The 61,006-nt window shown below is 31.3% G+C and overlaps 2 protein-coding genes and 1 long non-coding RNA gene across 4 annotated transcripts; all 3 read right to left on the reverse strand.

Annotated features, from left to right (window-relative positions):
- Window positions 1-10,162: 10,162 nt before the first annotated feature.
- LOC111714501 (uncharacterized) lies at window positions 10,163-18,104 on the reverse strand. Its single transcript, XR_002767993.1, has 3 exons — window positions 18,005-18,104; window positions 17,888-17,930; window positions 10,163-10,654 (listed from the first exon to the last, which is right to left on the reverse strand). It is a non-coding gene; the product is annotated as an uncharacterized LOC111714501 (long non-coding RNA).
- A 16,836-nt stretch (window positions 18,105-34,940) lies between these two features.
- On the reverse strand, window positions 34,941-50,839 carry LOC111714503 (sorting nexin-5). Of its 2 annotated transcripts, none has more exons than XM_023489623.1 (16): window positions 50,715-50,839; window positions 48,544-48,640; window positions 48,195-48,334; window positions 47,451-47,546; window positions 45,077-45,174; window positions 44,558-44,643; window positions 42,539-42,645; window positions 41,998-42,069; window positions 41,641-41,703; window positions 40,715-40,821; window positions 39,133-39,212; window positions 38,742-38,824; window positions 38,078-38,167; window positions 37,573-37,687; window positions 36,341-36,421; window positions 34,941-35,232 (listed from the first exon to the last, which is right to left on the reverse strand). In XM_023489623.1, exons 2-16 carry the CDS (start codon window positions 48,622-48,624, stop codon window positions 35,200-35,202), a joined length of 1,332 nt encoding a protein of 443 aa, XP_023345391.1. In that variant the 5' UTR covers window positions 48,625-48,640; window positions 50,715-50,839; the 3' UTR covers window positions 34,941-35,199. The 2 variants fall into 2 exon arrangements, with proteins under 2 accessions (XP_023345391.1, XP_023345393.1); XM_023489625.1 differs by lacking the exon at window positions 50,715-50,839 and adding an exon at window positions 50,651-50,695.
- Window positions 50,840-54,097: 3,258 nt separating this feature from the next.
- LOC111714502 (solute carrier family 35 member F6) lies at window positions 54,098-60,350 on the reverse strand (the record flags this gene model as incomplete). The annotated part of the gene is given in 4 exon segments (XM_023489622.1): window positions 54,098-54,276; window positions 57,806-57,924; window positions 58,554-58,657; window positions 60,260-60,350. Coding segments are annotated over 4 exon segments (458 nt in total), but the record flags the coding sequence as incomplete, so codon positions are not given.
- Between the last annotated feature and the right edge of the window lie 656 nt (window positions 60,351-61,006).

A 61,006-nucleotide genomic window follows, 5' to 3' on the forward strand; every position in this document is an offset into this window, starting at 1 on the left:
AAATTCAGAAAGTTGCAATATACGACTCGGATCGAAAAAAAATCAATTTAATTCCAAACAAATCATTCAGATATTACAATCTTTAGTCATCGATTATTTTCTATAAACAGTTAGGAGGACTGAATGAACTGCGCATATTCATACTAAACAGTTAGGAGGACTAAGTGAACTGTGCATATTAATACTAAACAGTTTGGAGGACTAAGTGAACTGCGCATATTCATACTAAACAGTTAGGAGGACTAAGTGAACTGTGCATATTCATACTAAACAGTTAGGAGGACTAAGTGAACTGCGCATATGCATACTAAACAGTTAGGAGGACTAAGTGAACTGCGCATATTCATACTAAACATTTAGGAGGACTAAGTGAACTGCACATATTCATACTAAACAGTTAGGAGAACTAAGTGAACTGTGCATATTCATACTAAACAGTTATGAGGACTAAGTGAACTGTGCATATTCATACTAAACAGTTAGGAGGACTAAGTGAACTGCGCATATTAATACTAAACAGTTAGGAGGACTAAATGAACTGCGCATATTAATACTGAACAGTTAGAAGGACTAAGTGAACTGCGCATATTAGTACTAAACAGTTAGGAGGACTAAGTGAACTGTGCACACGTGCTGGAGACTTTGCTAGACATAGATCTTTTAATTGAGATCGATTTGAGATTGATTTGAGATGGATTGGGAGTGATGAGATTGATTAGAGATTGATCAGGAGGACCTAAGCTTGTGCCCAGATCATTAAGGTAATTATACTGAGATATGTGAAGCGCATATTTTTTAAAAAAAGGGCAATGCCATTTCTTTTTGCTTAATTCCCAAATATGTGAAACGCATTCTATAATTATTTCTCTTAATAACGCATATTTGGGAAGGTGAAGCGCCTGTATTGCTTACCTTTAATGTGAAGCGCATTTCTGAACTAGCTGAACTAGTTGATTAACATTGTAAAGGAATAAGGCTTCGATCTAAATACTGCTTTTGGCTACTTTTCTTCTGCGGTCCTCTTCTGGCTAACTTAATTCATTTTTGTACACCTGCATTCTTATACACCTGCAATTTTGGTATATTATACTGCACTAACCTGGTTTTATTTATATCCTACAACAAAGAAGGTGAATCGCCATAAAATCTGGTTTCTTGTGCTTGTTCCTTTGACTTTCCTCTTTACAATATTTACTTTAGATTTTAATTTTTTCAAAATAATGTATTTTTATAATTTTTTTAAACATATCTGGATTATTTATTTCAAAATGACACAATTAAGACCTATGACCGAGAATCTTTTTGAACTAAAAAAAATATTGCTCTTGATCTAAACGATGGTATAATAAATTCAGTAAGTCAATTAACTATAGTAACAGCAAATGTAAATGGATTAGGCGATAAAATCAAGCGAAATCAATTCTTTGACCATATCTCTAAAAGCAAACCTGACATTTTATGCCTGACTGACACTAGATTTAGTGAACAAATTCATACTCTCATTAAAAATGAAACCAATTATTATTGTCACTTCAACAGTCTTACTTCTAACTCTAGAGGAGTTGCAATTTTAATCAGTAAAAAATGCTGTATAAAGGTGAATACCGACACTAATGATAATGAGGGTAACCTTTTATGGCTCAAATGTGAATTTGATAGTCAAGTTTTTTTACTAGGTGTACTATATGGACCTAACGACGACCGTCCTGAATTTTATGAGCAAATTTTTGAACATTATCAGAATTCAGGAATTACTAGCTGCATATTAACCGGAGATTTTAATGTAACTCTTAATCATGATATTGATAACTATGGATATATAAGCCCAAGGAATCCTAGGGCAAGAAGGACTTTAAACAATTTAATTGAAAATTATGGTTTTATTGATGCATTCAGAACGTTAAATCCGAATAAAAAACTTTTTACTTGGGTTCGTAAGGGGGGTCCTCAAAGGGCAAGACTTGACATGTTTCTCTTAACCGAATCAATGAGACCCTTTATTCAAACTCAGTCTGTATTTCCTGCATTCATGTCTGATCATTCTCCAATTGTTCTAAATATAGACTTCTCACAATTTACGCGTGGGAAGGGAGTATGGAAGCATAATTCGGAGCTCTTAAAAGATGTAGACTATGTAACTGCTATTAATTATACAATTAAGAAATGCTTTGCCAAATATGTAAACCATCCGTCCTATGATAATTTTTTTCAAAATGCCTCTGATGAAGATTTTTTGCAATTTATGAGCTTAGATATATCAGAAATTGAACTGATGGAATTTAATGTCGACCCTCATGTACTATTAGATATGATCTTAAATGATATTAGAAATGAAACGATTACATATAGTGCAGCAAAAAGACATTTTAACAGCTCAATTGAGACTGATCTTTTGAACAAACTTCAACTTATTCAAAATAAAATTACTTCCGGCGAAGCTTACCCAACCATTTTTGATGAGCTTGAACATGCTGAGAGACAATATAGTGAGTTTAGAGAACTTCATAATAGATCTAATTATCTTAGCAGTAGACTTTTGAGCAAAATCGAGGGTGAAAAGCCTACTAAGTACTTTCTCAATATTGAAAAAAATCTTTCGTCACAAAAATACATCTCTGTACTCACTGTCAAAGATGCTGAGGGAAGGGAAACAAATATTACCAGTCAGCCTGCCATTGAAAAGGAGATCCAGAAATATTATAAAGATCTTTATAGTAACAAAGATGAACATATTTCGTTGGAAATTAATGAATTTTTAAATAATGAACATACATGCCCAAAGTTAAATGATGAGCAGGTCCATATTCTAGAGCAGGAAATTACTTTACAAGAACTTACAGATGCTCTCAAAAAAACTAAAAATGGGTCCACTCCTGGTTTCTCGGGGTTTACTTATGCTTTTTACAAATGTTTTTGGAGATATTTGGGGAGAACTATACTAAATGCCATGAAATATAGTTTTATAATTAATAAATTGCCAAGCTCCCAGACCATAGGAATTATCTCTCTTTTACCCAAAGGTGAAAAGCCTAAACAGTTTTTGGAAAACTGGAGACCGATCACACTCCAGAATAGCATATATAAACTTATGAGCTCGGTTATTGCTAACAGGATTAATTCCGTATTACCTACTATAATTCATAGTGATCAGTCGGGTTTTGTAAACGGAAGATACATAGGGGACTGCATCCGAAACACTTTTGATATTATGCAATGGGCTAAGTGTAAAAAGAGGACAGGATTATTATTACTTATCGATTTCCACAAAGCATTTGATTCAATTTCGTTTAAATACATAGACAAAACTCTTAACTTTTTCGGATTTGGAGCCAATTTCATAAAATGGATAAATATTCTTCTACATAATTTCAAAGCATGTATTAATCATGCAGGAAATATATCTGAATTTTTTAATGTCGCCCGTGGCTGCCGACAGGGTGACCCTATTGCGGCAGCCCTATTTGTACTTTCTATTGAAATTCTATGTATTAAACTTCGTTCATCTCCTAATGTTTCAGGCTATAAAGTCGAAAATCGAGAAATACTTTTATCATTATATGCCGACGATTGCTCGATTTTTCTTGAGTACAATGCCAATAACTTGGAAAATGCCATCATGATACTTAATGATTTTTATTGCGTCTCTGGGCTCAAAATTCATTTAACCAAAACCCAATGTGTAGTTTTTGGACATATACCAAATGTTAACTACAAACTTTGCGAACATTTATCATTAAAGTGGGATCAAAGATTCAAATTACTTGGGGTTGAATTTGATGGAATGTTAGAAAACATGAACATAAACTATGAAATTAAGATTAAAGAAATGCGCTATATCATGAAATCCTGGCAATATAGATTTATAACACCTCTAGGCCGTAACTGCATAGTTAAGACTCTACTCCTTTCAAAATTATCTCATTTATCATTTGTACTGCCAGGATTAGATAAGAAACAACTAAAAGAAATCGAATCTGAAATATATCAATTTATATGGGGAGGCTCTGAGAAGGTAGCCAGACTAGACGCCAAGCAACCTCAAGCAAGGGGGGGGGTTGGGTTTACCTGATATATTTTCAAGCTTTATGGCTTTCAGATTCTCTTGGTTTCGCAGATTGGTGGGTAGCCACTCGGCCTGGAAATATATTTTTACTATGACCTTGCTAAACGTTTTCAGAATAGATATTCAAACTTTTTTCACTTATATGGGGACAATGGAATATGATAAAATTGCCAAAAAATATCCAAATCCTTTCTGGAAGGACTGCTTACTCTCGATAAAACCCCTCATGCTGGAGCATCTCAAAAATGCTCCTGAAAATTTTTCTTCGTACTCTATATGGGGATCGAGTATATTTATCAGGAATTCGGCAATTTGCAACAGAAATTTATTTAATAATGTTGGAAGGATCATAAACACACCTTCAGATATACTTACAATTAACGGTATAGAAACTAGATTCCTTACAGACACTGAGTTTAACGATAAATATGGTGAATCGCCTGATTTTTTGTCCTATACTTCAGTTAAACAAATAGTAAGAGATGCAATTGGAAGGCTAGGATGGTCAGTAGATAGAATTCCGTTAATTTATCCCATCATTCCTCCCTTACTTCAGATAATTAATTATTCAATAAAAGGCTGCAACAAATGGACCTCACTTCTTAGAAAACTTCAATATTCAAATAGTAATCTACAGATTAGGGAACGTAAATGGGAGGATGAACTAGGTGCTATTCAAGGCAATTTTTTTTGGGAAAGATGCTATGACCTAAATAAAAATTTATTCTTTGATAACAAACTTAAATGGTTTCAATATCAAATAACTAGAGGTACACTTAAAACTAATAGGATTGTTTCTAAATTTAATAGAGAAGTTAGAGAAGAATGTACATTCTGTCAGGTTGAAATAGAATCTATATCGCACTTATTTTACGAATGTACAATGGTTAATGCATTTATACTAGAGGTGTATAGTATATTTATCCCTAACTGGACCGACATTCGCTTAATACCAGCAAAAAAGGACTTCATTTTTGGATTCAGAAATATTCCCATCTTCTCGTCCAACAACCTTCTCATAATATATACCAAGTACTATATATGGAAGTGCAGGTGTATGAAAAAAAATCTGGCTCTAAATGCGTTCATTAACTGGTTTAAATTCGAACTCAATGTTACCTTTATGGCGTACAAAAATGATAAAAGACTAGCCTACTTAACAGATCCTCAATATAGAATTGATTTTCACAGAGATTAACTTAAAGTCTATATTAAAAGATTTTAGCCATTTCCTATTGTTAATATGTATTTTCGTAATTAATATTAACTTGTTGCAGATGGATCTGAACTACCCCAGACCTGGACATCGTCCTATTCCATCAACATTCAAATTCCCCAACACCGCTTATGCCCCGCCAAACATACCTCCTGGCTACGGAACAAGCCTATATCATGCTGAAAACCTGGACCCGGATAACCTGCTTGCAATGGAATTGGAGGAAATATCCGGAAATCGTAAATCCAATGATCTGATTAAGTGCAGTGCCGATTCAAAGGTTAAAGGCCTCGAAATTGATAAGCGTAAACTAGAGCAGGAGTACAGCTATTCCAAAAAGTGCAAGTTTACACAGGTTATGCGTTAAAGCTGCAGTTCTAACATGCACATTCTAATATTTCGGTGAAGCGCCCTTTGTTATGTTAATTTATATTCTATCTTCAATTAATTTGGTGAAACGCCGTTCTAGTCTTCTTTCAATATTTTTCATAATTTTCTTTCATGGTGAAACACTGTATATAAGGTTTCAGAATTAATTGGTCAAAGGAAATTTCTAAGAATTTAGAAAATGAAAACTCTTGCTACAGAAAATATCATAATTGAAAAATGTTAATTTATATTTTGTTTACATGTAATTTGGTGAAACGCGGTTCTAGTCTTCTTTCATTAGTAAATATACTCTTTTTCGTCCTTAATAATGGTCTATCTTATGTTTCTGTAAAAGACTAAACTCAGCTTAAGTCAATACATGGATCTCATATAACTAGTCCTCACATAATTAACCTATCTTGTTTTAAACACTCTTCGTTGAAAATTCGAAACGAGATAATAGTGGTTATTTACTGGTGAATCGCCTCATCTTCTTTCAATTTTTCCAATTTTTGTATTTTTGGCAATTCATTCTGTCCCACGTCAAAGTTTCTGTTTCTGTTCCTTCCTACATATTTTAAATCGACCTTTATATTACAACCTAATGCTTTAGCTTCAGAAAGTATACAAAAAGGTCTTTCATTGAAAACATTTTTTCGTTCTATAGTGTTCTATTATTTATACCCAGGTTTAAAAAACCTCTCAACGTTAACATTTCAAAACGAGATTCCATTGGTTACTTAATGGTGTATCGCCTTATTCCTTTATTCTCTTATTCTTGTACGATATTCGCATCTTGTTCTCTTGATATTTTTATATTTTCATATTTTTTCGTATCATCTTCATAAATTCTGCCTTATGCTTCGTGTTACAAATCGTCCTTTTTTAGATTTGAAAAAGTGAAAACGTTTTTCTCGGTCCCTTCGATCTCTCATTATATGTTGCCAGTTTACTTTACTTTACTGTCTTTGCTGAATTTACTTTACTTTTAAATTAATACATGAAAACTGTGTCATTTATCAAATACTTATGATCTTTACATAAATAAATGATACCCTATGTAAAATAATAAAATCAAAATGTACGTATACTTGATATATATATAACGTTTACTTTGTTTACTATGTATTTTTTGATCAATAAAAAGATTTGAATAATAATAATACTAAACAGTTAGGAGGACTAAGTGAACTGCGCATATTAATACTAAACAGTTAGGAGGACTAAATGAACTGCGCATATTAATACTAAACAGTTAGGAGGACTAAGTGAACTGCGCATATTCATACTAAACAGTTAGGAGGACTAAGTGAACTGAACTATAGGTTGTAATATCTGAATGATTTGTTTGAAATTAAATTGATTTTTTACGGTCTAAGTCGTATGTTGCAATTTTCTCAATTTGTATGGCCGCTAAGTTATTCGGTATGAGACGTCTTTAACAATTTTCTCCTTATAGACGCAACAGATAGAAGTAAGATTAGTAGCGATCAAAAGCGCTTTTTTATCGCATAAAACCTATACCCCCTTTCATTTTTCGTGAACACTCCCTTTAATAAAAGCCGATATTTTTATTATTATAAATCTACCAATAACATTTAAATACTAAATTTTATAATATTATAAAATAAAAGTTGTTTTATTCGAAACGGAAGAGCCGGTTTTTACAGCTGAACCTAAAATATGTAGAATGTCTAAAAATATGATAAAACCTGAACAGAATTTGAAAATGTGCCAATTTCATTTCGCAAAATATACCGCACAGTCTGAATTTCTTTCCGAGCAATTCAGTTTAATATCTTTCCTTGTATCTATTCTACATATTTGCTAGTTTAGTAAAAACAGTTTTATCATAAAAAAAACATCTGTTTCTAAATACATAGTTTTAATCATTAATAACTAAGATTTTTTTCCTGGTGCAATGTTGTTTTATAATTTAATCATCATTATACCAATGTTTACAGTAATTTCAAGGGTATGTAATTTCCCAAAAACATTTTCCAAAGAGCGACTTACCCAAGAGACAATTCTAAAGTCACAACTTTCCAATTGTGAACTTTCACCAGTGGCAACTTTCCCCAGATTAGGTTAGGCCTTGTCAGGAGACACAGGCTGCTATGGGGGTCGAGAGCTTAGGAAAGATTTGGGAAGTTTCCGCTTAGAAAATTGCCTTTAGGAAAGGGCCTATTGTCATTTTAAGTGTCCGATAAAAGCTGTGTCTGATCAAGCAGGATATATTCGATCATAAAGGAATTGAGTCTTTGTCGCAAATTCAGTTTTTGTAAAACCTATATCTTTGCAACCTTTTGTTGTAAACCTTTGATATTTCAAACTTACATTATTTGCTCTAATAGCATTCATAGTTTGAAATATTAAAGGTCTACGACATTGGGTTGCAACGATATTAAAATTAGAAAATCAGAGTTTGTGGCAAAAACTCAATTCCTTTCTTTTTGAAATTAATAATTTTCACTTTTTATCTAAGAAAACATTAATATCGTAAAGTAAAGGTGTCTACTGTCTAGGGTATCGTAAAATTTAAAATCCACGAAAATATGACATTTTAAAAATAATGAAGTAATAAAAGTAATAAAGTAGAATACTTGTCAGATATGTTCTACATTGAAGATGAAAGCTTTGCTAAATGGTTTGAAATCATGTAAATTGAAATGTTTTACATTTTTATAATTTTAATTCAAATGTATCTTTTCATCATCAAATAGTCATTTAATATGTTAAAATTTTAGTTTTTTTTTCATTTTGGAACTTGTCAAATCTATTAACAAAGATAATTGAAAAAAAAACCTTTTTTCCGCTTAATTATGAAAACTTGAAAATTTCAAACAGTTTTGTAATTTTCGAAAATTGCGGGTTTTTGCAACTAATGTTTAAACATCAAAAATCTAAATTTAGGCTAGCATTATAAAAAAGGATGTTTTTGATTTGGCGTTGACAGGGCCTTGGAAATCTTTAGTTGAGGAAAACTTAAAAATAAAATTTAATAACATTCAAATTATAATAAATTTCTAGAGTTTTCGTATATCACCAAATGGGACACCAAATGAAGCTTTTTTTACTTAAGTCTAAAGTATCCCCCTTTCATTTTACCTTAACCGATCCTTTAACGAATAACCTAACAGGGGTTTTTGTTTGATAGCGAACATTTTCGTTAACAATTTCGTTAAACGACTTATTAACCCTGTATGCGTGTAAAGAAAGTTTGCTTGGCATCAAGATTTAACAAAATTATACGTTTATCATTATTTCAACATTTGTTCTTTCTGTTGGGAAGCGAACATTTTTGCAAAGGAACTGAGTTTTGCCACAAACTAACACCTATATCTTTTCAACCCGATGTTGTAGACCTTATATCTTTCAAATAGTTTAAGTTTAAAATATGAAAGGTTTACTCCAACAGGTTGCAAAGATGTATGGCTTTAAAATTTTAGTTTTTGACAAAGACTCAATTTTTTTTGAAAAAAATAATTTCATTAGCGGAATTTGGTCCAGCCCTATTGGTATGTACATCTTTAATGCAAAGTTAGTTAGCGAAACAAATCGGAAAACTAGTTTCATGTATTTAATTTTAACTTGAAATATATTTTCAAACTTTTATCGTTCCAAATTGTATCTTGTGCACCAAAGTCAGCCATGATCATAAAATGTTTTTTGGTTCTGGTATTTTTACTTAATTTGTAATCATAAAATTTCTATTTTCAAAAGCGTTTCCATCAGACATATTTTTATTTATTGTAAACTAGCATCTAAATTTAAGATATCATTTTATGATAAATTGCAACTTGAGGTTTTAGTGCTTTAATCGTTTTATTTCTATTTTTTTTTTTTTTTTTTAGATCAGTTGTCTTTCCTACACAATTTTTTCAGGAATAAAGGCTTTCAGCCCTTTTAACTCTAGCGTCTGTATTCTGGAATTTAATGATAAAAATCTACACAAAAGAAGACAATATTAATATTCATAATCTTCAATAAAAGAAAATGAAAAATTGTCTTCATCATATTTTCTATTTTTACTTTCTAGCCTGCAGTCCATAAATATTAATTTTGTTTTCGTGAAGCCATACAGGAAGTTTTTCTTAATTATCAAATTAAATTCAAATTGCGAAATTGCTTCTTTTTGATTTGTTTTTTCCAGTTTTTATTATTTTTCTGTTAATATATATTTATTTCCCCTCATGTTATAATGGATCCTAATAATATAAAGTATATCTATCCTAGTCAATAGAACCTAAGAATCTGTGTAATGAAGTGAAAGAATGCTATTTCTACAATATATCTAAACTTTCTTTGCCATTTATTGTTTCATCCCCGATTATGACAGCTTTCAAAACATTTGGTTTTTTCTACCTTTCTTTCTAGGCACAAAACCAAAATGCAAGATTCCCCAGATTTGTTTGTTTTCGTTGGTGGATTTTCTAAACTAAAATAGAAAATTACACATTTTTTTGAGAAAACATCTTTTACCCTTCCTTAGAGAGACGTCCCATGAGGCCGTTTTAACGTTTATTGGATACAAACAAACTGACAACACACATATATTAGACAATTATAATTTAGAAAACAAATTTCCTGTTTTCAAAAAGTTCCCAAATTGATGATCTCAGCTTGTTTTTTAGGGAAAAATTATTTCATCGATTTGATATCTTAAAGGTAGCAGCTTTACGTAATTTCACGTGACCCCAAGTAAAGGAAATTCATGCCGATTGTCAACAGTAATCTTTAAACCTTTCTTTAAACAACATTGAATAAATTATGTTAACAGTGTTCTTTGTTTCCGCTGCTAAAATCCAAACGTCACTTTCATAGAGAAGCCACAATTGGAAATTCTTATTTTTAAAGAAAAAAATAAGGATATTTTTTTGTCCTCCAGTGCCAATGACTATTCTTCTCTTAATAGTTGGTGCAATGATATTTTGTTATAAACTATATTAAATCACAATAGGAAAGATTTATCTTCTCTTGTATAAGCTGAAATCCATCCAGAATTCCTGAAATGATAAATTGATAGGACGGATCATTATATCAGGAGTATCATACAGGATGATTCAATAGACATGTGTTGAAATAAAAAATCTTTTAAAGGGACAGACCGGCTATGTAAGGTTGTTAAACTGAGTATGCAGTGCTGTGGACAATTTTTTTAGGATTCATTTGAGACTTATAAAACTTATTAAAGATCTGTAAGTCCTCAGTTTGAGCTATACCTGAAAATGTTTCAAACAAAAGAAATAAAGTGTGGAAATAGTTGGAAGACGAATGAAGAATGCTTTTGTTTTAGATATCTTGGATTCTGAGACATGTTTTTCAGAGTTAATGTAGGGTATAAAACTATACAAATATGCAAACAATAAACTGAAGATATTAAAGGGACGGTGCACGTCATTTAAAGTGCCGCTCCATACTCGATTCACAGGGACGGTGCACGTCATTTAAAGTGCCGCTCCATACTCGATTCACAAGGACACCCTACCCCTACACAATTCTATAAATCATCTTTATTGTCACTGCTGCCTATAATCAGAAAATCACTTTTATAGAGAACACCCATAACCAGAGAAAAAACAATATTTAGATGGTAAAGCGAGGATTTTTCTATCAGGTTTGTTTAGACAACGCTGATAACGGTATTAATGTGAATGAAATGCCCCTTACAACCAATTGAATAGTGTGCACTTTAGTTTCAGTAGTAGTAAATATTTCCATTTAGTGATAGTGCCGATTGAAGGATTCATACCTCTTATTGGATATTGATATAGATAGAAAGATAGATGTTACCGCCATTCTATTTCTATTGGTTCAGAATAGACAACAAACACATGAGTGAACCCTGATTGGATCAGGCGCTACGCTAATGGACTTGGCATTCAGGAGTGTGCAGTTAAGCTTTTACTTGTTTAAAGAACTCCAAATGATACCTGGGGTACATGCAATGTATGGTATGTCAGAATAAAAATAGAACCTCGAAAAATAGTTACAAAATTTTTAAAAATCCTTGGTACCCTCAACTGAGCCTTCAGTGCGTTCTGCAGTAATTTGCAGTACACTGACCGAAGATATAGAAGGGTTTAGAAGAGAGTGGTGGAAATCTGAAAAATCCTCCCTTTCTTCTCATCCCTACTCCTTTTATTTCCTTCACACCTCCCCTCCTTCTTCTTCTTTCCCCTCCTTCCTTCTTCTCCTTCCCATCCTCCCCCTTCCTTCTCTTTCCCTATTCCTTCATTTCTTCTCATCCCTACTAGCTCCGCTTCTTATTATTCACTCCTCTCCTTCTTTCCCCCTTCCTCCCNTCCTTCATTCCCTTCCCCTTCCTTCTCCTTCCCTCTCCCTCCCTATCTTCTCATCCCTCATCAGTTTTAAGTATCAATAAAATTTCCCCTCTAAAGCTATATTATTCTATACTGCTATACACTGCTTATACCACCACTTGAATATTCAAAATTTAATCAAACATAAATATACATAAAACATACATGATACAGTTCTTTAAAATATACTTTTTAACATATTTAGATATTCACAAAATCTAAATATGTTAAAACGGCTGAATTCATGTGGCCGATTTTTTTTGTGGACACTCATGGGTTGTTATAGGCTACAAAAACGATTTTTTTTTCAAAATGTTTTTTTTATTTTTCAAATATTTATTTTTTCAAATATTTATTTTCTTCAAATATTTGTTTTTCCACGGGCAACGCCGGGCCCTTCAGCTAGTTATAAAATAATATTGAAGTATTAACCGGCCGCGTTCAGTGCAATAGCGTCCACAGAGGGGGGGGGGGAAATAGTCCTCTTCCCAACCATGAGGCGTAGGTTAATATCAGATTTGGTAAGAAATAAAAAATGTAGCTTGCCCCAAATCTCAAATCCTGTGTACGCCCCTCTTTCTAAATAAAAAAATTTCAAAAGTTTTAAAAAACCAAAACAATAAGGCCAAAATATTTAAAAAAATGCAAATTAGATATTTTAAAATAACATTAAAACGACTGTTGTTTTTGCCAAAAATTGTGCTAATGATGTCCCATAATGCAGGTCAAAGCGATGTATCCAACCAAAAGTGAATATCTCATATATTATACAGTCATTACCAGAAAACTCTGTAATAGGAAGACGATTTTAAGACTCAAGTTATGATTTTAAATAGTCCAATAAGCTTGGGACACAGCAATTTTACAGTGTAAACAGACACATTTCACTTAATTAGTGATTTAATAAGTGTCTAGTACAACCTTTTGCTTTGTAACAACCTAAAAAACACATAAATATTACTAAAAAGTCGTCTTCCGATTTCAGAGTTTTCTGGTTATCACCGTAGGTTAACTTAATCTGTCAATTAAATATGTCTCAATTTCTCCCTTTTCTACTTGATGATAATCTAAATCCTTTGGTTGTATAATATATTCTTATTGCAGCTGGAATCATAAATATAATAAATCAAACAAGTTAGGTTTTAAAGTAAATATACAGTCAGATCAATCTTCATAAACCTTGATAAACATTATTTCACATAAAAACTTTTTCATTGGTCAACCAGGGGGGTAGACACTAGACAGTATTACTTTTAAGATAAAGAATTTTTTCAGAATTTAAGTTGTATGAGTTACAACTTACATTGCATGTCTGGAAAAATTAAATGCTATAAAATAATAGTTTAAGCCTTTAAACTTTACTTTTTAATTTCATTTCATTGCAAGTACATCATAGAAACATTAAGAGTGAGAGTTAAAAACCAACATTCTTTTGAGACGAAATCTTCTAATCAGAATTTGGGCCTTTTAATAACTTTTTTTCATATAAAGTAAGTAAAAATTGGATTTTGAAAGCAAAGAAGAAATAAAACAAAATTTAAGATTTTAGTTGAAATAAAATCTGTCTCTGCATTTTTATCTTCCGTTTCTTTTATTCATTTCATATTTAAATTCAATATTCAGATTTATTCCTGGGTTTAAAAATACAAAGCGTTAGGTTCAGAGACAGACAGGATGGAAAAAGAAGATGAAAACATTGACAGACAGACAAACATGACAGACAGGATAGAAAGATGAGATGTGAAGTATCCAAAAAATAATTAAAAATGTTTACGTAAGGGAATTGAGTCTTAGCAACAAACTCAAATTTTCAAATCTCTTTATTTTTGCAACCCAATGTAGATATTTCGAACTAGGAGTTCCGTTTAATCAAATAATCTGAATTTGAAATATCAAAGCTAGGTTTACACCATCAGGTTGCAGAGATATAGGGTTTTGAAATTTGATTTTAAACCCAGAAGAATGACAATATCTTCCACATTAACAAGAAGAAAAAGGTTGCAAGGATACCATTGTGAATCGGGCATTGGATCTTTGTATAAAAGAGTCACTTGAAATTACCTGTACAGTCCCTTTAAGTTTAATTAGAATATTAATCCTCATTTTAAAACGGATTTTTTTTCGATTTCAAATTTGTATGAGCACAATGCATTTATGATGCACATGTAGAAAATGCATTTGTCAAAAAATTTACATAAAGTGCAACGGACATATCAAAACAAACTATTCATTAATTCAATAATAAACTATAGTTTACAACAAACAAAGAAAACAAACTATTCATTAATTCAATAATAATCTATTTTACAACAAACAAAGAAAACAAACTATTCATTAACTCAATAATAATCTAGTTTACAACAAACAAAGAAAACAAACTATTCATTAATTCAATAATAATCTAGTTTACAACACACAAAGAAAACAAACTATTCATTAATTCAATAATAAACTATAGTTTACAACAAACAAAGAAAAACTAAAAAGAAACTTTCATAAAATGATTTTTTTAAGCGTGACAAAGACTCAGGTCTACTCAAGTTCCTTGTTTTAGTTTTAAAGTATCAGCTCTGATGTATAAAGTATCAGCTCTGATGTTTAAAGTATCAGCTCTGACGTTTAAAATATCAGCTCTGATGTTTAAAGTATCAGCTCTGATGTTTAAAGTATCAGCTCTGATGTTTAAAGTATCAGCTCTGACGTTTAAAGTATCAGCTCTGATGTTTAAAGTATCAGCTCTGATGTTTGAAACCTATTTTGAACTAAAATCACTGCTCAGATCAAGGTTTAAAAATCATGTTGTTACAAAGGTAAAGGGATGATAAAGTAAAATTTCAATGTAATGAGTTCCTAATTTTAAAGTAATAGAATTCAACTTAATAAACACTTTTAAAACTTTTTAGCCGACATTTAAATGTCATCAAAACAAGATTTATATCTTCTATCATTTTGATCGGCCAAACAGTGGAAATTATTTTAAAATACGAACAGTTTGTTCTAAATTCTAAAAAAATTTTAGCAAGATAGCACAATGGAATTGAGTTTTTTAAATATCTAACATTTACGACACTGGGTTGCAAGATATAGGGAATAGAAAAACAGGTTTTGGGGCACAGACTCGATTCCTTTGCAAATCTCTCATCTCTTCGTGATTTCATACAGAATGTAAAAAGTTTCGAAATATAGGTTCCAAGTCATTAATAAAGAAATCAGGATTTTAGAAAAGAATTAATCAATTCACTGAAAACTGTCCGGTTTTTAGAACTGAATTTAAAATATTTTTGTGAAGAAATATTCCTGGTTTTGACATTCCTGTCATTCAAGTTTGATATTAAACTTTCTCTTGTAAAGGAGAGTTTCAACTAAAGATAAAGGTTATTCGTTAAAACAACATTATTAAGATTAGAATGATATATTTTCAACATTTTGAATTTTCCTCCACAGATTGATGTCAACCAAAATCAAGCATAATTTAGAAATAAAACATGAACTAAACTATCCTAATCTCTTCTAAAAAAGGATGGCATGGCAGTAGAGATATGCATGTTTTTTTAAACAAATGAAATTTAAAAAACAAAAAAACTTTATAAATCAATCAGACCGTTCATGAACGATTTCTAATTTGTTCGTTCAAACCATAGATAAATAAAAAAACATAGATAGCTTATGTACGCAAAATCACCAAGAATTGTACAGTCCGCGAACTCATACTTCTAGGGGTCAAAGTGTATTTCAATGATAAGCGGGGTAGTTTGGTGTTTTAATGGATTTCATAATAGAGTGTTAAATAACTCCGGGAATGGAACTATTTGAACAACAATATTTCACTGAGCAATATATCATATTGACGAGAACTGAAGAAGGACATGAGAAAGACTAAACTAACTTAAATTTCTCTCTACAGAACACATGTACACCACAAGTACTCAATGAAATAAGAACAGCCAATGTTCACAATCGACCTAGTTAATCTATAAAATAGGAATATCTTTAAAACATCTCTGTACATTTATATCGTTCAAGATGAAAAATTTCGTCTTATGCGCAATCTATCTTTATCTATGGTTCAAACAAACTCCAAAAAACAACAGATTTTTAATGAACAAACTAATTCTGAACGAACCTTTAAAAGAACTGACGATTGTTTTTTGAACGATCTTGAAAACCGATCTGCTTTTTTACTGAAAGAAGTTTTGAAAAACTATAGTTTTTTCAGAACGAACATGTTTTTTACGATTTTTTAAGAAAACCATCCAGAAAGAAGGATTGTATTAAATGCACGATTTTACTGAACGTACGATCATACAATTTCACCAATTGAACGATTTATTCGAACAATCTTTTATTTATTTAAAACGAACCAAATAGTTGGAAAATGAACCAAATAGTTGGAAAATGAACCAAATAGTTGGAAAATGAACCAAATTGTTGGAAAATGAACCAAATAGTTGGAAAATTAACCTAATAGTTGGAAAATTAACCAAATAGTTGGAAAATGATGATTCTGAAAACGAATAACTAAATTTGTTCTTAACGACTGAAAAACAAAAACGAATGAATTAAATAAAAATCTGAAAGTGCCCATATCTAGGTATTGGGGTTGGGGAGGGGGGGTATCTGCTATTAATCGATATAGCTTTACAATTTACGGCCATTAGATAACCATTATTTATGCACTATACAATGTGTATTGTATGTATACAGTTTATATGCATATATTCATTTAGTAAATAAATGATTTATATCTAAATACATTATTTTAAAAATAAATGACTTAACTTTACAGTTTTCTAAAGAAAATTCGATAATGTTAATTTAAAACTGAAAATTACTTTTTACGAAAATACATTTCTTGTTAAAATACATTTCTTAAACCAAATTGTTTTCTCTGTGGACCAGGATATCCAAAGCTATCACGGAAAAATCAAACAATATTTTGCTAAATTTAAACTAGAAACAAGCACGTTGCATGTTTAAAATCTTTATGCCAAGGGCTGCAAAATAGTACATGTTAGTTGGTGAGGCCAGTAAAACCAAAGGCCTAGGCGTTGCGACAGTTTAAAGTCGAGAATGTTGTCTTACTTTCAGAACTGTCTTTATTGCAGCGGCCACCCTGTATACACATTTTTGTAATGTTCGTTTTAAACTGATAATTACTGTTTTCAAATAATCTAAATCTTACATTCAAGCCCCCCTCCCCATATAGATTCAGCCTGCTTATAAACAGTCTCATTAATTTTTTAGACAGGGTCAACTTTGAATGTCACAACGCCTTGGGGTTAGATTTTACCTCTCTAGCTCACTTACCCTTTTCTGTAGCCCTTTACATGTACATTTTAGCACTATAAAACATGTGTTGTTAGCTTAGTAAGAAGTAATTCTCATCGATTCAAGCTTGAGACCTTGAGACCTTGAGACCTTGAGACCTTGAGACCTTGAGACCTTGAGACCTTGAGACCTTGAATTCACAGTGCTCTGATTCTACAATAGTTGTCTGGAATTCATTTCAACATTAAATATATCTTGAATTAAAAGTTTTAACCTCTTGGAGATCTAGAATTACTTGTTAGCTTACAGAGAACAGAAAGCACATGAATTAATTAACTTAAAATTACTGAATAACGACGACGAAAAATAAAGTAAAAATCATACCGTAATCTTATTAGATTTACAGATCTTTAAAAAGTTTTCTATGTCTCAAATGAATCCTAAAGAAGCTTCTCCACAACACTGCATACTCAGTTCAACTACCTTACATAGCCGGTCTATCCCTTTAAAATAAAAAAATGTGACATGTCCAATTCTGATCAAGAATCCATCCTTTTCTTTTTCAGAATTTGATTATTTTATTTTGTAGGTTCACTACAGAGAAATAATACAGGAGGAAATGAATACTTTTTAACCTTGAAAAACTACCTTATCTTCCACATAAAAGATCAGATAAAGGTTTAAATTATGCCTATAATTGGAAGGTTATTACAACAAATATAAATTATATATATATATATAAATAAATTATGAATTAAATCCTACCTTTAATCAAAATATTTAACCCTAACTGAATTATCTTCTAACCTTTTCAGGTTTGAGAGAAAAAATAAACTTTTCAGTTTTTTAATAATAAAATGCTGGTTTCAAGTGTCGAGTATGATTAAAACTTAAATTAAATTTATATCTTATATTACATATATTATTATATATACTATATATATTTATATTCGAATAAAGTAAGCTTGGATTAAACTTTTAATAGTGACATTTTACATCGCACTTTAACTTTAACTTTATACAACTCACACAATTAAAGAAATAACGAGATAATAGATAGATAAATAGATAGATAATTATATAGACGAATAGATAGATATATAGATGAATAGATAGATAGATAGATAGATAGATAGATAGATAGAAAGTTTTAAAAGTTAGAGTTTTATCAGTGGTTTAACAAAAGGAAATTCTTATCAAATAATGGAGTTCCTTTATTTATAATTTTTGATTTATTACAGAGAAAGGAACTTCATCAAGCTATTATTCTTTAAGGTGGATGTTAGTACCAGAGAGAACAGATAAGTATAGAGTTGAATTGAGTCGAAAAATTGTAAAACCAGCATTTTGTTGTACTTTGTCCATACTGCAGGTGTACTTCACTCATTTGTGCTAAAGAAACTTGTTGGGCCCTGGAATATCTTCTTATAGAAAATAATTTTCTTTAAATCAATTCTCTGACAACCTGTCACGCGATCCCGAGTACATTTCAGCATAAACTTTTAAAAAGAAGAATGTGCGACAGATATGCCTAGAGATCATACTGTATTATATAGTGATGTGCTCCGAATATTTTGTAAACATTTACTTTGAACTCATTTTCAGGCTCTGAAAGGGACAGAACAACTAGTTGTATTTCCCTTCTATTATAATATTTTTTCTGTGGTTTGTACCTTCCCAACCCATATACAGGGGGGCCCACAAAAATTGAGACTTCACGACTGCAAATGTATTTACCATTCTTTCTTGCATTCATTGTTTCCTATACAGCCATGTAGTTAAAAATTAAAGGAATATATGTTAATGGCATAAAACCTTTTCAAAATTTTCGTTGAACAAAATTCGCTAAAATGAATGAACGAAATTCGTACATTCTACAAAATTTTCGCGAATTTGATGTATTTTCGACCTCATTTTCGTTCAATTTTTGTTTGATAAAAATCGAAATTTTTCCATTTTGCATCAAGAAGATTAGGTTCCCTTAACAACATGATTAGAATGATAGTTTTATTTAAATAATATTACACTGCTTTCATTTATTCAATGACTGACTATTTTTATGCTTAGATTTGGGTCCAAAAATTATTTTACAGTATGAATAAATTAATTGAATAAATTAATCGGGTTTATCTGTCTCACTGTCGATCTTTAACCATTTAAATATTATTTACTAAATAAGGGAAACTAGCAAATATCGCAGAAAAACATTAATTCCTTTATGGTTTAGTTTTTAAAAATCGTCTATGTATGAAAATTTATGAAATAAATTGTTGATCAGTGATATTCTACATTTCTATTTTCAACTCAAGTAATGGTATCCTGTTTAATGTTGAACCTTGAATATACATGGTTACGCAAAAAGGATAAGACATCTTGAAAATCTTTACCTATAAAGATCTGAAGGTTGAAGTTGGTTTTCTGTTTAAAAAAAATATATGCTCTTTGCCACTTCTTACAATAAAATGCTGATTATTAGAGTTTAAGGCATTTAGCCATACATCAGTCGGGATTGACTGATAGTTAGAGTTTTAGGCAGTTTAGCGCTTGGGAGGCCTTTCATGCCATGTGCAAAATACTTATCCCCCTTTTTCATTGTTTCCACCGATCATCCAGTGGGGAGGACCGAACTTAAGTTCAATGATTAAGAAAGCAGCTTGTTGACAATGCGCTAATTATTCTTTACAAATACATGATAAAATTAGTCTTAGAAATTAATTTAGGAGAAGACTGTTCTACAATATAGCAATAAAATACAACATGTTTAACCAGCAGTTTAAGGATTTCTTTACTCCAGGTAAGGTTGGAGAAACCAGGAGTTCAGGACTGTTTCGCTCTGGGCAGAGATAATATCTTTGTTTCTTGAATTGTGAACGAGGGCTACAGAAAACCATAAGTGAGCTAGAGCGGCAAAATCAAAATTGATGAGACTTTTAATAAGCAAGCTGAATCTATATGAAGGCCTTTACGACCAGGTCTATAATGTTCCGGAGAAAAAATGGAAAACCTAAATTCCTTTATTCAGGGTGATTCCGGTAGTCCCATGCAGATCGGAGAGGGTCAGCACTGGACCCAGATAGGGATTGTATCCTGGGGTATTGGATGCGGCAAATCCTTCTATCCTGGAGTATATACTAGAGTAAATAAAGTCAGAGACTGGATAGATAGGATTGTAACGATCAAGCCCATCTCTCCTAGCTTAAACTTTATGGCTAAACTGCCTCAATCATCAATCCCGACTGATGTATGGCTAAATACCTCAAACTCTAATAATCAGAATTTTATTGTAAGAAGTGGCAAAGAGCATATATTTTTTTTAAACAGACAAAATACTATAAAATAAGTATCGCAAAATTATTAATTATATTATGAGTATAAATAATCCTGCAAAACATCACATTGAACAAATTACATGCCGAATGCAGGATACAGAATACAAGATACAGGCTGCAGGATACATGCATTGCTACAATACAGCATGCCAAAATACGTCATATTGTATGCCGTTGCCTGCTATAGGTATGAATCAAAAGGAGAAGGGTTAAAAACCAGATGAAGTTCCTGGCTTAACAATTGACTCTTCCTGTTAAATATATCAGCAAGGTTGACCCCAAACATAAAACCAGGACCCGCTGGTAGATATAGCAGATTGGAATCCTTTTCTTCTACTTCTATTTCTTCTCCTTCTATTTCTTCTTCTATTTTATCTTCTTCTTCTTCCTCTTCTTCTTCTATTTCCTCTTCTCCTTCTTCTTCTTCTTCATGTTTTTCTTCTTTATTTTGTTCTGTAAATTCTTCTTTTTCTAAAATTTCATTTTGTCCATTTTGTTCAGAAATATTATTAGTGTATTCTTTAAACTCTAATTCCTCATTTTGGTCTTTTCTCCAGTTCTCATTTTCTGAAAATATGAGTTTATCATAAACATCTTTCTCAAAATTTTCTTAAATCGAAAAAGCAATACTTTTCTGACTTTTAATTTGTTTAAGTTAGGAATGATTTAATATCTAAAAAATTTAAAAACAAAAAAATTAATTTAAAGTTAAAAAAAGTTAAATCACAAAAAATGAAATTAAACATTTTCAGCTTTTGTTGGCTCAGGTAAACTCAACTAACAAAAAACATTGCATCTATCCCAACATTGCACAAAAAATAACTATTTTGAACATCAAATTCATGATTTATTGATTTTCTATTTCTACCTTTGAGCAGGCTTGTCTGGTGTTTTGGTGACGGGAGAATTTCAGTTAAATCATCTTCATGTTCATCCTTCTCATTGTCATCATTCTCATCCTTCTCATTCTCATTCTCATCCTTCTTATTCTCATTCTCATCCTTCTCAATTTCATCTTGAATTTTTGCATCATTCCATTCCTCATTTGTTGTTACTTGTTCTAAATCATCAAATCCTATTCTTGATTCTATCATTTCCAAGTCTACAGGAGAATCTAGAAAAAGAAAGCTTTGAGAAAAATTAAATTGAATTTTTTAAAATATGAGAAAGTAAGCAACATTTTTGTCCAAAATAAATTTTTAAATTTCAACCAGCTATTTGAATCGTTTATGTTGTCATGTGAGTTTGGATCCGATCGGTTTAGCAGTTTTGACGCTTGTTGGACATAAACAAAAAGATAAACAGACTGACCATCAAAGTATATATTTTGGCGTGAGTACTTGGGTCTAGGGGGTGATCGATTTTTTGGTGGAGAAAACAGCTAACCACTCACAAGAGTTCGCTACGTAATATATCAAATGGGCTTTACGCCAAATTTTAGACTTTTAAGTTTAAAAACTTTTTACGACCGGCCAAAAAACTAATATAATTAAATTTGTAAACAGCATTCTAATATAAAAACAATTTAAAAAGTATCTTAAGGGGTTCATGAGTTATGATCAGACATACAAACAGACGTTACATTCAATATAGATTCGCTATTCTGAACAATATGTTCCAATTCTCAAAATGCTTTCGGAAAATTGGATTTTATTAGTGAAATTGGTAATACCTATATCTTCTTGAATATATGATACTTTCAATGTGTGTCCCTCTGCTCTTGGAGCTTTTTCTTGTAAAATTTTAAACAATTCTTCCTCTAAAACTGATGACAGATTTATTTGTTGCTCAATTTCTTCTTCTGAAATTAGTTCATTATTCATTTCTTCTTCTGAAGTTATTTCATTATTCATTTCTTCTTCTGAAGTTAGTTCATCACTCATTTCTTCTTCTGAAATTAGTTCATTATTCATTTCTTCTTCTGAAGTTAGTTCATTATTCATTTCTTCTTCTGAAGTTAGTTCATTATTCATTTCTTCTTCTGAAGTTAGTTCATCACTCATTTCTGCTTTCACCGCATTTCCAGAATCATCGTTGTCAGAGTTATCTGTTTCCTCAATGAGTTCACTTACACTATTAACAGTTCCTATTATAGGTTTGAAAGCATAAAAACCTTCCAAGAAATTGTCCTCGTTTGACCTTACAGCAGCATTGTCAGAACTTGAAATTATATCGTTAGAGTATTCTGTGCTAAATATGTCTAGTTCTATATCATCCAATGTATCCTGCTGATTTGCGTCATGTGATGGTTCATTTCCATTTTCTGATTTAGAAAATTCTTGATTTTCTGGGTTGATTATAGTCCAGCTTGTGCCAAATCCATCATCAGCTCGTCTAAATACAGATTTTCTAAAGATTTATTCTTGAGTAAATAAATCTTATTTATTATCATTAATGATGAGTAACCAAGGTAACAATGTTGCGGAAAAAGTCAGAGATATAGTCGAGAATTTCTCAGGAGTGACATAAATACAGAGTTACCCACAAAAGATGAGACTTTAATGAGCACCCATGAAACGCTTTATATATAGAGTTGTTCAAAGAACTTTGAATACTAAGGATGGTCATGAGACGTGACACAGTGTGTTTAGTATAATTCTTTTTTAATGAAATGTGAATTTTAAAATATATAAATATGTAAATATTGAATTTAAACATTTCTTATCATTGTATGGTATTTATTGTACAAATAAAGAGACACTTTTACTGCTGCAAAGAACCATCTTTATTATATCTTTATATGATAACCAACCTGGCAGAAACTGGAGTAATTACAGGTTCCTAGAAATTGAACAATTATTTAGAAATGTATATAGAACCTAACCTAACTCCTTGCCTTAAATTCCTTAAATCTGAATCCGTATATCTTTGCAACATGATATCGTATTTCAAACATTAATTGTTATTTTAGATCAAATATTTAAGTTTTGAAATATCAATTACATTAGTTTACGAATATACAAAGATTAGAAAGTTTAAGTTTGATGCAAATAATCAGTTCCTTTGTAAAAAATATTTTTTTTTTTGGTAATTGAAAAATTTCTTTTTTGACTTCTTTGTAAACGTATTACTTGAATTTAAAATAACTGAACGAATCATTCCGCACAGTTGCGCGCGCTATTTCGCGCAATTGCGCCCAACGGACTTGCAATTGGAAACCCTAGACGCTCTGTACGTATCATATATGATTAAATTGGTCAATTCCTGTAGATGAGTGTTGATAAAATCAGTTATAATGTCATCAGCGAGCTCAAAATCCAAAACAGAATCCGACACTACGGTCTTAGTGTTAGCTTTAACGAGATCCAAGGGAGAACCATTGTCCATCATTTGTTCTGTTTTCTCTGGAAATCTGACGGAAAATGTCGTCTTTTTCTCGTCAATTTCACGAATGTTGTTGAAAATAACTGAAAATAAATCAAAAAACTGAAAAGTACACACCTTTCATATCTAAACTGTTGCTAGTTTGATTTAGCCAAATTCAAGTTTTAAATATAAAGGTGTAAATTGTATTTATTTTTATTAAAAAATCTGTTATTTAAAATCTTTACCTGGAATTGAAAGACTGGGTCTTAAATGGATTATATAAATATAATATAAAAATCCTTCAACTATAAATAGTTCACCTACAGTTAAACCCTAAATGAGTCATACATCGAAAGAACTTATCAAATGTCGTCTTGACACTTTTTCAATGGGTTTTAAAAACTATTTTACGTAAATCTCAGTATTTGCGAGAATAAATAAATATCAATGAATATAAAACAGTTTTAAAGAGCTTCATATAATCATTTAATTATAAACAAAATATCTGCAACATTCCATTATCAGAAAGTGAAGAATACGACATTTGATGAATTATTTCGATGTATGGCTTATTTAGGGTTTAACTGTACTTAGCTTGGAATTCTTAAACCAGGTTAATAACATGCCCTGAGTTCATAATAAGTTCCTTAAGCAGAGTCAAAGCGTTCAAGGGTTATGATAGAACATCCAAACAAACAGACAGACAGACTCTAAGACAGAGATTTGTATTTATTTATATATATATATATATATATATCCTTCCTGTCGGCCTCTTTGATTTTCCGGATTATTCTGTTTTGTTTCAAAACTGAAAAAAAAAAATTTAAAGTAAAAACATTTAATTTTTATATTTGTTTTTTACCTTGCGAGTGTAATGGGGCAGTATCCATGTAAACGCTGCTAAGAGGAATAGGCTATAAAGCAAATTGAAAATTAATTGTACAACATAAAATATAACACTTAAAGGTTCAAATTCAAAGTTGAAAATGCACAAAAATATGGTTTAAAGGATGTTGGAAAAAAAACTTTTATCCCATAGATGCTTATTTGATTAATAGATAATAAAGACCCTTTTTTCAGAATAGGGTTGACCAAATCCGTAGTCCTAACATCCTAGAGATATTGTGATATTGCTATCATTAATAATAAAGCCTCTCGAGAGAAAAAATGTGTGAACATGTTTTTTTCAACACTCTTTAAACAAACTTTAACATTGATGGTAGGGGATATATCAATATAATAAATTTGAATTTATATACACATTTTTAAACAGCATGCATACATAAAAACATGGAAACAAAGAGAAGATATAATTTTAAAAAGCTTCTCTTTTATTATTTGTACACTGTAATTCGAATAAAGCTTGTTAACAAATAAAAAGTCGTCTTTATAATATTGATAAATTGCCTACCACAAGTACCCACAAAGGATGAGAATATAAAGACGACATAAAACACTTAAAATATGACGTTATCAAGGTTGAATTTAGTTTTTATTCCATTTTTAATTATTGGACAAAGAAAGAAACACCTTACAGTTGAAGGGAATCATAATATAAGGAAACAGGCAGTGTGAATTTTGTCCAGTCGTCTGTGAAATTCATTCCCCTGTACATACCTTAGTGATAGGAGTTGACTCTAGAGGTATAATTAGTCGGGCTCCTTGTCTACCTTTCATCTCCTCATGCATATTTGTAATCTCAGGAACAAAATATTTTAACTGTAAATCTAAATGAAGAATTTATTTGATATATAATGCTAGTGCTTCTCAGATCTTATTTGGCTGGTTATTATTAATCTATAATAATAATAAATATTATGTTTATTAGTTCTTGTCTAATTTTTTTTTCCAAAGTAGCCTTAAACATATGGCCTAGCTGCAACTCTTTATATTAAGAGACATCTAAAATTATGTCTATAACAGTCCCTTTAAGAAATTGAATCATGTTTTGAAAAGTTAAAAAAATTAGCCTCATGCCTCTGGTGTTTGGAAGTTTTCTGTTGGAGACCCTAAAAGTAAAACTTAATAATAAGAATTGAATTTTAAAAATCTAATCTTGTAAAATAAAGAAGATTCATAGATTTTTGTGACCTTGCCCAGAAAAAGTTGGATCCTGAAGGGATGGTTGAAATGTCGTCTTTATTACTCCGGTCGTCTTCGTTTCTCTGTGCGCTGAGGGTGAAAATATTGAGTGGATAGAGTTGGGTAAAAATCTAAAAATCTCGAATACTCTTAGCACAGAAAAAAAGATATTAAAGGGACCGTAAGCGTAATTTCCAGTTATCCTTCATGCAAAGATGACAATGCCCAACTCATAACGGTTATACCCTCTAAAAATATATAAATTGATACATAATTTGGAAGGTTAAGTCTTTTCTAGGTTTCAAAGTGTTTAATTCTGATAATTCATTACTTTTTTCCTGCAGTAGAAATGCACAAGTCACTAAAGAAACCACAATTAAAAAATAATCAGTTTTCAAAATGATAAACATTAATAACTAAATTATAATTGATAATACAACGCTTGTACAGGTACTGATGTGAATTAGGTACAGTGCCATCTTTGCATGGAGAAATTACACGTTAAGTTCCTGTAATCAATGAATCATGGATCCCATTCTAATACTTTGAACCAGAAAATAGTAGAATTCTCGTCGTTTTTTTCTTCTATTAATTTTGTATCTTGGGTTTTGCTTTGCCCTTAATTTTCAAAAATTTGAAAAAAAGCAAAAATTTACAATTTTTTCCGAAAGTATGGAACATGAAATAATAATTAAGAAATAATTTTTAGACAAGAAGTATTCCTTATAAGTGCCGGTACATTGTTGCGTTGGAAAACATCTTGTTGGTTGCCAAGTATCCCTTTAACTCTTTGAGGTTTGGTAAGTGTTCCTTTAACATCCTGAGGTTTGTTCAGTGTCCCTTTAAACCTCTCTAATCTCTGAAGAGAGGCGTGTATTGAAGACTGTGATGGAGGGAAAACGTCACTAATGTCGGGAACTGAATTTACAAACCCTCTTTTGGAAATATTCTTTTTTCAGAATTTAATGGTTTTTTGATCACCGATAGTTTAAAGTTTTGCAACCAGTGACGAAATTTAATAAATGGGAAAAAGATTGCTGAACTGCGTACCACTGGTTCAAATCCTGAATCACCGATGAGGATTTGAATTGGTGATTCGGGATTTGAACCGGCTGTACTATTTATATGGTTCAGAGACATCTCGAATTTATTTATTAAATTCGGTGAATGAAATAATTTTTTAGTTCTTTAATTTTGCTTAAAAGGACTGTAAGCGGTATTTCAAATTATCCCCTATTTTAAGAGACCATGTTCAATTCACAATGATACCCTTAAATGATTTATTTGATCAAGTATGAACTAATATTTAATTTTCATAATTTTGAAAATTAATTACTTTCAATTTTCTTTTCAAAGTGATTTGCGCATTTCTACTGCAGGAAGTTATTAAGGAAACACTTTGAAACCTAGAAAACAACAGTTTCTTTCACATTTTTTATCAGACAAAGGTTTCAAGGGGGTACCGTTGTGAAACGGGCAATGTCACTTTTTCCTTGGGCTCACTTGAAATTATACGCTAACAGTTCCTATAATCCTTAAAACTATAGATTAATTGAAACAACAGAAAGGACACTAGATGTCGTCTTTTCAAGCTTTGGATGAAACTCGTTCACAAAATAAAATAGCAAAAGACGACATCTAGTGTCCTATCTGTTATTTTAATTAATCTATGCTTAAAACTAAATAATATTTGAAAAAACTAAAAAAAAACTATATGTGTGTGATGTTTTACTGAACTTTTTTTCAATCTTCATTTATTTTTTAAACTGAAAGTTGAAGTAAATAAAATAACTTTTATACATCTAACTACTTAAAGATTTTAATCATACAAAACAAAATATATTTTAGTTAAATTGAATTTTTCATATATTTTAAACAGTGATTCAGGAAAAATAGCTAGTTTATATCTTTTTCATCATGTACATAAAGCATAAGAATATTTTCCTGTGTTCTTTTGGTATCTAAAAAAAATAAATGTTAGCAATCTATATAATAAAACAAGACTTTCGTAAATATACATTGAGTATAGCCGGCCAAACGGCTGAACCGATTGGGCTTCAATTTTTTTGTGGTCACTCATGGGCGGCCGAGGGGTGTTATAGGCTAAAAAAACGAACATTTTTTTTCAAAATATTTTTTTTTCAAATTATTTTTTTCGAGGGCAACGCCGGGCCAGCCCTTCAGCTAGTTATTCATGAAAAGCGATTTTCTCAGAGTCATTTTTTACATCTCCTATCATTACAAATAGTTTTAGGTTAGGCTTTATGAGGTGTATAATAGAAAAATGGCGTTTAGAAAAATGACGTATAGAAAAATGGCGTATAGAAAAATGGCGTATAGAAAAATGGCGTATAGAAAAATGGCGTATAGAAAAATGGCGTAATGAAAAATGGCTTATAAAAAAATGGCGTATAGAAAAATGGCGTATAGAAAAATGGCGTATAGAAAAATAGCGTAATGAAAAATAGTGTATAGAAAAATGGCTTGTAGAAAAATGGTGTATAGAAAAATGGCGTATAGAAAAATGGCGTATAGAAAAATGGCGTAATGAAAAATAGTGTATAGAAAAATGGCTTGTAGAAAAATAGTGTATAGAAAAATGGTGTATAGAAAAATGGTGTATAGAAAAATGGTGTATAGAAAAATGGTGTATAGAAAAATGGCGTATAGAAAAATGGCGTATAGAAAAATTGCGCATAGAAAAAAGGCGTACAGAAAAATGGTGTATAGAAAAATGGCGTAAAGAAAACTGGCGTATAGAAAAAAAGCTTAATGAAAAATGCATCGAGATATTAGTAATAGAGGGGGCATCTGGAATTTTAGATTTCTTATTGTACAGCCACTGTACACAATGACCCAATCAGAAATTCTACCTGGGGGGATCATAATTCGTAGATCAGTGTTTTAAGACATTATTGTTTGAAAGTGAAGCCTACAATATTCACACAACCCATTTTAAATATAGAGGGAACTGGATCATTTATGACTCTGAGTATTTTGCTATCTTTGTTTCTAAAACAATTTTTGTCATAATGTTCACTGCGTATAAAAATTGGGTGTTTTGTCTTCCAGATAACATTCTATCCACTATTTTCGTATGTTATGAAAAATTTCTGAACCCGAAACATCGTCGTTTACACAATTTTTGACACTACAATATCTCATTGTTGAAAAATATTAAAATTAACTGTCCACACAATACCGTCGAATAGATGTACTTAGGATTAAACCCACTGTACTCTATGATACCAACTCAGTCATAAGGAAACATTTTTCGACAAAATTCACTGTACAGTATAAACCTAGCCAAGCAAAACTAGGAGAGTTATGCCAGCCCCCTGGAAAAATGGCGTATAGAAAAATTGCGTAAAGAAAAAAGGCTTATAGAAAAATAGCGTAATAAAAAATGGCGTATAGAAAAATTGCGTAATGAAAAATGGCGTATAGAAAAATTGCGGAAAGAAAAAAGGCGTATAGAAAAAAAGCGTAATGAAAAATGGCGTCTAGAAAATGGCGTAAAGAAGAATGGCGTATAGAAAAATAACGTATAGAAAATTGACACAAACAAACGAGCATACACTAATCGTCGTATTTATCAATTACAATGAAGACGACTTTCATTTTTTTCTATAAATCAATTTGAAACAGCAGAGGAACCAAATAAATCAAGAGAAGCTTCTCAGTGTTAACTTGTAATTTGAAAAGTGCTTGTTAATAAAAATTAGTCTTTATTGTATTTATAAAATAGCCGACCTCAGAGCCCGAATTTAAAAGAGTATAGTTGAACGAAACTTCCGAGTTACCTTGAAGTTTTTATAATAAAAAATTGATTTTCACAAAACTGCCTGACCCCCTTCATGAAACCCGGGTTTCGAAACTGGTTTTCATAACGATAACCTGTCTTAAGTTTCGAGCTGTGTAGTGTAACTAACCTGAATCTGGGGAATAAGTCCAGGAGGGGTTGGATTAAACTTTTTATAAATATATTCCGCGACAGTAATCTTCTTCTCTTCATTTCTAGGTTTAACACCCCACCGATAACTGGTAACAAAGGTAAACCATTTTTATGCTTAAAGGGAGTGACATGCTAGAAATGGTAATTCAGCTGAGAGTGCAGTCTTGTACAGTGAAACCCTTAATAACGAATACATCGGAAGAATTTATCAAATGTCGTCTTGACAATTTTTCAATGAGTTTTTTACTACAGTAAAACCCTTAATAACGAATACATCGAAAGAATTCATCAAATGTCGTATTCTTAACTTTCTGAAAATGGAATGTTGCAGATATTTAGTTTATTAATTAAATGATTATATTGAACTCCTTAAAACTGTTCCTGCATATTCATGGATATTTATTTATTTTCGTATATACTGAAATTTACGTAATATAGTATAAAATTCATTGAAAAATTGTCAAGACGACATTTGATAAATTCTTCCAATGTATTCGTTATTAAGGGTTTCACCGTATATTACGTAAATTTCAGTATTTGCGAAAATAAATAAATATCCATCAATATGCGGGAACAGTTATAAAGAGTTCCATATAATCATTTAATTAAAAAACTAAATATCTGCATCATTCCATTATCAGAAAGTGAAGAATACGACATTTGATGAATTCTTTCGATGTATTCGTTATTAAGGGTTTCACTGTAGAGAAATTTTTAAGGATTCATTTGAGACTTATGAGTCTTTTAACGGTTGTTCATCAAGAGCAAACATTTTATTTTAAACATCCTTTTGGATTGTATATTCTGGAGGCTTGATTTTGAAAAATTATTTAACAACGACGACGTAAATGTAACAAAAAATATAATTAAAAAATTAAAAAATGCGCAGTAAAAAATCAATAAAATCCACAGATATTTTATTATTGTTTGATAATTTTTAGAAGAGATCACGCGGATTTAACGGTTCTGTCAATTTTCCAGAAAGCTGTGACTTTCGATTTGTTTGACCCCTTAAACATAACTTGTTAGCCTTTTTTCTTAAATACTTTTTTGTTTGCATATACATTTTGAATGAAAGTGTATGAAATAAACAAATCCGTAAAGCAAATGATTATTGAATTAAAGACCAAAACACGTTTGATTTCAAGAAGGAGAAACCGAATGCTGCTCACTCTGGTTAGTCCAGTGTGAGATAAAGCCGCAGATAGAGTCACAACAATGCTTGTGGAATCGATATTTCTTAATAAACTATTATAAATTGGTTTGTTCCTGTATACAAATGAATTTCCATGCAAGCAACTCAAAACCACTTCATGAAATAAATATTTTCAAGAATTATACAGGGTGTCCAAATAAATATGCCTGTTGATAAAATACACAAAGATCGTCTATAATATTTGATTTTTAACATACAGCTTTCCAAAATATGGTGTTACACCTACTAAAGAGCTAATATATCATGCAAACATTTTTTCACACACAATTTATCCATGGATAGTAGAAATATATCAAAGATTAAGACGACCTTTAAACCTTTCCTGTTTAGTGACAGCCTGTAATACCATTTATGATAAAGAAATGGTTAGAATAAAAGGATAGAAATTGTTTGTAAGTAATTTTTCAAAAATTTTAGTTTATTGGTAAACAGATAGTTATTTTTAAATTTGAAAAGAGTAACTACAGTCGTCGCCGTATATATCAATACAACGAAGACGGCTTTCTATATTGATTTTGATTTCTACCAAGTTTTTTAACAACATTGATACACATGGAAACAAAGGCAAAAGCTGTCAATAAGCATCTTCTCTTGATTTATATGTAAACTTGTAAGTTGAAAAAAGGTTGTTAGAAATCAATACTTGAATAGAAAATTCGTCTTCATTGTATTGAAATAAACGCCGACCATTGTACAAAAACTACCAGAACAACAACATCATCCCTGCGTCAATTTTACACTTTTTTTCTAGATTATTAGTGGTGAAAATATTCCTAAAACTGGCATGATAAGGTCCTTCTTCATTTTGATTGTTTTAACATCTAGAAAATTGGAATTGTTAATTATAAGTTATAAATCAAGCAGAAATACTTTTGTTTCTTAAATGTTGTATTCTCATGGTCAAATAGATGATCAAGTACCATAGGTGGCAGCAGAGAAATGGGCCAATTAAACATGACGTCACAAGTGTCAAATATAACAATGAAAACGAAATTATCTCACGTGACATGTTTTCCAAGATTAAACAAAAAATGTAAAATCAGAAAATAAAGAACACATAAAATTGCACTTATTTTACTGTAAGATAAACACTTTATTCTTTATTCTTTCGTCTTTACACACTCATTCTTTGTGGGTAACCCTGTATGTCATTTGTAGTTTCCGATGTCAAGAAATGTTAAGCACACAAACTTCACGAGAAAACTGACAGATTTCCTTCACCTTGTAGATATGACTACTAACTAGTCTAGGAACTAGGAGTACAAAATATGGATATTGAACGAAATAAATTCACTTCGAATTTTTATAAACATTACTCCATGACGGTTCTTTTTATCAGATACAAATGTTTTTGTTTAAGTTTGGTTTCCATTTCTTCAAATGTGTCTATTTATAGATTAGATATTTGTTTGCGGTAGGTATTCATTTTTGAACCTTGACGACTGAAACTTGTCAATTGGTCAATAGAAGTAAACCAAGATCGTGAGAAATTGGTTGAATTATTACTTTGGTCTGAGAGAACCAGGAGAGCCAGGAGAACCAGGAGAACCAGAAGAACCAAGAGAACCAGGAGAATCAGGAGAACCAGGAGAACCAGAAGAACCAGGAGAACCAGGAGAACCAGGAGAACCGGGAGAACCAGGAGAACCAAAGGGGAACTGAATGAACCAGGAGAACTGGGAAAACCCAGGAGAATAGGAAAACCAGTAGAACCAGCTGAACCAGCAAGGAGAACAAGCAGAACCAGGAAAACCAGCAGAACCAGCAGAACCAGCAGAACCAGCAGAACCAGCAGAACCAATAGAACCAATAAAACCAGCAAAATTAGGAGAAACATGCCTACCAGGAGAACCAGGAGAACCAGTAGAACCAGGAGAACCAGAAGACCCAGAAGAACCAGGAGAACCAGTAGAACCAAAAGAACCAGGTAAACCAGGAGTACCTCGAGAACCAGGAGTACCTCGATAACCAGGAGAACCAGGAGAACCAGGAATACCAGGACAACCAGGAGTGTGTCCTTGATTTGACCACATCATCTTAATCACGTATTAACATGAGGTAAAATTGTACATGGTGGAGATTCTGTGGTTTTTAACCATCTTGTTGCAATATTTTGCATTTATCTGCTCGCAAAAATAACAAGGTTCAATATTCATAAATTTTAATTATCTTCAACATATGATGTCCACGTAAAATATAGCTCAACATAAAAGTCATCTTTTACGCGGTATCTTTATATAAAAAGTTGTAAACTCTATTTGTTTGCTTGGATGTTCGATCATAACTCTTGAACCCCTAGACCGATTTGCCTTAAATTTTTATTGGGGAACTCAGGAGAACTACGGGAATGTTCTTAGTTTTGTTTTGATTTTGTTTAGTGCAGGTTCTCTTTTATAAGCTAAAATCGTAATTTACAACAAAGCGCGGGTAAACGGCGTGAGTATCTATAGAGTACCCTGGTCAACGCTTTGTTCTCTAGCTAGACTGTTATAAAGGTTGTCCCGCGACACATGACAGTTGACAGCTGGGGGAAGGTTGAGGGGAACGGGGAAGGAGGGAGGGAGGAAGGGAGAAAGGGAAGGAGGGATGGAAGGGAATTATATCTGACATTGAAAAAGTTTGGTTAAGTAATGGCATCCTATTAACCTGTGTGTTGCAAACATTAAATTTTCATGGGAAAAAATTGGCTAAGTGAAAATATGTCATATCTTCTCTTTAAAAATAATCAGTTTATTTATATTTCCACTATAATTGATTTAATATAAATTATTTACAACTAAACTGCCCTCAACTTAATACCATGATAGGTCAGCATGAAACTACGTTTAGACCATTTAAACCGTTCAAACTGAGCTAAACCACCATATGGTCAGAAACATAGAAAACACAGATCGGAGGAGAAAATTGGTCTTTCAATTTATCTATGTTTGACGTTTGTTTATTTGTTTACATTTAAAAGGGGATCATACTAAGAATAACTGTAAGTGACCCTCCAGGCAAAGATTGCATTGCCTGAAATTCACAACAGTACCCTTTGAACCCTTTGAATCAATAAAGTAGAAGATTTGACTTTGTGCCAAAGACTCAATTCCTTTATAGATTTTAAGAATTAAACCCAATTGTTTAGTTTATGCAGAGTAAAATTGTAAATTTACAAGCATAAATTTATTATGATTTGAATCAACAGTTACATAGTATATTTTTAATTGACAGTATTATTATCTTAACAAAAATTAATTTTACTTTTTCGAAATTTTAAATTTGGTTTTTAACAATTTTTAATTTGATCCATGTAATTTTTGTTGAAACCGTGGACAACTTTGAACCACTCATGAACTTATTAGTAAAAGTAGAAAAAATAGGGTATAAACATACAGAGTATATATAATATATAATATCACAACACTGGTTTACAGGCAGATCTTAACATTTATACTCATGTTCATAATATAATGATTATTAAACATTTACATACAGATCAATTTTCATGCATTCAAATCAATTAATTTAATTTGAGTATTTTTTCCGATTTACCTAATCAAATTAATTCCTAGATCATTCATAAAAAGAGATACAATCTCAACAATTATGGTGATTAATATGATTGATGAGAAAAAATGATAAATTTATTAGTTTTTAACCTATCACCGGGTAAGTAAATTGATCAATGGAATTATAATTCTTAATTTTTAGATTGAAATTTATTTATTTCTCTTGAAATTTTAGATTTGATAATGAATGTTTTTTTCTTACAGTAGTAGGCAATTAAATCAATACAATAAAGCCGATTTTTTATTTCAGTTTACAAGTTTACAAGTAATCAAAGAGAAACTTTTTAAAATGAGGGTTTCTCTTGAGTTCTATGTTTATATGTATCCATGCTATTTAACATGTATGTTGATAGAAACAAAATTGAAATCGAAAGTCGTCTTCATTATATTGTTGAAATCGCCTACCACTGTAATAATGAACTTTTTAATGATGTTTTTTGATAAATAACCAATAAATTAGTTAGTTTATACTATCAACAGTTAAATAGGTTTAAGAGATTGGATTTTATGCTTCAACTCCTTCAACTGTTGTGATTTGGATCAACTGTCTCAACCTGAAATATCAACCATTAATCAATCAATCAACTGTCTCAACCTGAAATATCAACCATTAATCAATCAATCAACTGTTTCAACCTGAAATATCAACCATTAATCAATCAATCAACTGTTTCAACCTGAAATATCAACAATTAATCATTCAATCAACTGTTTCAACCTGAAATATCAACCATTAATGAATCAATCAACTGTTTCATCCTTAAATATCAACCATTAATCAATCAATCAACTGTTTCAACCTGAAATATCAATCATTAATCAATCAATCAACTGTTTCAACCTGAAATATCAACCATTAATCAATCAATCAACTGTCTCAACCTGAAATATCAATCATTAATCAATCAATCAACTGGCTCAACTTGAAAACATTTTAAATTGATGAACAGCAGGTTTTAATCAAATTAAACGAAAAGATTTCGTTAACAAACGACAAAAACCGACAAAAAAAAAAAAAAAAAATATTGAGATAGTCAAAGAATGGAAATACAATTCAGAAAAAAAAACGGAAAATCAAAAAGAATGAACTGATCAAAAATGCCAAAAACTTCCGTTAATTTTTCAACATTTAATACCATGAAACAATTACAGAACAGAAAAATTAAATTCACACCGCTTTTGAATATTTTTAGAAATATCAACCATTAACACCATTAATATAATTAAGATGGTTAATGAGCGATGACTTAAGGTAAGAATAAAAAATAAAGATAATCAAACGGAACGTCATGAGCTAATAAGGAACGGATACCTAAAAAGTTGGTCCGTTCCGTTAGTTTACCAAACCAGTGATGAACGGTTTTAACAACTCAAAACCGTCAAATTTTCAACACTTTTTAATATTTTTCATTTTGCTCATAAATGAGCAAAATGCCAGCTTATAGAAAATAGCCTCCATTTTAAAAATATCAAAACTTAAGAATTAAATAAACATTCTCAAAAATTCAATAATCCCTTCCTTATAAAATTCAATAATCCCTTCCTTATAAAATTGAATAATCCCTTCTTTATAAAATTAAATAATCCCTTCCTTATAAAATTCAATAATCCCTTCTTTATAAAATTAAATGTTAAATTTAAAAATATTTGAACTGTTCTTACCTTATTTATTGGAAACTTTTTCATTGTTTCCAAACACTGTGCACTTGCTTTGTAGTTTTCTCGTGCACATTTGATCTGTCCCTATAGACAATCAATTAATTATGACATACTGCACAATTGCCGAGGCGTTTGCACAATGAATCATTTAAGACACACTGCGCAATTGCCCTGGTGTTTTCTCACCGCATTCAATCAGTCTCTAGAAAATCAGTCAATCAGTTATTGCTGTAGTGTATTTGCACATTTAATCTGTCCCTAGCAAATAAATCAATTAGGACACCGTGTGCAATTTTTAGGGTGTTATTGAATGCGCATTTACTCTGTGAGTCTGTACATCTAGAGAATTAATCAATAAAGACACACTGCGCAATTGCTGAAGTGTTTTTATGTACATTGCACATACAGCCAGTCTCTAGAAAATCCATGCGCAATTGTTATGGTGTTATTGAATGCGCATTTACTCTGTGAGTCTGTACATCTAGAGAATAAATCAATTAAGACACACTGCACCATTGCCGATGTGTTTATGCACATTGCATATTTAATCGGTATCTAGAAAATCAATCAATTAAGACAGACTGTGCAATTGCCAAGGTGTTTTTATGTACATTGCACATTCAATCAGTCTCTAGAAAATCAATCAATTAACACACACTGCACAATTGCCAGGATGTTTTTTTGCACATTAAACATTCAATCAGTCTCTAGAAAATCAATCAATTAAGACACACTGCGCAATTGCCAAAGTGTTTTTATCCACATTGAACATTCAATCAGTCTCTATAAAATCAATCAATTAACACACACTGCGCAATTGCCAAGGTGTTTTTATCCACATTGAACATTCAATCAGTCTCTAGAAAAACAATCAGTTAAGACACACCGTGCAATTGCCAAGGTGTTTTTTATGCACATTAAACATTCAATCAGTCTCTAGAAAATCAATCAATTAAAACACACTGCGCAATTGGCAAGGTGTTTTTATGCACATTGAACATTCAATCAGTATCTAGAAAATCAATCAATCAAGACACACTTCAATTGCCATAAAAAAAACTTTTTCATTTCTAAACAGTGATGGTTAAAAATAGCAGACTACAGTTTTTTTACAATATATTTTTTAGAGTCTTGAAATATTAATGTATTAACTCGTAAGCCATCAAAATAGTGATTGGGGAATATTTTTCTCAAAAAAAAAAAAAAGTTTTAAAAAAGAAGTTATTGCTTTTTACCTCAACATAATGAAGGAGCGCGAGTTTAAAATCTTGAATACGTTTTGAGTGGAAGGCTGTTATCTCTGATTTTGCAAGCTCACTACACTCTACAAACTCACGTTCAGCTTCATCCCTGAAAACAAATATGTCCTACTAGCTCAAGTGTCCTTTTTTGCCCATGGAATATTAAAAACCGTGGGGAATATTTTTTTTGAAAAGTTGGCATAAAAAATTAGAAAAATTTTGAATTTTTAAAAAAATCCATAGAAATCAGACTCATAATTTTTAGTGACCCACCATTTGAAGAGTGGCATGTTAATTCACAATATATCCTTAAAACCTTTGACTGATCAAAGATGACGGACTTTTTCTTATTCAGCTGCAGATATGCTTTGAACACGATTTGATAGATAAACGCATGTAGTTCTCTGTCTTCAAAGATCTTTTCAAGAAGGGCACTTGAATTTTGCCTTAAAATCCATTTAAGACGATTTTTCATTTTTTTCTTAATCAAATTAGTTACCTAATCAGCTTTGCCGCCTCTTCTCGGTTTGGTTTGGCCTTCTCCACCCCTCTAGCCGCACTCTCAGCTTCAACCATTAAACTGGTTCGTCTACAAACCGGTTATCCAGGAGGTACCCACAAAGGATGAGACTTCAAAGACGAGTGTACGGAACTTATACTGACTGTTTCCTATGTTTATGGTTTCATGCTAGGCTGCAACTGTAAACTTGTTTTTGTTCTTTATTCAATTATTAAATAAGCCATAACACGAAAATCTGCAAAGCAGATGTGCATAATTCAACCTTGGGATCTTCATATTTAAACATTAATAGGTCGTCATTACAGTCTCATCCTTTGCGGTAAACCCATCAATCAAAACAAACAATTTAACTTTCTTAGTTGTCATATGTGTTTAGAAGAATTTGATCAATTCATTAAAAACCTGTCTTAGAATTTATATTTATTTTTAGTCTTACATTTTTACTGAAGTATCACTTTGTTCAATTTTTTGAGAAATGAAAATATATTTTATAGCTAAAGGTTAAATAGTTTTTTTTTTAAATCAGGATAGTAATTTTGTTACAAGCTAAAAGCCTGCAATACTCAATTGGTATAATTCAATACAATATTTATTTAAAAGTTTCTAAATAAAAAAAAATACGAAAGAAAAAGTTATGTCTAACCTTAAAAGCATTGAGTTTTCTGCCTCAACGCATCTAGAGTACTGTTCCAGGTAACTACCTAGGCTGACCTCCTCAGCTGCAACCTAAATATATATATATATAAATAAATATATTATAGAATATATATATATTATAGAATAGAGTACATTATTGCTAGATACTATACTTTTTGTTCTAAGTGAGTTTTATATAATGCGGTGTACCGTCTTTATATGTTAAAATTGACAGAATTATTAGATCATTATTTTTAATATGTCAAAAATTGGGAGAAAACTTTTAAAGCCTTATAAATTCCCAGATGGGATACCCTGTTCCAGGGGCTTGAAACTTATTATTTACATTAAATTAATAAAATGTTCAAAATTTTTTTTTTTTAAATCCTTAAAAATACCTCGTTTTCCAGTCCTGTCTTCATAGTTTCAACACACCCTGAGAATCCAGAGTTTAGTTTGTTGTATAAACCATTGGCTCCTGAAAAATTTAAAAGTTTTTCAATTTTCTTACAACCCTATAGGTAGCCTCTAGAATGGTATAGCTATGGATATTTAGGAAATGTAACGAAGAAATCATCAGAAATCCGCGAAAAATGGATCATTTTCAGGTCTGAGCTGAAAACTTTAGAATTAGATACCTTTAATCCTTTAATCTGAATATCCACTTTGGACACTTTTTATTTCCTTCTGAATCCAGTACTTTTCTTTCCTTAACTATCCCTGCATATTTTTCACTCTATCATTAAATAGCGCGCAAAATTTCAAATTTCCTTGCTTCTCTGATTGGCTGTTCCTGTTTCTATAAACCCCACTCGATTGGTTGTGTTATGTACATTTTTGTAGATACAAACTTAAAATTAGCAAAAAGTGAAGATTAAGCATTAATCCACAATTCTAAAGTTTTCAGCTCAGGACATTTAAAATTTGCAAAGAATTTAGGCACTTTATTGAAAATGGACCTTGTGCATGGAGGGTCTTATTAAAATCCTAGAAAACCACCAAAATTCTTCACTTTTATGCAAAGTAAGGGAAAGGGTTGGCTGCATATGTGGAGAAAGTAAGAAAAAAAATCAGAAAGAAATTCTACACAAAATCGTTGCAGTCAGTTTCAGATAAGACTCAATTTTTGTGTTCATCCAATTTATACCATAAATTTTTTTTGCAATGGAGGATAAAATGAGCAAAAAATCTAAATCTTAATTTTTTAGGGTTAATTTAAATGTCCAAATATAACCTACTTATTTGAACACTTTTAAATCCATAAGACTGATACATTTTGGCAAGCAAATTTTTACTTCGTTACATTTAATAAAAATCATACAGTTAGCTTGTGCACAAAAAAGTTGTGATTTAGTTAGCTACTTTCAAATTGACATAAATGTATTCGTGTTCTCCGGCCTAGTTTGAAAATATAATTTATGCCGAAAGCAAGCATCTAATCTATTTAAAAATTTTAATAAAAAATATTTTTTAAAAAAAGTTTCAAAAAAAGGTATTTTCAAGATCTTTTCAATTGTGGATTGCGGATTTTGACATAGTACAGTGGAACCCTTATTAATGAATACATCGGAAGAATTTATCAAATTTTATCTAGACAATTTTTCAATGAGTTTTATACTATATTACGTAAATTTCAGTATTTGCGAAAATAAATAAATAAACATGAATATGCGGGAACAGTTTTAAAGAGTTCCATATAATCATTTTATTAAAAAACTAAATATCTGCAACATTCCATTATCAGAAGGTGAAGAATACGACATTTGACGAGTTCTTTCGATGTATTCGTTATTAAGGGTTTCACTGTAACTAGGTTTGTGTCGCAAACTCTGAATATTTAGACCTGTAATTTTCCAAAATTTGAATTCTGTTTGATCAATTAATCTAAGTTTACACAGTCAGGTTGCAAAGTTAAAAATATTGGCCTGCTCCGCTCCCACATTTGAACCTATATCCTTTACTGTATTTGGCCTCAATTACCTTCGTTACCAGCAACTGTAATATTAAGTGATGCTGCAAGATGACCCATCTGCTGAATAAGACGAAGCCTAGCACTCACCATCTGCTGGAACTTTTCACTGGTATCTCTGCAACAGATGTGACATTCATAAAATGGTATCAACCCACCCTCTTAAAAATTAGTAAAATTGGAGCAATAAAGCTTAAAAGTACAGGGTGGCCCAAAAACATGACAGTTTCAAATGTCGTCTTCCATAACTTTTTTTGTTGTTTGATACCAAGGAGAGTAATTATCAACATTATACTGCAGTCAAAATATAGTAAATTGATTATCAAAATAAAAAATATTTTAGTTAAAGACGAAATTAACGAATTAAACTGCAAAAAGTGTTTAATATCCAATACTGTGTATGGAAGAAGACATTTAAAACAATTCATCTTTTGTGGGACACCCTGTAACTTTATACTTAATAATGCTCGAGGGAGAAATGTGTTTTTATGTTCATACTAATATCTCTAGTCCAACAAAGCCTGCTCATTAAAAAATCATACTCTAACTTTAATGGTTAGGGTGCAAGGAAAGATTCTTGAAAAGTTTAAAAAGTACATCAGAGTAATATACATCCGACATGTGTATTTTTATATAAATCAATTTTAGATCTGTAGCTTAATCAATAAAAAAGTCATAGACTATTTTATTTCACAGTCTCCTATGCATAAAAAGATATATTTTTAATGCAAAATTTGTTCACAATCATGGAATTGTAAAAGTAAAGAAGTTTGAGCGTTCTTTATTGTGTAAGCCGTTATTAAGTTATGAAAAAAAAACCACAAATGGGGGAGTTCGAACCCCCCCCCCCCCCACCCCCATAGTGAACAAGTTAATAAAAAAAACTAGGTTGAGACAATGTCTGTACTTATTAAAAATTAGAAATAAAAAAACTTACTTGATATTACTGGAATACACTGTCGCCCATTCTCTCTCCTTCCCAAACCATTCATCACAATCTCTGGAAAAAAATCCGTATTTTTCTTTCACTTGAAAAGTAGTTCTTTACCTCCAGAATAACAAGAATGTTAGAGGACATTTGCTGAATTTAGAGTAAATAACAGATTTTTAATTAAAAAGTGTCAAAAAAAAGTGGGAAAAAAATTCAATTTTTCATATATCTTTACTAAATGTTCGAATAAAAGACAGATGTGATGTTTCTATAAAATATATTTTAAAAACTTTGAAAACTTTAATTAACTTTGCATATTGGTAGAACTTACTTTAATTAACTTTGCATATTGGTAGAACTTACTTTGCAGCACTGTGCCTTGAATCCCACTTATCTTTAACACCTGAAAGCCATCCTTTCTTCAACTTGCTCGGCCTAGAGATTAATACAAAGATGACTCTAAAATTTCCTTCGATCTATTTTGAAGTAAAAAAATTACTTGTGACATACATTGAGAAACAGAAAACTCTGAAAGTGGGAAGACGACTTTAAAACTGGGATAATGATTTTAAATAGTGCATTGGAGATGAGACAAAGCAGTTGTGTAAACAGACCTTGAATCAATAATTCATAAGTAAAGCTATTTGCTTTGAAACAACATCAAATGCTAATAAGTATTGCTTTAATGTCGTCTTTCTATTCCACAGTTTTCTGGTTCTCACTCTACATCACACACTTTAAACAATTAAGAACAATAAAATTTACCCAATTGTTTTTTTTTTTAAATGTGGTCTGTTCTGTACATTCTGAATTGTTAGATAAAATATTTTTTGTAACGGTTTCAATTCTTATAGTTAACAAAGTCTGGTCTACAGAATTGAACCCTGTGGGACTCCAAAAATACCTGGGTGGAGGGTCTTGTCTCTCCAGAAACTCTGAGAGACTTGAATCCTTTCCAATAATTGGATGAGAAACCACCATTTCCAAATATCTTTCCAGAGCACGACAATCCTAAAAAGTTTAGATTAACTTGTGAAATATGAAGACTTAACAATTAAAATTCACTTTTTGAAAAAGGCCCGAGATGGTAACTCTTGTATTGTGAATATTAGAGATGTCAACGTTTTGATTTTTCTAGATTTTAGCTTTCGTTACGATAGTGTTCATCAAAAGTATTAACGTTTAAAACGTTACGTTGCACATTGTGAAAATTTATTGCATATAGTAATGGTACGTAATGAATTTTCTGCACTTGAATACCATATACAATGTTAAGCTTTAGTAAATTTTAGTGAAAAAACAGTAAGCTCCGTAACGCTTTTGCATTTCCCGTTTTAAAAAACTTTCCCAACGTTGCGTTAAAGCTTATGTAATGAAACCACAATTTTTTAACGTTCCACTTTCATGCAAGGTAAATATTTTCAGAGACCTTACGTTACACTTTCACATGGTTTAAGATCTAAAAGATGACAAACGTTTTGCTTTAATAAAACGTCATTGGGGCATAGTTCTGTACGTTACAATGCATTTCAGTGCAAAGAATATTTTTTGTTAACGTTACGTTTTATCTTAATTTTTCCAATATAAACTCTTTTAATTACGTTAAAAAATTTAACAAAAAGCAACCTTTCCTAACGTAACAATTAACCAAAACGTAATGGGAAAAACTTTTTGGTAAAACTTTTTAAAAACTAAAAACAAAAACGGTTATTCGTTTCGTTTCTAAGAAAAATTTGAAAAAATGTTCTATACGTTGCGTTGTTCAAGCCTTAATGTTTCTAACGTTAGACTTTATTAAAATAACATTGTTTCTAAATGAAAGCATTGCAAGATTTTTTCCAGAGCAGATTAATATTGGAATAGAGCAAACCGCTCATCGGAAGTGCTGCGTTTTCACCGTAAGGCCACAAAAAAAATTTTATTTTTTATTTTTATGTTATACATCATTTATACATTCAATGCTAAATTCAAATCTGAAAAGCGTTTTAAAAAATTAAAAATTGAGTGAGTCAGAGCTAAAAAACTCATCAAAAACATTAAAAAGTTATAAAACCAGAATTTAGTACCGTTATTTGGCCATAACTTCTTTAGATTTTAATATATTTAAAAATGGTTTTCGAATCTGAATTCAGCATGAAATTTCCAAGAAAATGATGTATCATATTTATTTTTTAAATATTTTTTTAGGCCTTACGGCGATATCTCCAATATTAAATTGTCAATTCGCAACCCTATGGAAAACACTCCTAAATTTCAAATCATCAATCAGATAAAAGTTTACACGTTATCATAAGGAATCGAGCATGGCCCTCTTTAAATTGAAGATCACTTGAAATTATCATCGTGTATTTGACGAGCTTAAAAAATAGACATGTTTGGGGACACTTCATTAAATGAGTTAAAATTCGGCAAGGCAAACCACTTTTGCATGTGGAGCAGTAGTTCTAAATTATTTTAGATTAGTTTAGGGTTAATTTTTTCTTTTTTTACGTTTAACGTTCACGTTATATAGAATATATCCAAACGTTACACATTATTGTAACGTAACGTACAAAAACGTACATTTTACGTTACGTTACACTGTCGTTGACATCTCTAGTGAATATCGAGATCTATGCTTTATTTCTCTATTTTGTTAATCTGCAGATTAATTTAATCTTTATTCGATATTCCGTAATCGTATCCTTGGGGGAATAACTGAAATAAATTAAGATTAAACATTGATCTTCAAATTAAAAGAGCCCGCAGTGAATATTAAGATCAAGCGATATTTTCCTAGTTTGGGTTCTCAACTTCACTTAGATCTATGTAAAACTGCACATGCTATAATAAATTTTTTTAGTTTATAAGAAGTAATTGGCAAAATTATCCTCGATTGAGAGAGCGTCAGAGCTTACAACCTTTAGGTCGCTATTGTGTATACCTTTGACCACTGACTCGCATCCCCTATAATGGATCGGTTTGAGGATCCAAGCTGTTTTCTGGACCGGGATTCAGCAGAGGCAGGATCTAAATCAGAGGTGTGATTGTTGTACACAAAAATGGCTATTTCAGCGAAATTTTTCATTAATTTTTTTTGTTATAAATGACTGGGATCTTAACTTTTTAAGAGTTACCGGTCGTCTTTACAGTCTCATCTTTTGTGGTTAATCCTGTACTATACTATAATGACGGCCTGAAACTTTAGATGTGATAATCCGACATTTGAAGTTGGCCTTTAAAAGATATATTTATCGATTTAAAAAAAAAACGAAAAAGGAAAAAGGAGTACAAATACAGCTGATTCATAATTGTCTAAATCAATTCCGTTAAGTCGTTTCTGAAGTCTCCTTTCCTTGTAGGTAGTCCCACATTGCGTAAAAGAGGAATAATGAAAATTTGCGCCTAAACAACTTTTGTGCATGATCGCGCAAAGGGCTGTATTTTTCCGGCGTTGAGATACCTGTAAGTGGTCTGGAGGGAAGGGGAGGAAAGATAAGACCAGGTTTTCTATTGTTTGTTAGTAGTTGATGATCCAAGTATGCCAAGTCGTCATATTCTCTAAACAATACGGATACAAAAGTTCAGAGAATATAACTTTTTATAACACTATGGATTCCTTCAGATCAAATATCAACAGGTTGAGAAGATATATGTATCATAAAAATAAAGTTTTTAAGAACTGTAGACATCATATTTGATCGAGGATAGCTCTAATTGAGATTTTCGCCGGGCGGGATGATAGTTCTCTACCTGTGTGCTCAGTTAGCTGTACTGTACACTTACAACTGTTTACTAATATTGATATACTATAGGTTAGGCCAGAATCAATTTATAATAAACAAATATGCAGTACGCTCTCGGTATAGTTTATGGCCTATAAAATTAGTTAAGGATTAGCGTACATCATCACTCTATACACTATAACCTCGTTGGTTAGCGTACATCATCACTCTATACACTATAACCTCGTTGGATTTTCGGGACTAAACAGATCAAGTAAGATTTGAAAATTCTATAAGGCTTATATAGAATATAAATTTGCATTAGAAAATACAAGGTTCTTTGAGAATTCAACGTGTATTTGGCGTTAAAGGGAGTGTTTGCGAAAAATGAAAGGGGGTATAGGCTTAATGCGATAAAAAAGCGCTTTTGACCGGTACTAATCTTACTTCTATCTGTTGCGTCTATAATTGGAGAAAATTGTTAAAGACGTCTCATACCGAAGAGCGTAGCGCCCATACAAATTGAGGAAATTGGAACATACGACTTAGACCGTAAAAAAATCAATTTAATTTCAAACAAATCATTCAGATATTACAACCTATAGTCATCGATTATCTTTCGCCACACTTGTATATATTTGATATTTCATACTAGTTTTGATTTTGTTTTTTAAATAATATTTAGCTTACAACTTGTTTTCGAACATTCCTGGAAAATATGAAAATGTCGTCTTCATTACCAAAAATCCTCGAAATAGGAATAAATGTTTTTTAAGTAACTCTCAGATCATAACAATTAAAAACATATTATGAAAAATCAACTATATATAAATGTGGCGAAAGATAATCGATGACTATGGGTTGTAATATCTGAATGATTTGTTTGAAATTAAATTGATTTTTTTACGGTCTAAGTCGTATGTTGCAATTTTCTCAATTTGTATGGGCGCTAAGTTATTCGGTATGAGACGTCTTTATCAATTTTCTCCTTATAGACGCAACAGATAGAAGTAAGATTAGTAGCGATCAAAAGCGCTTTTTTATCGCATTAAGCCTATACCCCCTTTCATTTTTCGCGAACACTCCCTTTAATAAAGATAAGATAAAATAAGACAAGGATGTATTGCAAAGGAAAGTTATTTCAGAAGTGTACACATCTTTTGTACTACAGTGTACTGTCTCTGGGCGGTAATGTATACACAAAACGAATGTCGAAGCCTGACATGGGATCCATCTTTCGCAAAAAAAATCAATGAAATATTCTGGTCATAGGAAACTATTAAGTGAATTATCAAAATTATCAAAATTCAATGCTTTTAACCTCCTCGGATACTAAACGAACACTGATGCATCTATTCTTGTTTACAAATTCCGCCCAAAGAGAACTGGTTTCAATGTGTACGCAGAGTATACACGACCGCAATTAACTTTCCTTGCATTACACCCTTGAGATAAGACATAGTTTATTGCTAAAAATACATATACTATTTTTATATTAATTACCATATGTACGTATTTTAGCAATTAGGTGGAGATTAGCTTTCACTCTTTAGGGTATTATCCCCACCTAATTAATATTAAAACGTTTACAATATGATGAATATTGTTAGATTCTGAAAGTTTACAAAACGTCATGGATTACTAGTTAAATTTAGAGAGACCGAGGTGCAGCATAACAAAATAATTGATTTTTCAGTTTTAAAGTTTAGTACTTATAACAGAAAAAGATAAAGCATATACAATAATCCACCAACATTTATATTCATTTAAGGCTTAATTTCAAGTGACCCTCCATGCAAAGATAGCAATGCCCGATTCACAACGGTACCCCTGAAACCATTATATGATCAGTATTGTTAAAGATATTGTTGTTTTTCAAGGTTTAAATGCAGTTAATTCTAATAATATTCAAATGCTTTCCGCACAGTAGTAGGTATGCGCAAGTCTCTTTTGTAGAAAAACCACGGTTGAAAATACATGGTTTTTAATTCATAAACATTGATATCTAATCTATACTTGATCAGACAAAGCTTTTAGGGGTACCCTTGTGAATCGGGCAATGTCATCTTTGCAGAGAGGGTCACTTGAAATTACGCGTTTAATAAAGGTTACCTTGTGATTGTTTTAATATCTCCGTACCCGTACAGTTTCCGTACATTAATCGTATACTTTAGAATATCTCCATCCTTTGTGACATTATCAGTAAATCTAAAATATCCACTTTTAAAAAACTAAAGTTTAAGTTTTAAGATTAAGGCTTGCAGATAGCTAACAGAAGAAACAAAAGGCAAAGATTACTACTATACAGTGAGAAGCAGAAAACTCTGGAATAGAAAGTTTACTTTCAAACTCAATTTATGACTTGAAAAGTCCAATAAACATGAGACACAGGCTTACAGCAAGTGTGCAATGTAAACAGATCCATTTAAATGTTCACTTCGTAAGTGGTTTAGTAACGTACTTACTATTAAATTTATTTGCTTTTTAACAACATCAAATGCTCCTCATTATTGCTCTCAAATGTTGTTTTTTTCTTTTCTACAGTTTTCTTGTTCTCTCTGAAGAAAAGGATTGCACAGCGTCCTGTATGCTTAGATTTCTATACGATACTTACTTTAGAGATTGCTTTGTTGGCAATTTAATGTCAATCACACGTTAAAATAGAATGGATGGTTAATGATTCAATTGTTTACTTTAGGAGTTCTAAGAACCGGTGTTTTTAAAAGTTCTCAGGAGCTCTTTTCTTTTCGTATTTTATAATTCTTTCCTTTCGTAAATAGAAAAAGGATGGATGTATAGGTAGAGGAATGAATGGATGAAAGGATAAATAAATGAATGAATATATGAATATCCTACCTAACTGAGTATCTAGGAGGTTTATAGTCTAGATGAGTGGGAGAAGATGGGAGCATCATTGGAACAGGAGAACTTGAAGCTGAATATCCTGGTGAATCTGGTCCCTCTGTTGAGGAACTCCGGTCCTCAACCTCTTCAACCTAGAAATTGATTCAAGGTCAGGGGGTTCAAGTTCAGGAGGTTCAAGGTCAGGAGGTTCAAGGTCAGGAGGTTCAAGGTCAGGAGGTTCAAGGTCAAGAGGTTCAAGGTCAGGAGGTTCAAGGTCAGAGGGTTCAAGGTGAAGTGGTTCAAAGTAACTTGTTTAGATAAGAATTAATAATTAATAATGATAGTGTATTCTGGTGCTAACCTCCAAATGAAGTCTATCTAGCTTGTCTAGATTATCTAGTGATAAAGGATCAGTTAAAGTTTCATCATTTTCAGCCATCATTGCACCACAAAATTAACTAAATATAATCAAAATAATATATAACCTCTTCAACCAAACAAAATAACAGATTTGTTGTTGCAGATTTAAACATGTTGAAATTAAATAAACAAAATGCAAAAACATTCGGGTACACTTATAGTTTTAAAAATCCGGGAATCTGTGTAAACGTCATAAATATAATTAAAGATTTAAACCGATATATAGAAATAAAAAACGTACTCCTTTATAAAAACATTCTACATTATGAATCACTTTTAAACAGAAAAATAATATTTTTTATTCAATTTTGATGGAATTTATCACACCTAATATTTCCCGTTGTAGGGTGATTAAGTGGCTTTATCGCCCTAAAACAGGGCGAAAAAGTGTTTTTTTCACACTGCTATTAAATTTTCAAATTTATACTTAATTTGTCTCATTGTAGGGTGATAAAGTTGCTTAATCACCCTACAACAGGGTGATTGAGTAACTTTTTCGACCTGCTTTTAAATAATTTGAGTAAAACGGAATAAAACTATATATGTTGTTGAAATGGGTATCATGCGTGCGAAAAAGTTTTTGATGTGATTTTTATAAAAATCGCGGCAAAAACTTTTTCGCTCTTAATAATACCCATTATACGATGACATAAATAGATATTATAATTGAAAATCCTAATTTGCTAACTTTGTAAGACAATTCATGTAGGTTTAATGATGGCGATCTTAATTCATTTAAATAGATTTTTACAAAACTTTGGGATTTGATAAAATCATATTTATTAATCCTTTTCTGAAAAAAAGTTTAAGTTTTTCAAAATTTTATCTTCAAAAAAATATTTTGACATTTTGAGAAAAATTTATATTTTTCATCCTGCAAAAAGCTTAATAAAATTAAATTTGTTGTAACTGTTGTGGATTTATCTCGAAATAAATTATAACATTGGAATCACTTTACTGTAAAAATGTATTTAATCGTACAACAATATTCTGATGGATGTATATATGTATAAACCTATAAATGGATAGGATGGATAATATTGATTGAATTATAAGTGTCTAAATGTATAAATGTCTAAAAATCTGAATGTATAAATGTCTGATTGTATAAATGTATAAATCTCTAAAAATCTAAATGTATAAATGTCTGATTGTATAAATGTATGAATGTCTGATTGTATAAATGTATAAATGTCTAAAATTCTGAATGTATAAATGTCTGATTGTATAAATATATCAGGGGAAACTACAGTATTTAGAGAAACCATCCAGTGAGACCAGCTGATCAAACCAAAAGAGGTCCTTTCTCAAATATTTTACAGNGGAGAGAGGAAATATAAAGGATGGGGAAGGGGATGTTTTTTTAATGATTTTTTTCTTTTCAAAAATTAAATAATAAAGTTTTTTCCAAATTTTTTTTTAATAAAAATCATGTTTTGGTTTAGTTTTGTAGTTTTTCTAATTCTAGTAGAGAGGAGGAAGAGGAGAAAGGACTTTCCAGCTCTTCCAGCTTTCTCAAGGAAGTCAGGTGTTTAAAGTTTCATCATTTTCAGCCATCATTGCACCACAAAATTAACTAAATATAATCAAAATAATATATATTGTATATATATTATATATTATATTATATATATATATATATATATATATACATAAACAATGTTCTGCGGCTAGAACAGTTATCACTCAGGACACTAAAGACATATATTACCCTCAACTAAGCTTGTTTTCCTTGTATTCATTAATATTAATATAAATACAGTCTGCACACAGCTTCATCCATTATTCTGTTGAATTTATTTCCTGCTTGTATCTCTTGTCTGTATTTCCTGCCTGTATTACCTGCCAGTACTTTCTGTCTATATTTCCTACCTGTATTTGCAACCTATATTTCCTGTCAGTATTTCCTGCCTATATTTCCTGCCTGTATTTACTGTCTGTGTTTCCTGCCTGTATTTCTCCCCGTATTTTCTGCCTTTATTTCTTGCCTGTATTTCCTGCCTTATTTCCTGCCTGTATTTCCTGCCTGTATTTCCTGTCTGTATTACCTGCCAGTATTTCCTGCCTGTATTTCCTGCCTGTATTGCCTGCCTGTATTTCCTGACTGTATACCTGTGCCTGTGTACACCAAGTATAGAACTGCATGTCCAGAAAGAGGAGTTTCTCTACTCAATAGATAACATTGTACACACTCTCTACCTTCTCTAGTCACAATTAATATATTAGATTTTATCGGAACTTAAAAAAATGACATTTTTTATTCGGTATTTCAAGTTTTCAAACTTAAGATGATGATATACGTTAATTTTTTTAATTATCTTTTTCTCGAACATCTATTCTTGTTTACACATTATTCAAATTATGCTACATCTACTTGGCAGATTTTTCAATGAGTTTTATACTATATTACGTAAATTTCAGTATTTGCGAAAATAAATAAATAAACATGAATATGCGGGAACATTTTTAAAGAGTTCCATATAATCATTTTATTAAAAAACTAAATATCTGCAACATTCCATTATCAGAAGGTGAAGAATACGACATTTGACGAGTTCTTTCGATGTATTNAATCAGGAATCAGGAATCAGGAATCAGGAATCAGGAATCAGGAATCAGGAATCAGGAATCAGGAATCAGGAATCAGGAATCAGGAATCAGGAATCAGGAATCAGGAATCAGGAATCAGGAATCAGGAATCAGGAATCAGGAATCAGGAATCAGGAATCAGGAATCAGGAATCAGGAATCAGGAATCAGGAATCAGGAATCAGGAATCAGGAATCAGGAATCAGGAATCAGGAATCAGGAATCAGGAATCAGAAATCAGGAATCAGGAATCAGGAATCAGGAATCAGGCATCAGGAATCAGGAAAACTCAATATATTTATAATCGTCTTCAGTCTACGCAGCATTTGTTCGTAAATACGAGAATAGCTGGTAACAATCTCAAAGCAACCAACATCAGTTTTCCATCATCCTGGGATTTCTAAAATGTGGTCGGTCTGTTTCATAACTTCAAAAGTGATTTTTTGAAATAAGATTTAAAAATCATTCTCATTTAGGACACAGTAAGAACCAGAAAACTGTGAAATAGGAAAGCGCCATTGAATTATAGATTTTTTTCAATGAGTAATTCTCAGTGTCATAAAATTTTAATAAGTCGACCTATACTCAACTTAGAATCTCAAGACCAAACTAGAAACATTCCCGTGGTTCTCCGCGTTCTCTGATCAAAATTAGAGGCAAATGGGTCCAAGAGATCCTTTGTTTTGATCGTACATACAAACAAACAGGCAGAGATTACTACTTTATATATATCGATATCTTTGTGTGTTAATAAATCTTTAAAATATAACAATGTATTTGATGTTGTTACAAGTCCAGGGATGTTAACGTTTTCATTTTTTTAGAAACGATCGTTTCGTTATGAAAACGACGACGAAAAATCGAAAACGAAGCGATTGTTTTTAAAAAGGATCTTTTTTTCAAAAAGTTCGTTTTTTAAAAATGGTCGTTTTTAAAACGATCGTTTTTATAAAAAATCGTCGTTTCGTTAACGATCGTTAACGACGACCCTTCGTTAACGATCGTTAACATAATGTTCAATAATTTTTTTTTTCAAAAACGATCGTTTTTCCAAGGCGATCGTTTTTTAAAAAAAACAATCGTGTAAAAAACGGTCACAAATCTTTTAAAAAAAACAATCGTTTTCTTAAACGATCGTTATTTCTTTTCTAAAAGTTCAAAACGATCGTTTATCTTCAAATAGTCTCTCAATTGTCATGTTTCAGATTAAAAATTATCTTCAAATAGGCTCGTTTAACGATCGTTTTCAAAAACGATTAGCAACCCTAACTTACAACTAGTTTTACAAGTAACTTATTAAATCACTTATTAAAAGGAATGGATCTTTTTACTCAGCACAATTGATGTGTTTCGTGTTTATTGGGTGAATTAAAGTCATAATTTATATTCCAGACTTTTCCGGTTCTTACTATACTTTATTTGTTATTGAATGAGATTCTTAACAAACAAAAATTTAAAAAGTAACAATTCTAAATTCGTTTATTTATGAAATTTAACTAAAAAAGGAATACATTGTTATGAATAAAACATAAACAAAATTATAACTCATTTGTTACTTTAATTCTAAAATTTAAAGATTCTTGAAATCATTTGATAATCTTAATCCACGCATTTCCAAAAGGTAGTCTGTTATTTTCGAGGCAGACCACATTTTAAAAATACTAGAAACAGGGGAATTAATTGTGATTATTTTTCCATAAACATTGAATTATATGTTGATGTATGAATGCCGCAAATGATTTCTAAGATTAAAGATGATCTTCAAATAGTCTCTCAACTGTCATATTGCGTTGGATACCCTGTCATTGCAAAATGTTAACAAACCCTATATGCTCTCAAAAAATGAATGTAGAACTTTGTAGATTTTTGATTTCAAGTGACCCTCTCTGCAAAGATGACATTGCCCGATTCACCAGGGTACCCCTAAAAGCTTTGTCTGATCAAGTATAGATTAGATATCAATGTTTATGAATTAAAAACCCATTTAAAGCTTGAAAAACAACAATATCTTTAATAATACTGATCATATAATGGTTTCAGGGGTACCGTTGTGAATCGGGCATTGCTATCTTTGCATGGAGGGTCACTTGAAATTAAGCCTTAAATGAATACAAATGTTGGTAGATTATTCTACATGCTTAATATTATTCTGTTAAACGTACTAAACTTAAAACTGAAAATTCAATTATTTTGTTATGCTGCACCTCGGTCTCTCTAAATTTAATTAGTAATCCCTCACTTATTGTAAACTTTCAAAACCTAGTAATATTCATCATATTGTAAACTTTTTAAATATTAATTAGGTGGGGATAATACTCAAAACAGCAAATAGATAATCTCCACCTAATGGCTATAATTACATAAATATAGTAAACAATATAAAAATAGTTGCAGATTTTTTGCCTGTAACATTATAACTTGTATGTGTATTTTTAGCAATAAACTATATCTTTTCTTATCTTAAACACTGGTGAATATGAAGACGACTTTGAAATCTTAAATACTGTGGAATATGAAGACGACTTTACAATCTTAAACACTGGTGAATATGAAGACGACTTTACAATCTTAAACACTGGTGAATATGAAGACGACTTTACAATCTTAAACACTGTGGATATGAAGACGACTTTAAGATTAATGATATGAGTTTAATTAGTCCAATGAACATAAACACTGTGGATATGAAGACGACTTTAAGATTAATGATATGAGTTTAATGAACATAAAACATAGCAAAAGTTTAATGTACTCAGACCCATTTCTTTGAATAAGTTGATTCTAGGGCACATGTAAAACTTTTTACTTTTTAACATCATCAAAGAAATTTAAGATTGCAAAAATGTCGTTTTTTTCCAATATTCTTTTTGGGTCTCACTGTATGCTAACATCAAAATGATTTTAACGATTCTTTTAATAAAATATATTATTTTAAAAATTTGCTATGCTTTCTCTTCGATTTCTTCCATCTTCTTCTCCTTCTCGTAGGTCGGCATCTTCTTCCCCATGAGCTTGTACAACAGGGGCCTCACAATCACGTCGTTGTAGATCCACATTCCCGTAATCAGCACAACAAAACCAACAGGCTAAAATAAACAATTATTAAATTATTAAATCATAAATTATTAAATTATTAAAGTATTAAATTATTAAACTATTAGATTATTAAATTATTAAATTATTAAATTATTAAATTATTGAATTATTGAATTATTGAATTATTAAATTATTAAATTATTAAATTATTAAAGGGATTGTACTTGCAATTTCAAGTGACCCTCCTCCAACTTAAAATCTTTAATGAGAAGAAAAAAAATGTTTTGAATTTTGAGAAACCGTATAATTTTAGTTTTCTTATACTTGTGAGAAAATAAAACTTAATGACCTACGAGGTTACAATGTCATACCAGTAATGTCACATAAATTTGACTGTACAGGGTGTCCCACGAAACATGACAGTTGGTGAATAGTTTTAACGTCGTCTTCCATACACTGTATTCGATATTAATGGCTTTATGCAGTTTATTTCGTTTAGAAATCTTTTGCTCAAATATCTTACATTGAAAAGCATTTTACTATAAAATGACTCCTATATAATATTTTAATTATTGTCTTTGGTATTAAACAACATAATAAATAATGGAAGAGGACATTCTTAACTATTTACCAACTGTCATGTTTCGTGGGACACCCTGTATCTCCTTAATTCCCAATGTGGTTGGTACTGTTTAAAAGGCCACTCCACTATAGTGGGTGTAGAAGTAAATATTTACATTTACTGTTGGCGCCGATTACAGGATTCATAACTCTAATTGGATAATGAGATAGATAGAAAGATAGATGTTACCCCCAAACTATTTCTATTGGTTCAGAATAGACAACAAACACATGCCTGAACCCTGATTGGATCAGGCGCTAATGGACTCGGCAAACAAGTGTCACTCTTTGATTGGAGGCTAACTTAAATACGTCAGCACTCAGCAGTCCCTTTTATTATTATTTTCCAAAAAAAGAAGAATTTTTGTTTATTCTAACTTGTTTGTTTAAGTTTATTGTTTAAGTTTATTGTTTAAGTTTATTGTTTAAGTTTATTGTTTAAGTTTATTGTTTAAGTTTATAAATCAGAATAAATAAAAATAACAAATAAAACATGTTGGACATAATGATATACGGTCTTTGTATTGAAATAAAAAAAACTTTTTATCGAAAATAAGTTATTTTTGTATTTTAAAGGGACTGTAAACGTAGTGTTTAAGTGACCCTCCATTGACAGAATGTTATCTCCGATTCACATTTGTCTGATCAAGTAGAAATCAGATATCCATGTTTATCTTTTTAAAAACTTAATTTCTGCAAAAGCGACTTCCATATTTCTTGCTTCAGAAACAATAGAAAAATTGTCAGAATTAAATATCTTTAAGCTAAAAAGCGACGTTATCTTCAATATTCTTGATCAGATTAAGGTTTCAAGGGTACCGTTGTGAATTAGACTTGCCCCTCTTTGATAGGCGGGTCACTTGATATTAGGAATGTACTTGAAAAAAAACGTTAATCGCAAAATAAAAAGTTTAAAATACGAATAACAAATCGACAAGGAAGATAAATTATTGAACTTTGATGTTTGTGAACAAACATTTCAAAAAGATTAGGCAATAATAATTCAAAAACGGATTGCATAATTGACATCATCAAAATATTATTTTTCCTTAAATAAATTTGAAAGAATGATTCCAAAACTAAAATGAAAAGATAGTGAGGCAGTGTCTTATCTGGGATTCCATCTTTTTTTATTTTAATATATATATATTTCTTCGTCAATCTTCTTCAAAAAAAAATCTTGTAAGCGTATTTTTTCCAATGATTAGGTTTTTTAACACTCATTATTTACAATTGCTCTATGCAAGGAAGTTTGAGAATTATAAATTACAAATAATTTTGCCAAGTAAAACATGCAGAGCGTATAAAATGAAAAGAAAGAATATTATAAATGCTTTTCTTATATTTACTATAACTAGCCTTAGAGGGCGCTTCGCGCCCATCTTCTAAATTAATTGTGAACATGTTCTCTTTGTGTACATCGTAAAACAAAACAAAAATAATTCGCGGATTTTCACAAAAAATTTCGTGGATTTTAAAAATTTTTAAAAATTTAATGACGATCGAATTTTGATGGAGACAAATATTTGAAATTTTGATCATTCATAAACCTTCCCTGGGGTCCCTAGATGTCCCACAAAAAATTTGGGCCCGATCGGTTCAGCCGTTTTGACGTTTATTGGATACAAACAGACAGACAGACAAACAGACAAACAGACAAGCCAAATCTATATATAAATTTGGCTTGTCTGTCTGTTTGTCTGTCTTTCTGTCTGTTTGTATCCAATAAACGTCAAAACGGCTGAACCGATCGGGCCCAAATTTTTTGTGGGACATCTGGGGACCCCAGGGAAGGTTTATGAATGATTGAAATTTTAAATATTTGTCTCCATCAAAATTCGATCTCCATTAAATTTTTTAAAATTTTGAAAATCCACGAATTTTTTTGTGAAAATCCGCGAATTATTTTTGTTTTGTTTTACGATATACATAAAGAGAACATGTTCACAATTAATTTAGAAGAGGGTCGCGAAGCGCCCTCTAAGGCTAGTTTATATATAAATGTTGTTTCTTCTATAAATGCTGCATTGCAAATAATTAACAGTTAAAAGTTAACAAATAATATTACGCAAAAATTAAGCAGCCAACGAGAAAAAAACTTTGCATTCCAGAATTAAAAACTAAACTACTAGCGCCTATTCAGTAAAGTTTAAAGGGATTTTAAACAGTGTTGACCAACATTACCAACCCACAGAGGGTACTTTTAAGGGAAGTTAAGCAAATTTTATTAAACCAAATAGTTGCGAACTATAAAGGAGTGGCCGCAAATAAATAAAATAAATTAAAAGGATTTTTTTCTCAACTAACTCTTCTTTCCCGTCATTTCCATTAAAGAGACTATTAATTTAATTTCAAGTAAACATTTCTGCAAAGGTTACAATTCCTAATTCATCCAACAGTATCCTTTATCTATATCAATAATGTGGAAGATATTGTGATTTTTATGGGATAAAAATCAGAAACATTGATACAGCGTTTTCAGATTTCTTAGTGAATCGGGCAATGCCATCTGTGGGTGGAGGGTTACTTGAATATACGCTTACAGTCCCTTATAGCCCCTTATAGTCCCTTATAGTCCCTTATAGTCCCTAATAGTCCCTTATAGTCCATTAATAGTCCCTTGTAGTCCCTTGTAGTCCCTTATAGTCCCTTGTAGTCCCTTGTAGTCCCTTGTAGTCCCTTATAGTCCCTTGTAGTCCCTTGTAGTCCCTTATAGTCCCTTGTAGTCCCTTGTAGTCCCTTATAGTCCCTTGTAGTCCCTTGTAGTCCATTATAGTCCCTTATAGTCCCATGTAGTCCCTTGTAGAAGGATAGTCCCTTGTAGTCCCTTATAGTCCCTTATAGTCCCGTGTAGTCCCTTGTAGTTCCTTATAGTCCCTTGTAGTCCCTTGTAGTCCCTTATAGTCCCTTATATTCTCTTATAGTCCCTTGTAGTCCCTTATATTCATCCAAACTTACCGTAAGAGGATTAAATTCCTGCCAGCCTATTATAAGTGAGAAACCCCAAATAAAGATTTGTCTAATATTGTCGAGAACAGCTCGGGTTGTACTTGTCAGCTCCTTTGTAACCGTGATTCCTAGGCATTAAACTTATTTTGATATTTTTGTGCATTTTCTACCTTAAGGGGAGGGTTACCAAAGCTTCGTTTTAACAATCTTGTTGACTTTAAATATTGTTTGCATGGCTTTAAAAATATTCTTGAGCTTTATTATGAAGAAAAAAATAAGCTTTCGAAGAACACACTTTTTAATATCTTAGTCTCCTTAGATTTATGTTCAAAAACTTGAGTCTAGGAAGAAATCATCATCAATGGAGTCCTATCAGAGACCCCCAGGCCCCAGGGATGTCTCATCGGAGACTCAAGATTTTCATTGGAGACCCCATGCTTTTGAGCCCAGCCAATCTTAATTAGTGTAATAGTAGCTGAAGTGCCAGGCGTTGGCCGTGGAATTAAAAAAAAAAAAATTTAAATCGAATTTGGAAGAAAAGTAAAAATTTTAAAGAAAACAAATTCAAATTTTATTAGCCTAATGTACTCAAGGGTTTTCTAAAAAAAATTCAGCCCATTCGGTCTAGCCGTTTGGCCAGCTATTGCTATATAGAAATATATATATATATATATATATATATATATACATATATATAGCAATTTACATATATGCAATGAGCGAAGAGCTTTATTACATAGATAAGTAATAATAATACCTGCAAAATTAAAGCAAGCAATGGAGAACATATTTCCTATCGTCCATCCTAATATTCCAGGACTGTTGGCGATCTGAGTAAACCCATCTATAGCATCCTCAAATCTAAAATAAACAATCCATTTCAAAATGCTCAAGAATAAATTTCAAAGTAAAAGTTTAAAAATATTTTTATTTAGAAATATATTGAAAACAAGCTAAAGGGCCTGGCGTTAACCGTGAAAAAAAATTGAGAAAAAAAGAAAATTTTAAAAAAATATTTGAAGAAAATAGCTTCGAATTTTTTTAGCCTTTGTCATCCACAGTCTACCCATGAGTGTCCACAAAAAATGTCAGCCGATTCGGTCCAGCTGTTTGGCCGGCAAGAGGGAACATATATACGAATGTCTTGTTTTATTATAAAGATTAATAATTATTTTCAGTTGAATAGTTTAACAGTGATAACAAGTAATAGGAAGACGACTTTACGGCAATACTTAAATGTATTAAGGGTTGTTAATCGTTTTTGAAAACGATCGTTAAACGATCGTTTTTTGCTTCGTTTTTTAATCGTTTTCAAAAACGATCGTTTCGTTTTCGGAAAAAAACGAACATTTTAAAAAACGACCTACTCGTTTTAAACTTTTAGAAAACGAATAACGATCGTTTTTGAAAACGATTGTTAACGAAACGAAGAGTTTAAAAAAACGATCGTTTTGAAAAACGATCATTTTTCAAAACGATCGTTTGTAAAAACGATCGTTTCGTTTATGATTTTTCGTCGCATTTTTTATAACGAAACGATCGTTTTTAAAAAAAAAGAAAACGTTAACATCCCTATATGCAGCTCCGAGCCTCCGCTACAAATTGTATACTAAGACTTCAACAGTTTTTACGCGAAAAGGAATATATTACGAAAACAAATTCTAAGACGAATTCGATTTGATTTGTTGAAACCTTTGATTTCAGAAATAACTTTTTGAGATTTTTTTAATTAAGATAATTAATTTTTTTATAAGCAATTATCCAAGATTTTAATAAATCTAGTCGAATTTACTTTATAATTTGTTTTTTTAATATCTTCCTTTTTGCATAAAGACTTTTGAAGTTTTAGTATGAAATTTAAACTGTTAGCGGAGACTTGGTGCTCATAGCAAATTTGAGAGGCTCATGGGCAAAGAGAATAAAATAAATATTAAATCCATACTGCAAGAGTACTTCACATATTTATGCTTTTGGGCCCTGGAACATCATTTTATAGAAAATCTAAAATTAATATTAAAAGAAAACCAAATTATGAAATAGGCTGGTTTCATAATTGACCTATAATCATTTCACATAGACTCTATGCCTTTCACTTTACAACGATGATTTTCCATTATAACTATAAATCAAACAATGTTTTTATTCACCTAATTCATTATATAAAGTTTATTTAACAGCTTTAAAAAATTGAAATTGAATTGAATAGTCTAGAGAACATACTGTATTAATGTACTCTACTGCATATAGTTTGTCAACATTTTCATGATTTGTACACTTTAAACTCCCTTTCAGGCTGAAAGGGACTGACAAAATTCATACTGAGGGATTGTCTAAATTCCACTCTAATATATATTCTATTCTCTTTGCTCATAGCGGTCGGGGATTCCCTCCCACACGTCGGGAGCAAGGTGGCGAGGTGTTCCGTGTTGTTGGGTGCAGGGGGAGAGATAAATAAGTTTATACCTTAATTCAGGCCCCAGTCCGAAACTTTCTCCAGTGTAAATAAAGTACATTGGCCATAGAAGAATTCCGATTGTTGAAAATCCAAAAATGCCTGAAAATAATATGACAATTTGTTTATAATGTATTCTGTCTTTTTCCTTATATTCACGATTCCCTCCATTGTAATTTTGTTTTTTTCTTTTCCAAATTATTAAATAAGCTATTAGATAATTACATATATAACGCAGAATCAAGGGGGCTAGATCTTAGCTATAACCTGTCTTGTGTGTATTAGCCTGAGTGTATACTTAGGATAGTTTACTGATAAAGGGTATTAAGAGATTATGGCCTATTCATTCTGTACAAATATCAAATATGCAGTACGCTTTCGGAGTACAAGTGAATGGGGAGGTTTTGTACCTTAAATTTTACTCAGTTTACTCAGAACAGTTTATTACCCGGGTAGAATCTTAGAGTCTGAAACCTAGTCTTAGACGCCGGGCCGACCTCCTCAGACCCTCTGTTTTTGGAAAAAAATATCAAATTTCACCAAATATATGTAATATGAGCAAAAACCATTAAAATATTTGAGCATTCCTCTCCCCATCCCTTTCTTCAAGCACCCCTCCATATGTCCCAACCCCAGTTTCTGCTGTTTCCCCCCAAGTCTGATAGAGGTCGTTGTTCAAGACTCTCTTCAGTTTTATTATGTATCATATTTCTTCAACATGTGTTATGTCCCAACCCCAGTTTCTGCTGTTTCCCCCC

The sequence above is a fragment of the Eurytemora carolleeae genome, unplaced genomic scaffold (genome assembly GCF_000591075.1).
Source record: "Eurytemora carolleeae unplaced genomic scaffold, Eaff_2.0 scaffold1582, whole genome shotgun sequence".
NCBI classification, from domain to species: Eukaryota; Metazoa; Arthropoda; class Copepoda; order Calanoida; family Temoridae; genus Eurytemora; species Eurytemora carolleeae.

What these genes read in the sequence shown, in the direction of transcription:
- LOC111714503 (XM_023489623.1), bottom strand. Translation starts at nt 48,624, where the DNA reads ATGATGGCTGAAAATGATGAAACTTTAACTGATCCTTTATCACTAGAT. An exon ending in GATATTAAAACAATCACAAG is followed by an intron (nt 45,175 to 47,450) that starts GTAACCTTTATT and finishes CGTATTGTTTAG; the next exon opens with AGAATATGACGACTTGGCAT. An exon ending in TCAAGGCACAGTGCTGCAAA is followed by an intron (nt 41,704 to 41,997) that starts GTAAGTTCTACC and finishes ATTTTTTTCCAG; the next exon opens with AGATTGTGATGAATGGTTTG.